Genomic DNA, 65,897 nt, shown 5'->3' on the forward strand with positions numbered 1-65,897 from the left:
CTTCTCCTTCTTCTCTTTCTTCTCCTCCTTCTTCTTCTCCTCTTCCTCCTCCTCCCCCTCCTCCTTCTCCTTCTTCTTCTTCATAGATTGCGCGATCTCTACAACTCCAAAGCTATTTTCCTCTTCTATACATACATTCACTTTCTACAAGTCATCCTCTATTTTCCTTCTTCGAATTTCCTTTTAAAAGGTGTATTTATGCGGTATATATACTGTATCGACGTGGTATAAAAGATTATTAATTCAGTATAAAAGTGTATCAATGCAGTATCAAAGTGCATCAATATGATATAAAAGTTTATCAATAGGGTATAGAGACTACATGTGACCGACGGGTCAAATGACTAAAAATCGAAATTAAATTGGCCCGACTGACTCCGATTGTCCAACTTTTAAAATTGTTGGCTATTTCCTTTCAAAATAGACAACCCATGTCCTTTTTCCTTTATTTAATTGCTTAATATATAACTTTCTTTTTCTTTATTATGCTATATATAGAGGCTGTTTGGCCATAAAAATTATTCACTTTTTTCCGGAATAGGACTCATGGTGTTTGGCCATATATATTTCAAAAACAATTTCAAAATTGTTTTCCGAAAAGTGAACACAACTTTTTGTTGTTTTAACTTTTTTTCAATTCCAATTTTAATTTTAATTTTTAGTACACGTAACCTCAATTTTTTTAATATTACACAAAAAACCCTTATTAACTGCAAATCTTGAGTGTGCAAAACGTGCTCTCTTTTACTTTTTCTTGTTTCTTAAAAAGGTTATAAGAACCCTAACAAGAAGAGCTACTAGTGTTGCTTACACTAACACTTGGCTAAAAGCAACAATGTTGCAGTTGGAGTAAGAGTACTAGTGGCTTTGATCAATGTTGAAATCTTTGTTTCTGAGATTTGTTCCTAACACACAGAAAGTGAAAGCAAATGGGAGAAGAGTATGGTCCATCTGATTATACATTGCTTTCATGATTTACTTTAAGCATAGGAAATTGTTTCCACTGTAAACAAATATTAGCATCTATGATGTAAACAACTATTTACTAAAATTTTCTCAATAATGTTGCTAGTAAATAGTTTAATAAGATTTTTAAGCTAAAAGACAGGTATATTTTTATTATTTGTAGGTATATTTTTATTTTAAGGCCAGGACCCCTTCCATCATTGATGTGAAATTTTGTTTATTCACGAGTATAATCGGTAGATAAACTAGTTGGACAATTTTGATAGTTTTAAAAAGTTTGGGATATAAAATTAAATTTAAAAAAGACTTTTCAAAAGTCTAAAAATATCTATCAAAAATACATGGTCAAACACAACTCCAACTCCAACTTCAACTCCAATTTCAAAAAATTTTAATTTTTATGACCAAACGCCTATATAATATATATAACAATAATCTTTTTTAAAAATAATACTTAATAACATTTGTCATGGATACCAACTTAAGTTAAAATAGGTTGATCTAAATAGTCTCATGTAATAAATAAGTGATTCATTAATCCGTCCAAACTTAAGAGGAGTTGAGATTTGAGAGGATCATATTTGGTGTGTGCCATTTACTAGATTCCACTTGTCATAAACTTTTACTTAGACACCTCAAGTGGACGTTGTTCATTTTTGGCACCTCAAGTAGCTATAAAGCGTGTCACTTTGACACCTTTCAACATTAGCATCAGTGAGTGTGTCTCACTCGCTACCAATGTGAAAAAAGGGCCAATTAATTTGTGTCAACTCATTTAAATTGTCACATCACTATATCCACCTACAATTTTTATTTTATTTTTTTTAAAAAAGACTAAAACACATAAAAAGGGACCAATTATAAAAAAAACACTTGTCATTTTTATAAAAATAATTTTTATATAATTAATTTAAATAAAAAATATTAATAACCTCCCCCTCCCCCCGCTACCTTATATCATCTTACTGAACCACCCTACCCTAGCCCATATCATCTTCTTCAACCCACTCCACCCCCAAATCTGCCGTCACCTCGCCCCCAAATTGTATTCTGCCACCCTCCCCCACCCTACCCCTAAATCATTTGCTGCCACCCCACCCTCCCCTACCGCAACCCACTCACCCCTTTTATATTGTCTTCTTCAATCCACAAACCCCCACCTCCAACCACTACAACAATCCGACCAAATTGACATCAAATTCACAACAACTTGACAATATTTGACAACAATTTTTCACTTTTCATCCAAATTGACAATAATTTTTGATTAAATTGACAACAATTTCATCTCAGCAAAAATAAATTGGTCAAAATAATAATTTTAAGAAGGAACCCATTTGGCCTCAATTTCTGTCTAGTTGCTTTGGTATGATTTCGTGCAGATATACTCTGATATATTTTAGTTGGATCACATTTAAGAATAGATTCAATTAATGAAAATTGAGTGAAGGTAAGTTTGCCGGTGATATTGTATTCAATTGTGGTGCAAAAATTGTGGAGGTGAATAACAAAATTAATGATGGTTTGCGAAAAATTTGGTTACACTATTTTTAATTTTCTACAACATTATGGAGATGTGGTTTTTAATTTTTAAAATTACGTATGTGATTTTTTTCTTCTATGTTTTTTAATTCAAAAATTTGGTGGTAATTTGGTGGATGATGATGATGATGTTGGAAGGTGAAGCATGGACGGAGAAGGTTTAAAGCTGATGTTGGAAGCTTTGCTATGGTTGTTAATGGTGGTGAAAGGTTGAGTTGGTGGAAGAAGAAAGAGGAAAAAGAAAAAAGTAAAAAAAAATACAAAAATCATAAAAATAGCTCCTCACTCGTCTTTAGTATAGTGCAGCACACACAATATCTGCTAAATTAGCAAAAAGTGTCAAAGTGATATAATTTATAGCTACTTAAGGTGTTAAAGTAAACAACGTCCACTTAAAGTGTCTAAGTGAAAGTTTGTGTCAAGTTTAAGAGGCCACCAATGGATTTGGCCATTCTCTTTTGATCGGTGGCTGAGTATCCATCACTGGAGAGGCACAGTCGATAAAAAGAAACAACGAAAGCAGTTGGGCCTTGTTTCGAGGAAAAAAATTAAAGAAAAAACCATGTATATATTAGTGATGATGTGGATGTCACTATTTTTGTGGTCAGGCCACTTAAAATTTTATCCTTTCCATCTTTTTCACGAGTTGATTACTCCTACTGTATCATAATTTAGCATGTTTGTCTTTTATATAACTTTTAAAGATAAATTAATAAAAGGAGTAATTGGCTAACATAAAATTATTAAATTTATATTAAATATTTTCGTTACATATTAGAATTAGTTACTTTCATTAAATTAATGAGGATAAAATAGGAAAAAAGTATCCATTATCTCTTCTTATTTGAATATGTCAACTATTTTGAGATAAATTTTTTTGACAAATATATCAAGTAATATAAATTGGAGGGAGTAATTTATATATGTTATAAAATATAAAGAAGGAACAAGAATAAATAGAGAAAGAAGAGAGAGTAATTGTTATTTTTTTTTGAGGGATTTCTTGAGGTGTATTACAATGAAGGAAACCTTCTATTTATAGGAAAAATTTACTCCTAGTTTGAGTAAAAGACAGATGCTTCAAATCTTAATAGATTTTATCAAAATAAATCTTGATAGACCTTCTCTATAATGTAAATACATTTATAACACCCTCCTTGAATGTCTAGATAGATAATGTGCCTTATTAAAACCTTACTAGAAAAAATCCAGTAGGAAAAAAAAATTGGTGAAGGAAAAAGAATACGCATCTCTAACAATACGCATATCGGCGGCCTCATTAAAAACCTTACAAAGAAAATCCAGTGGGACAAAACCTCGTAAGGGAAAAAGAGTATAGCGCGTATTAACTCCCCCTAATGAAAATATCCTTGAACCTTTGCATCCCTATCTTGTGCACCATTTTCTTGAAAGTTGTAATTAGAGAAGACTTGGTGAATAAATCAGATACACTTTCACTTGAACGAATCTGTTGCACGTTGATATCACCATTCTTTTGTAGCTCATATATGTAGAAAAACTTTGATGAAGTATGTTTTGTTCTATCTCCTTTTATGAATCCTTCATTAAGATGTACTATGCATGATGCATTATCTCCGTATAAAATTGTGGATAGATTGTCATATTTCACACCACATTTTTCACGAATGAGATTATCATGGACCTAACCATACATATTCTCAGCTTGCTTCATGAATAACTATTATCTCAGCATGATTCAATGAAGTGGCTACGATAGACTGCTTTGTATATCTCCAAGATATTGCAGTACCACCACATATGAACACATAGCCTAGTTGAGACCGAGCTTTATGTAGGTCAGATAAGTACCTAAAATCAGCATGACCAATAAGATCGAGACTGGAAACTTGCTAAAAAAAAGCTATATCAGGCCTTGTAGTATTTGCAAGATGCATTAGTGCATCAATTGCACTAAGATATGGTACTTCATAACCAAGGAGTTCCTCATTCTTATCTTGAGATCGGAATGGATCCTTATTCAATTTTTGCAAGTTTCTCATTTAAGAAAATAATCTATTGCTTTTGAAAACTCTCAAAGAGTTTCAATGATACTCAAATCATCAAATTATATCTTATGGGGATAGTAAAAAGTTTTTCAGAAACTTTATGTACTTCAGGCATTTTGAATCCTTTAGGGATTTTCATATGGATGTTTGTCAAGTAACAATATCCAACATGTCAAGTGTGACATCTTCAAGTGTCTGGACTTCAAATCAAATAAGTTTTACACTTACCAAAATGCATCCTTTCAAGTCACTTGATAAATATTTCTACGTCAGCATGCCTAAATTAACGTAGAATTCAGATCCTCATAATCTTTTATAATATTGAGCCAATATTGTATCAAAGATATCATCAACGATTTCTTATTTTGTATTGGTTCACAATGTGACATAAAATTTGAGATCTCATCACTTCATTATTTTCAGGTACCTAAACCTCTCATAAGGTTTCATGAAGTGTTATGTCGTAGGCTCTTCAAGAGCACATTGCCTTCTTATCATGATTATTTGCTCCTTATCCTTTTCAAGGATTATTCATTTGGAACCGATTGGTCTATCATGCTTCACACATGCAGAGACTTTATCCTTTAAGGACACAAAATAGAAGCACTTGCAGTTAAATATGAAATGCTTTCGGCATTTGACTTGAATTATCTTTTGAATGAGGATCTGATGATAATTCCTAACGTATTTCATAGCTGCTTATAATCTCCCCCTTATGTTAGGAAAACTAACATACATCCTCCATTTTTTTTGAGGAATCTATCTTTGTGCATCATGGTATATTTATTAATCATATACCGCACATCAAAACTATTAGATGGAATAGTTGGTTCCTGACCTTGAACCAATTAAAAGGGAAGATATAATCATAATATATTGGTCTAATACATACAAGTGTTACTGTATGCAATATATCATATTTCATACCAATAAATGAAACTTTGTTCTCATTAGTAATGGTTCAGCTATTTATGGAAGGCATTCAATGCTAAACCATCATCATCAAGATGAATTATCTTGATTACACAATCTGAAAATTATGCTCAATTTATATTGAACAAGTAACTTTATGAATGTCAAACGTAGGTTGACCATGAATGTACATGTGATCATCTTATTGATGCAGTTTTTCAACATATCACATGATAGGTGAACGGTCCCTTATTCACCTTTTATTCTTTTAAGATTTTGAGGGATCCAATTCTAAATTAGTTGGTCCAACCAACTTATCATGAGAAAAAACAACATTAAAGTTCATGAAGAATTTTCTAATTCTTCAATATATGTTCAATACTCAGTATGCACATCTTCGAAATATTGCAATTGTTCATGTCAACTTATGAACTTTTAATCTAGTAAACTCCAAGTTTACCATGATATGTGTTTTTGCTTTAGTAAATTTCAGATTTACTATTATATAAATAAATTTTAGATTTACTACTTCAGAAGTAGATTTCAAAATAACTCATCTCAGGTATTCTGCCTCTTTCGGAGGTGAGTTGTCATACCATCACAATCAAGTATACGTTTATATTAATAAACTTCACTAAATATTATCACATTAACCCCAGAGAATGGATCTGTGCTTATAATAATCAAAATTCTCATTCCCCAAGAATGAAATATAATCGTGTCTTAAGCCTATCAAATTATGATAGCTTATATATCTTATAACCTCTTTCATTATATTGCTACTTCAGGAGCAAATTGAGGCATACATATGATGTAGAGAATTTTCTATAGCATATCTTATAATCATAATAAACGTGTGAAAATATTATCACTTTTGATGATTATTATCGTATTGTCTCTCCACGCTTATATTCGTGCATTCAATCACTTGTCTTCTTTCAACAGTGAAGCAAGTTGTCAACTTTCAGATTTATGCTACCATATTCACTTCATGGAATAGAGCATATTAATGGGATATGTTTCATGACCTTTTATTAAAAACTTATTATTTTGCCTTAACCATCATAATATCATCAATATAGTGTATTGAGATTCAAACTCAACATCTTATCCATATAAAGGCGTCTTAAGCATGAATCGATGAGACTTGAACCCAACATATTATCATCCTTTTTGATAATATTGTTCTTGAGGAATAAATTTAAAATATAAATGGTTCCAAACCAATCATTTTTTCTCAAATTCAATAATAATTATATTAGTAGTAGCAAAAGAAAGATAACATAAAGAATTACTAACCTTGAAATCCTTCAGATTTATAATCTCACCTTGTTCGGCAGAGTCTCGTGTTGATAACGTGTTATAAAATATAAAGAAAGAACAAGAATAAATAGAGAGAGAAGAAAGAGCAATTGTTATTTCTCTTTGAAAGAATATATTTCTTACTGAATATAGTTTACAATACAATGATATATATAGTTGTACATCTATAAATGAGATGATAAAGCTAAACTTCTAACTGTAGTTATCCTCTTATGTACAATAATAATCCATAAGAATTTAAATAATTAATTGTCACTTATCACTCCCCCTCAAGCGATGCACAATCTGGAAGAATTCAGAGCTTGTCACGTAGGAACAACAATCTTGGTGAAGAAAGTGCCTTGGTCAATAAATCAGCAAGTTGATCTTGAGTAGGGACGTATTGAACCTGAAGAACACCTACGGCAACCTTTTCACTAACAAAGTGAATATCAATTTCAACATGCTTAGTACGAGCGTGCTGAATAGGATTGAGTGCCAGATAAATACTGCTAATATTATCACAAAAAATTATAGAGAAAGAAAGAGAAATATGAAGTTCGCATAGAAGTGAATGTAACCACGTTATTTTAGCAGTTTCATGAGCAACTGCTCTGTATTCATCCTCGGCACTTGATCGAGAAACAACATTTTGTTTCTTAGAAGACCAAGAAATAAGATTTTGACCAAGAAAGATGCAGTATGCTGAAGTAGATCGACGAGTGGTAGGGCAACCAGCCCAGTCTACATCACTGTAATATTATAAGCTATTATTAGAGCCACCAGGAATAAATAACCCATGATCCACAGAACCTTGCAAATATCGCAAAATTCTTTTGACGGCAGTATAATGAATGGCCAAAAAAGAATGCATAAGTTGAGACACTTGATTAACAACAAAAGCGATGTCTGGACGGGTAAAAGTTAAGTACTGAAGACCACCAACAAGGCTTCTGTAAAGTGTTGGATCAAAAAAAGAAGGAGAATCTTCAGAATGAAGTAGAGACTTAGGAGAAAGATGAGTTGAAACCGGTTTTAAAAATAACAAATTTGCACGACTAAGGAGGTCTTTTACATACTTGGACTGACAAAGAAAATAACCTCCATTGCGAGCAACTATAGAAATACCAAGAAAATAAATAACTAAGCCTAAATCATTCATGGAAAATTCAGATTTAAGAGTTTGAATTAAAGACTTAAGTAAAGAATTGGAAGAAGCAGTAAGGAGAATATCATCAATATAGAGAAGAAGGATAGCCATGTCTGAATTATGTTTGTAAATGAAAAGAGATGGATCAGACATGCTATTTTTAAATCCATTTCATAAAATAAAAAAAGCAAAACTATGAAACCATGCTCGAGAAGCTTGTTTTAATCCATAAAGGGCTTTGCTCAACTGACAAACATGATGAAGGAATTGTGGATGAACAAAGCCAGTAGGTTGCTTCATGTATACCAGTTCGTCAAGATTGCCATGTAAAAAGGTATTATTAACATCTAATTGATGGACAAATCATTTCTTAGATGCGGTAAGAGCTAGAATAGTGTGAATGGTGACTGGTTTCACCACTGGACTAAACGTTAAATCATAGTCTAGTTCTTGTTATTGTTTGTAGCCTTGGGCTACAAGACGAGCCTTAAAACTCTCTAGAGAACCATCATATTTTTGTTTTTTACGATATAACCAATGACAACCAATAATATTGGCATGCGGAGGAGGTGGAACTAATGTCCAGGTGCGATTAGCCATAAGAGCATTGTATTCGTCGGCCATAGCACGTCTAAAATAAGGACACTTAGAAACTTTTGTAAAAGATGAAGGTTCAGATAAAAGTGTGGAGGAATGAGAAAGAAGAGAAGTAAGTACTCGAGGCTTGAGAGACCCAGTTTGCTTATGGGTAATCATGGGATGAGTCTTTGAATTAGACGGTAAGGTTGATATTTGATCTTGAGAAGTAAAATTAAGAGGTAAAGAAGTGCGAGGACTGACATTTGGAGAGGAATATGGGATGTCTTGTTGACCAGCTATTGATGTGGAGGTTGGAGTTTGGTGTCCAGTAGGTGGAGGAAAATTAGAATGAATTTGAGGTGGCTGATGAGATATAGGAGAAAAATTTTCAGCATTATTAGGAGATAAAAAACGTGCACTCCTTTGAAAATTAACGCCCTAAAAATTAGGAGATGACGTTGAAAATAAAGGAGGAGCAAAATCAATCGAAGAGGGAAGTTTAGATAGACTATAAGGGCTATCTTGCGATAAAGTTAAGCCGAGAAGATAAGGATAAGGAAAGAAATCCTCATTGAACCGAACATCCCTAGAGATAAATACTTTGTTAGTTGTAGGATCAAAATATCTATATCCTTTGTAGTTGGAAGGATAACCAAGAAAAATGCAATGTTTTGAACGAGGACTCAACTTATTAGAAGAATATTCACGTAAATTGGGATAACATGAACAACCAAAAGCACGTAGATGATCGTAGGTAGGAACCTTTGCAAAGAGAGCTTCAAACGGCGTTTTAAATTGAAGTTTAGATGATGGGAGGATATTTAAAAGATGGACAGTTGTGTTTAATGCTTCAACCCAAAATTGAGAGGGAACAGATGCTTGAAATAATAATGAACGGACCATATTTAAAATTATGCGATGCATTCGTTCAGCTTTACCATTTTATTGATGAGTATGAGGACAAGAAATACGAAGCAAAATACCATTATCATTAAGAAATGAATGAAAGGCCTGGAGTTTAACAAACTCTGCAGCCCCATCACATTGAAGAGCCTTTAATTTTGTAGAAAATTGGGTCAAGACGTAGGCATAAAATTGCTTAAACATAGAAAAAGTATCGGATTTACGCTTGAGAGTAAATACCCAAGAAAACTTTGTGAAGTCATCATGGAATAAAAGATAATATCTAAAATCAGTAAAAGCTGTAACAGGGGAAGTCCAAATATCACTATGAATTAATTCAAAAGAAGATGAAGAAAAAGAGCAAGAATTCATAAACGGCAACTTCTGGTGCTTGCCAAGTTGACAAGCAGTACATAAATTCTCTAAACTTTTGAATGAAGAACAAGGTAATTTATTGGCCCTAACTAAACTAGCTAAAATAGTAGAACTTGGATGTCTTAGACGCCGATGCCAAAGGTTTAGAGAGACACGAGCTGTAGCAAGAGCAGAATGAAAAGTTGAAACAGAATCACCGCAATGAAAAGAAATTGCATAGAGTAGTCCAGAACTATTGCACCGAAGTAGGGGCTTCTTCGTCATGAGTTTCTTAATGGAAAAACCAAAAGGATCAAAATCCATGGAACAATTATTGTCCATAAAAAATTTACGAAAACTTAATAAATTAGTGGAAAGACGAGGAACAACTAAAATATCTTTAAGCGTAAAAAGATTATTAGAGGAAGCGAGAGTACCATGTCTAGTATAAGAGATAGGGAGTTGAGTGCCATTACCCACAACTACGCGATCTGAGCCATTGTATGGAGTGACAGAGGATAAATTGGAAGTATTAGGAGTCATGTGAGAAGAGGCGCCAGTATCAACATACCACGAAGCATCACCAGGTGATGATGTTGAGTAATTAGAATTAACATCTGACACAAAGGACTTAGAATGCAGAGATGGACAACCACGAGCACTATGATTTGGCTGATAGCAAAATTGACAGTATATAGTTGCATTGGTGGGTTGAGATGGAATGTAAGAAGCCGGATAGGAAAAGGGAGGAGGACCTAGGATAGAAGAAAGATGAGGACGAGGAGTGAATTGTTAAGGCACCCCATTAAAAAATCTGTCATTCCCTTGATTTTGACAACCATGACCGCCATTGAAATGGCGGCCACCATTGGAATCGTGACCACGTCCCCGACCATAGGAGGGAGAAGATTGTTGCTTGGCCGCAAAAGCAATGGTAGCATTATCCGTAGATGATTTGAAGAAACTGGTCAATTGAGATTCATGGAGAAAAAGTAAGAAGCGTGCCTCAACAAAAGACGGAAGAGGAACACAAGTGAAAATAGATGTGCTCAAGGACATATATTCAAAAGGTAAGCCAGAGAGTATTTGGAGGACAAGATCAGAATCAGATATAGGATTTCCAATAAAGGTCAAGGAATCAGCTATGGATTTCACGTGATGGATATATTCATTAATCGAGAGATTACCTTTCTTAAGATTATGAAACTGGACTTTGAGTTGAAGTGTTCGAGAACTAACTTGATCGCAAAATAAACGCTTAATTTGAAGTCATGCATCTCTAGAAGTGAGGGAATAATTAGGCTTGATTATTGCTTGAAGAATCTCTTGAGAAATAGTTGCTTGAATCCATGAAAGAACAATGGAATCAAGTTGAATCCATTTTCGGAAGGAAGGATTAGGGACAGAGGTACGATCATCACTCAAAGTAGTACGCTCAGAACAAGGGAAACTTCCATCAATAAATCTGTAAAGACCATAACCTTTGAAAATAGGTAGGAAAAGTTCTCTCCACAACATATAATTTGTATAGTCAAGAATAGTGGGAACCAGATTCTTAATGTTAGAAACAGAAATTGCAGAGGGAGAGGACGGAAGAAGGGAGGAAATTTTAATAAGGGAGGTCGATGAAGAAGAAACTGATTGAGTAGAGGTGTTGGAAGTCATTATTCAATAACAGAGAAAACCTAGACGTTTGATACCATGAAAGAATATATTTCTTCCTGAATATAGTTTACAATACAATGATATATATAGCTGCACATCTATAAATGAGAAGATAAGGCTAAACTTGTAACTGTAGTTCTACTCTTATGCACAATAATAATCCATAAAAATTTAAATAATCAATTTTCACTTATCACTCTTTAAGGAATTTTTTGAGGTGTATATTACAATGAAGGAAATCCTTCAATTTATTGGAGAAATTTACTCCTAGTCTGAGTAAAAGACAGATGTTTCAAATCCTAATAGATATCAAAGTAGATCTTGATAGACATTCACTATAATGTAAATACATTTATAACAAAATGCATATTTCTACCAAGGGATGCATGCTACGCATTACAATACTTCCTCCGTATATTTTTTCTTGTCAATGTTCTTTGTATGGTTTGAAAAAAATTAATAGATAATTTATTCATTTGTACTATTTTATTCTTGCCATTGATTATTATTAATTATTAATCAATATATTTTTAAAGTATTAAATTTATTGTATTCAAATAGTGATATAGTAGAATTATTTCTATTATTTATTATTTTTTAAGATGTGTCAGATCAATAGTGGATAAGTATAGATAGACGGAGGGAGTAATATTGTTGCTAATACAAGTTGTGATCTCGCAATTTACTTACGAATTCTTCTTTCTTCTTTCGTTTTTACTATTACTCAAGGGATTAGGTGAGTTATTCAACTTAAATTTTGAGATTAAATTGGGTTGAAAATGTTAAGTGAAGAAAGTATTAAAATCAGAACTATAAGTGGGATAAGTTATACCGATTATAATTCCCATTATTCTTTTGAAATATCCCGATCTTGTCAATTACCAAACCAATCCTTATTGGTGAAATATCTTGTCAAGGCTGCAACAGGAAGTTCCTAATTCCTAGATTAGTGGGATGCTACTTCAATTAGTTTTAAATGATTGCTGATTAAGGTTAATGTGTTTTATGGGATGTTTAAGAGAATGTGGCAAATGTGTTTTCTACTATTTTTTTTCCTTTTGGGTGGGACGTAATGTTTAAGTAGCACTACCCGAATGACTCTACCCGATGCGAATTTGAATTAGTTGGACTTTAATGTGAGTATCGAACACCGAATGAAAAAAAAAAATGTTTAAGTAGCACAACGTTACTACTTCCTGGTGCATATGTATTATTACACGGGTCACTTATAAGATACTAACTAAATATAACTAGTTATAACAGGTGAAATTAATTATTTAAAACGAAATTATAGTTAGATTAAAATACCATTGATGCATGTAGGCTACTTTCACTTATTTGTTTTTATTTTTTTTTGGTCGGCAATTTTAATACAGCCTCTCAATGTGGACAAGATCTTGAAATGTAATTTTCAGAGAGGTCAGGCTAGTTCCATTTATTTATTTATTTTTCTTGGTACTAAAAGAGGAATAAAATGTGGAGGGTCCAAGCTGAATAAATTAATTAATTTCATTCTTTAAATTCGCTAAAGTAGACTCATCAGATTGTGAAAGCAAAGGCCATTAACTTTACGAATCTAGAAGATAATATATGTTTATTTATGTAGTGCTAAAATTTACGACAAAAAGGTCATTATGACGTCAAACAATTTGGACCAGCTTTAAGCTAGTGTAAATGTGTGATATTTCCTCCGTCTCGGATTAATTAGTATCATGTTTTATTTTTTGAGAGTTAATATAAACTTCAAAATTAAATTAGATTAAATTTATTTAATATTTTGAGATTAAATTAAAATATTCTTTCTTGAGTTGGGGGTCTATCGGAAACAGTCTCTCTACTTCTTTAGAGGCAGCGGTATGGACTGCGTACATTCTACCCTCCCCAGACCCCACTTTGTGGGAATACACTGGATTTGTTGTTGTTGTTGTAAATTAAAATATTAATTTAAAATCTATGAAAATAAACTAATAAAGATGTTTAATGGTATAAATTTGTAAAAAAAAAACAAAGGAAGAAGAAGAAGAAACTAAGATATGAAAATCATATACTATAAAACTTGCATTCAAGTAGTATAAATTCGTCGCATAAAATTACACTCAACCGTCTTCAATTTATACGACATGCACAAAATTTAAAAAAGAAAATAGACTCTACAATTTTTTGAAATTGAACTTATGATTTAAATGTTATGAACATTTATATGGCTACTATATTAATCATTCTTGCATCATAATTTAAAAATACTGGCATATCACTAGCTCGAAAGGGCTATTACTTCATAACCATGATGTATTAATTTTTTATTTTTTTTTGCATGCTTTTAATAAATGTGACTAGCATGAATACTCGTCATTTCAAATGATTAATTTTGGCCACCTACTTATGGTCTAAGTTGCTTCATAGTATTATAATAAATATAGTATATATCCTATCTTATCTTATCATTCAATTAATTAATTTGTGTGGATAGACGTGCGCTTAAAGAACTCAGACGACAAGCCTCAATTGCAAATTAGCTAAAACCACATGGAGATTTCTAATTTGCATTTTTATGGGCACTTTAAAGCACATTGACAAAATAAAGAGTTGTTTTCTAGTCAGAAATAAATTCATGATCTCTTAATTCAGAAAATTCAAAATAAATCTAATCTTATCGTGTGTGTATATATTAATTTTTAAGTGTATAAATAAATTTAATAAAATATCACGTATAATTTCTATGTCGATTGAAGAGGCTAGAAGATATGCAGATTTTAGGATCTTCGACAATAGTGTTCAATGACGGGAGAAGTTGCTTATGATGTTAGACTCACATATTCAAAAGAATGCAATGATATTCAACTAAACTTACATAATTCCTCTCAGATTTAACTCAATATCTAATCATGGTAGACAATACTAAATTGAAAATGTGCGTGATCTTATCTTAGAGAAGGCCATTTAATTTGTCCTTTGTGATTTGAAATTTGGCTGGCACAAGTGTTGGATATGAATAGTTTGCAGTTCTTTCCAATCATTTTTTGTTTGTTTTCCTTCTGATTAGATTTATTTAAGATAAGTCCCTTATCATATTCGTCATTGCTCATCTGCTTGACTATATATTATACACAATATACCTACGTGTTATGAAAATCATTAGCCACATTTTGTCACCTTCTGATCATATTGTAATTAATTGCGACTGCCACTATGTCGTTACTATACTCTTTTTCTTTTTCATTTTTCTTGCGAGAGTACAACATTGAAAAATTTATATATTTGATCACTATCAAAAGTAATTATAATCACCAGTCATATATCCAAAATTATACACTAATTATATATAAAATATATATATATATATATATATATATATATATATATATATATGTCATATTACAAAATATATATTTGCCGATTCTTATTTTGGTGGGTGATTACTCGGTGTAAAAATCGCGACTAACAACATTAACAATTGGATCTTGACTCATGGACTATATACACTAAGGCTTTCTAATTGCTATGGGCCTGGCATGTTGAGTAGTCCCGGCCCATGTACTTCCAGCCCAATAATTGCTCGTATTATTTGTACCCGGTGGCCTTTTTTTGACACCATTCTTTAAAGTTTGTCCATATTAGTTTAACACGTCGAATTTCTTTTAACGTAATTTGAGAGTGTATTTTGATAATCACTAATTACTTAGTATAGTAATTACATAACATAATATATTAGTAATAATTTCATAGTTGAACGGATAACAAGGCAACTCTTTTTACATAATAATCTCCCATCCTAATATGTATTTTCTATAACTTTCTATTATGTATTTTCTATAACTTTCTATTTAGAATCGTGTTCTCAGATCATGGGGAAGCAAGTTACTTTCATAGCAGCACAGAATACATACATACAGTGATACAGATATTAGAAATTGCAAAAATGATAGGGCACATTGCCGGTGCTATAAATAAATATTGTTGTTAGTACTCTCTCCGTTTCGTTTTAATTGGTCCTCTTTTTAAAAAAATATCTTTCAATTTAATTGTCTCTTTGATGAAATCAAGAAGATTTTATTTTGTTCTTCCAATACTATCCTTAACATTAAATGACTAAACAAAGTATATTTACTCAAATTTATATTTTCAAAAAGTTAATTTAGTAAAATAAACTTTTAATTTATATTTTTTTAATGAGCGTGTCAAGTAAACGAAGAGAGTAGTTGTTTTAGTAAACTAAAAATTACACAAATACACAATTTATGTTTTCAATATTACAAAAAATCTCAATTCCCTAAACATATACAAAATTCTACATATACACAAAATGTTATGTATATATCAACTATGTTATGTATATTAATAGGGAAAGAGAATAAAGTAATTTAAAATATTGGAGAGAATATAATTACTTGTAAAAAATTGGTATTTATGTTATTTATACTTAAGTAAATGCTTTGATTATTGGAAAAATTATAGAAACTAGCATCCTTAAGACTATAATTACAATAAATAGCAACACTTTTTTAAAATTACAACTTATAGCAAAAGTAGCAATATTTTACCCACTTCATAGTAATAGAAGAATATGTATTTTTCAGTTGTGTATATGTATTTATGAGTAATACATATATATAGCAACATTTTACTTAAATACAAATATAATTTCCTATTTTTCGTAATTATAAAATTATTGCTATAAAAATTATAATTAAGACTGGAGAGTTACTATTTCTGAAATTTTCTCCTTATTATTTTCGTCAACAACCCATGTGAAATTGGGCCTTTCTAGTCTGTTGAAATTTGGATTTTTTGTCGACCAACACACGCCCCTCCAATTAAATAAATAAATTCTCATGAGAATGTTTGACTAAATTGTCATCTAAATATATTCACATTATATCTGTACCACTAGAAATCACAATAACAAAGTTAATTGTATGCAAAAATATCATACTAACAATCTAATGCTAAAATAATAGCAAAGAGATAAATATTTGTAACTTGAACAAAAGATGTTGAAGCAATAAATAGCAACAGGCTAAAGATATGGACACGTCAAATATTAGATTTTTCTTGTAAACTTTGACCAATCTACTCAAGATCTCATTCGTACAGTCAGTCTGATTGGTTTTATAATTTGTTTCATTTGGATACATTTATTTGAGATTTGATGAATGGAAGGGACAACATGAGTGAAAATTAATGCCCCCGCATTAATATTTGCTTCAAATTAGCAGATGCATGTCATTCCTTCTACATAATTAATATAATTTTTTTTATTTTATTTTTACAATAATAGATTTAATGAGATTTGATGAGGTAGATATACATAGATCTTGTTCCTAAATGAGTTATCAATATCAATTTTTTTTTAGACGTGATAGTAAATTTTTACTCAAACTTGAACTATTTCATATTTCAATTGAACACCTAAATTTATGATGACGTATTTATATCAGACACTTTCATATTAAATTCTATCAAAGAAACTGTGTCTTTCTCAATCTCTCATTTCATAATCACATAAAATATGTTATTCCTTTACTACACACACTGACATTAATTGGAAGACATCTAAGCCTTTATAGCTTATGAAGTTAATGCGTACGATTAAAAAAGTTGACAAATTTTAAGTTTTATAGATATATAATGGCCGCTTGAAAACACACTATAAAAGCTTTTCAAAATTCTAATCCAAAATGTCTAACAAAATTGCTTTGTCATGTAATTTAAATGCTAATTAAAATTTATTAATAAATTTAAGGGATTAGCGATATATTTGATCTACTAATTTTTTAATATAGGATAATATTTCTAGAGAAAAGGAGTGCCACATATTATTGGCTGGCTTCCTGGCTCCATATTTTCCTGTTAGGTCTCTTTAATGAGGAGGGGAATTGTAATTTATAAACTCATCGGAAAATTCCGGCAATGTGCCTAAGTAAATAAAACAAATCCAAGTCAACTCTCTTTGACGGATTCTTAATTTATTCCCAAAATTATTTCCAAAAAATAATTAAGTAGTGCGAACATTTGACCTTCATTTCTCTTATCAGCCCCTCTTTCTAGAACCCCAAAATTCTCCAATGAAGGATTCCTAATTAAAATCCCAACAGAAAAAAAAGAAAGAAAAGAAAAGTAAAGGGGTGAATAACACTTATATAATTAAATAAATGTGTTACAGTACGATGATGAAAACATACCAAGTGAATTAAACAAGGTGAAGAGGTTGGTAACAATCACTTTAAGCTCCAATTATCTTAATGTTCCTCTCCTTAACAACTCATAGACATAACTTTTGTATATAATATTAATGAATCTTTACATAAATAACTGAATTGATTTACAGCATACTTTGTTTTTAGTTGGTATACATAAATTATATATCGATAATACATGATCATATTTTAATACTAACAGTAGTATATATTATTGTACAAAAATAGTATTGTTCTTAGAAATTTTTAAATTATGTTTTTATAATTTCCTCTCTCATTATGTGAAAATACACTGAATATGTTGTTGTTCTTCTTGTAATCCCTAGCAAGGTTAAATTTTTTAATAAAGTGAGAATATTTATAGTGCTCTAGTGATTTGATATAAGTGCCTTACATGGATACAATTTTCCCCTTAAAATGCGCGGCTGTTGTAACATCGTTCCCATCAACTAATTCTTGCAAAGACATTGTACCTCATTTTACGTTTTATAACGGGCATTTCTCAATTGTCATGATTAAAGTTAATCTAACGTTCGAGGCATAATGAGCTAAATTTACTTATAAGCATTTGACACTTTCAACTTGAGAAAGGATTACGTATAAGCATCTTCACAGTAAGTAGTGGCAGATGGAACATTATATTGTATTGAACCAACATATTTGGACATCAAATATATACTGTCATATTTGGACTATTTGAGTTATGACTTCGTAGGTCAAAGTTGGACATCATGATGGATCAATTTGGACTAACTTAAATTAAATCATCATCGAAATCGTTCTAATTCAAACCCATTATAATTAAAATCTGAACAAATTGCGTGAGTCATATGAGTTTAAGCTATTTTTGTCATCCTAAACTAAATACTAGTTCTAAATTTGAAGAGAGAAGAAGTAGGTGTCAGCTGAGATAAGAAAAATAGTTGTACCAAATTTGAAGAGAGATGGTGAAAAGGAGGATTCGTGGTATTACAAGATAGAATTTAATGGTTTATAAAGATTAATTGGCTTCATCCTTATGGTCGCTATTACTATTAGCTATTGGGAAAATTTGTTCAGAAAGAAATGCTTACTGAAAAAGCATATTATCTCTAAATATGAAAAATATAATTAGCAATTTATTTCATTTTATTTTATTTTTGAAAAATTGGGGCATGAAAAGGAAAAATGACAAGGAGATTATCAAATGAAGAACTGAACTCTCACCAACAACTTAAAAGTTAGATACTCAGAGTGAGATTAACAAATTCCAAAATTATGCGTGCAGAATTTTTCCTTATCATGTTGTATACATCAAATCTGATTTCTTTACCATGATTAAGTAAGAACTTAAAGTTATACTACTTATTACTGAATTATTACTTATTTAACAATAAAATACAATTAAAAATGTCTTATGTATTTTTTAAGCAGGTGTAAACAATAATAAAAAAAAAAAAGTAGTTTAACACACTAGATAAAAAAATATCCGCATTCAGTGTTTAATTATATCAAATTAATATAATTTATTATGGTTAAGTGATTTAATAAAATAAAATACATATTCATTAAGTAAAGTTAAGTAAAATAAATTCTACATTCAAATGCATAACATGTATAAATTGATGTAAACACCGAATATGAATAAATTTTTATACTAAAACTTTTGTTACAGGGGATCATGGAAGTGATGAACTATTAGGGATCGTTTGATAGAGTGTATAAGAATAATGCAAAATATGGTGTATTAATAATGCTTGTATAAGTAATGCTTGTGTTGGCTATACTTGCATTAGTTATACTTGTATTTTTCTTATGCAGTATTTGGTTTGATGTATTAAGAATAACATAAATTACATAATTTCTAAAAAAAGAAATTTTATTTTACAAAAATATCCTCCATGTATATTTTAGAAAGGATGCGAATTTTTTTTTTGAGGGCTAATAGTGTTTTTAATCACGTTTATACATGCATTGGATCCATTGCATTGCTAAAACTATGAATTTTGAAATATTAATAATACACGTCTCAACACATAATAGAATGTATACCTAATACAAGTCTTAGTTATAGATACGATGAAAATATATACAAAACAAAGTACTAATAATACATATTAAACTAATGCATGTATTATCTTTCCAACACACTACCAAACTACCCTAATAGTCTTGTATCTTATTTTATTTTTAGAAGAAACTACTCCTATGATTTGAATCCATGACCCTCACGGTCAACAACAATTTTATCAATTAAGCGAAGTTACCTTTCTGGGTCTAAATTTTTATTTTTTTTGGAAATTCCATAAAACCCGCAGCTATACCCTTCGGATGTGAAGTAACATCAGGGATTTTCTTGGGCAAATTCAATGTGACAGACTTGACTCAAAGACCTACTTAGGATCGACCGCACTAGACAAACTTGATGCGACAGGTAGAATCGATCCAGGAGAATCGACAGGTAGCTAGGTTTTCAACCCCCAACCAGTGAGCTCTAAATTGTGATGGGGTTAAAACTCTATATACTTGTCTAATAAGTGTCAAAAGGAAACTGAAATCAACTAAGTTGACAGAAATTTGTCATGTAGCTGAAGACTGCCGCGTCCTATTTTTGAAACTACTCCTCTCCTTCCATCCATCCACCGTCCAAACTCCAAATTCCCATACTCCCTCCTCACTCACCTTATAAACGTGAATCCCCCGCCATTCACTCTCTACACTTCTCATTTTCCACACCATTCACTCAACTCCAAACTCTCAATCCAAGTAACTAAAACCAATGTCGATGACGATGTCGAGAACGACGGAGCTCCAAATGCATAAGAAATGGAGAGGCAGAGACACAAGCCCTGAACGTACTAAAGTTTGGACTGAACCTCCTAACCATAAGCTCAATAAAGTACCCGTTGTGTACTATCTATCTAGAAATGGCCAGCTTGAACATCCTCATTTCATGGAAGTTCCTCTTTCCTCCCCTGACGGTCTCTATCTCAGAGGTATGTGAATTTTACATACCTGAAGAAATTCGTACAGTGTACGTAAAATTTCAGGATTCAGGATATTCAAATTTTCTAAAGCTGAAGAAATTCACATAGGGCGTGTCGATAAGATTTTAAATGTACTGATTTTTATTTTTTTGAGATTCTATTCAGATGTGATCAACCGTTTGAATTGTCTTCGTGGAAAAGGCATGGCGTCTATGTACTCCTGGTCTGCTAAAAGGTGAATTGCCTTTCGTTTTCTATTTAAGTTTCCGTTATCGACCGTGTTTATCGATTATCCATATGGAGCTGAAAGGAATTTCTTACTTTTTTGGCAATTCAGAAGCTTTAGGAATGGATTCGTTTGGCATGATTTGACGGAAAACGATTATATATACCCAGCACATGGTAAAGAGTATGTTCTGAAAGGATCAGAGCTTTTGGATAACGGATTTTCTTCACAGCCCGATGAAATAGCTTGTTCTAATTCTAGAAATCCAGTGCCGGAACTACAGAAATCAAGTGAAGATCGTGAGTTTCCAGCTGTTGCAAGGCGCCGGAATCAGTCCTGGAGTTCCTCCGATTTCCACGAGTACGTAGTTTACATAACCGAGCCCACCGGCGAGTTGACCGGAAAAACCGCGGCCAATGCGTCTACACAGACCGACGATAGACGACGCCGGCGAAAAGCAATGCGAATCGTCGAAGAAGAAGAGGAGTTGAGAGAAGACCGGAATATTGAACCGGACGAGGTTGACCGTAGCCCGAACGGGTCAACGGAGCTGAACAGAGGTGAAATTCCACCACCACCGTCTGATTCAAGCTCTGAAACGTTAGAGACGTTGATGAAAGCGGACGGAAGAGTGATCCTACGGCCAGATATGATCAACGAAGATCAGACGGTTAATACTCAATCAAGCGGAAAGAGCAAAGCATCTTCCGTTCTGATGCAATTACTCTATTGCGGTTCGATGTCCTTCAAGCAATGTGGGCCCGGTCATGGAAAGGAAAGTGGATTTTCCTTAATTTCACAATATAAATCAAGGCTGCCACGTGGCAGGTGTACGAATCAAGTGTTGAAGGATGTAGAGTCTCCAATGGTGGAGTATCATGGAAGTGAAGAGAAAATTAAGCTGGAAGATAAAGAGTACTTCAGTGGGAGTTTAATAGAGATGAAGAAGAAGGAGAAATTTCCAGGTCTAAGGAGATCTTCGTCATACAATGTCGAACGGTGAGTAAATTTATCCGCACTAAGTGTTTACTATGAATCATTACTTGCATGAGATGTGTTTGATATGCACAAGTACACAAATATGATGTAACTATAATTCGTTGATGTTTACATTCACTTTATTAAATCACTTAATTATGATAACTTGAATTGATTTGATGTAAATAACCGATGTGAATAAGTTTTACCTAGTCGTGGACATTTTGTTTGTGCCTTCAGCGTATTTGTTATGTTTCTTTATGTATACTTCTATATAGCTTAGACAATTACGTTTTGTGTCTAGTTAAACCTTTTAATTGAAAATGAAGATTGAATAATTTAGTTCATTAACACGTCTTTTAACTAACAAGCATCATAATGTGTTGAACTTCCACATTGATTAAGTTCACACACCTCTAAATATTTTAGCGTAACAAGGATATTTGATCTAGATTGTGTTTGTTGAGTAACACCAATATCCTGCCTATAATAAGATTCAAGTGATTGACACGGGATGACTCATATTTAAGTTATGATCTAATATAACATTTGTTTGATGGACTGGGTTAAAAACTAGAGTTGAGTCATCTCGCAAATGGTGAGTTTGTTGTGATGAGCCGGTTGGGAATCATGATCGAAATGAAGTTGCGTCCTTGCTATTTTATCTTATCTTGGACATGAGTAGAAGAACTTATCTTCGTATCATTATTGCTTTAGAAGGAGTGGTAGGTAGATGAAGGTTCCTTGCCGTGGTAAAATACTCTGCAATCTGCAGTACAATTGACGTGGGGATCCAGCTATTCAATTGTTTTTTCTTATAGAAAATGATAGGACTGAAATTGGCTCTGTACTTCTTTCTAGGACAATTGGGTAATTTCTCTCTTCAACGTAAGCAAAATAGAGCTTTTCATCAGTTTATTCATTAAAACACGTTAACTAATTACTCGCAATGGCTTGGAAGGAAACTCATTACTAATAGTCTCTCTACATTTTTCTGCCAATTTTATTTGACTACTTCCTCTTCAAGATTTTGAAAGATAACTTTAATCCTGTGAATTTATATATATATCTCATGTCCTGCTTCTTGGTTAAAGTTGAAATCTACAAATGCTATATATCAAGCATCAATATCCACTTATGTAACCTGTTAAGAGTTCCATAAAGGGATTTTTTTCCCACCTGGAAAATTTATAAAAGATCTCTTTAACTTTATAGTCAGTCCTAAATGCACTTCTATCCTATTAGTGTTGGGTTCCTATAATTGATGGTTTTTCATGCTTTATGAATATCTCCATGACGGATCTTTTCCTCTTTGAATATATTTTCTGAATCTTGATTCTTTTTCTGTGTTTGATATTGGTCTGCAGTAGTACAAAATTGGAACTGACTGACAAAGAAAGAGAAGTGAAAACAAAATGTTATCTGAAAAAGGTAAAGAATCATTCGACCAGAAAGGAAGGAAACAGTGACTTGTCTAATGACTTGCCGTAGCCTTTGCTATTAAGTATTTTTAGTAATACTAACTAGATGGTTGCAAGATGAATAGATGATAGTGGTTAAGTAGTAGTAGATTAGGAAATAGTAGAAAAAATTTGTGGAGACAATTTCTCCTGATCTCAGTTGTAGTTTTGTAAATTCAGTCATGAAAACTGGAAAATGAAAAGGAACAAAATTGAAGGATTTGACCATAAATATGTTCTTCAGTTTATGAATTTGATAAAGCTTGTTTTTGTTGAAGACATGCTTTGCATTTTTGAGTTTGGCTCACAGTGTTTATTGACATTTTAAGAGAGTCACAGGCTTGATTTGCAGATCTAAAAATTTTAAAACATATGTTGGTTGACATAAATTTCGGATCCAGTGAACTAAATAATGTGTGGAATTTGAATTCTAATCCATAAAATTTCAGTCTTAAATTTTCCGTGGGCTTGGCTACATTACCAATTCCTCAATGTTCTCTACCTTCAGTATCGAGTAGCTATAAGATACTCTTTACGCTCATTTTTACTTGTATTGACCTGACACACTGCTAGAATGATAATTTTACAATATCATCCTTTGAATAAAATAAATTCATTGTTTTGGAAAATGATTATAGTTAATAATAAAGGTAAATTAGAAATTTACTGAAATTATAGTCCACATCTCTATCTCGGAAACAACCGCTCTATCTCGCATCTGAGGTAGTGGTATGGACTGCGTATACTTACCCTCATCATACCCCACTTGGAGGAAATATACTGGGTATGTTATTATTGTTGTTGTACTGAAATTATAGTCCACAATAAGAACGTGATTTCTATTAGCTCTTAAGCCTTTAGGCAGCTGTAAACTTCAGCGCTTGTGAACCCTTCATCTTCGTTCTAGTAGGTTTACACATCAGTAAATTATACGCAAAAAGCTGTAAATGGCCATCCAAACATTGCCATATTACAGAATAACAATGTGGTTTTACCCTTTTCTCAAACATTTGCCACATGGTTGAACTCTCTGAAGCAGAAAGCAACAGGATGAACAAACGGTGGATTGCGCTATCTGCTCATAAATTAACCCTAGGGTGATAGTAAAAGCCATAAGATACACAATCATCATACATATCTGTTAAAACCCAACTTCACCGCATACTGGGAAATCATCTTTCCTCACACTAGTCATCCACATTTTCAAAGTAAAACAAACTAAAGTTCACTAGCATCTACTATCAAGCAATTCCACTTCTATAACAAAAGACTATTGTATAGTAGTTGCAGTTAAGGAATTACGTCTCTCCCAGTTGACTTGCTTCAGAAATGAAAAGCTAAAGCAAGCAGCATGTAACAAAGTTCAGTGTCAATTGCTTTGTTCCAACCTGAAGTAATAACATGTACTGTAATCCTAAAATCAAAAAGAGGAAAATGGAATATCACAATTAAGAATCAGCAATTTTAAAGTATCTTTCTGCATTTTGATCAGCATGAGTAGGCTATCACCGTCTGCATTTTCGTCAATATTATCTATTCCATCAGCCAGTTGGTCTACATCTTCCTTCGTTTCGCTGGTGCCCCTCCATCTTGATCATGATTCTGTTCATTAGCATCTTTATCTTGTTCATTAGGAAACTGTTCATTAACGCCTTCATCTTGATCATTAGCACCTGCATCTTCTTCATTAGGAACCAGTTCATTGATGCCTCCATCTTGACCATTAGCTCCGCCAACTTGCTCATTAGCGCCTACATCTTCTTCATCAGGAACCACGTCCCCATCTTGATCACTGGCACCTCCATCTTGATCAGCATTTTGCTCATTAGGAGACCCTCCATCTTGATCATGATTCTGTTCATTAGCATCTTCATCTTGTTCATTGGGAACCTGTTCATCAACGCCTTCATCTTGACCATTAGCACCTACATCTTCTTCATTAGGAGCCAGTTGATTGATAGCAGCCTGTACAAATCGACGCAACACCAAATGATTCTGAAACTTAAGCAGGTCCCTGCCACAAAATACTCATTGGAATTAATACCTTACAAGTCATATCGGGTAAGCGTACTGCCTCATTTTGTGAATTTACAATTAGAAACTTACAATATCATAAAGAATCTTCCTGCTACAAAATACTCGGACGGTGGGATGCTTGCAACCTGAAGAAATCATAAATTCTGTAATTTAAGAAAAGAAAAAAAAGAACAACAATCTTGTTCATGAAAATCAAATGCTCTTTAATATTAATATCTTACAATTTGCCACCCAAGCAGCGCATTACATCGCATACAGTAAGTATTGTATCTGATTAGTTGGGTATTTCCATGTAGGTGATTAGTCGGCTGTTCTATTGTATAAGTATTTCTCCTGCGTATAATACAGAGACCTCAGAAAAATCTTAGGTAAATAATAAAATCACGAGATGCTAAAACCACCCAATTTTCGAAATTGCATGAGACTTACAATTCAGTAAAGTACCCTCCATACACCAAGTCTTGTACCTGGACAAGAAAATGATATACATTGTTCATTGCTTAGTCTAAATTAAGGGATTGAATCCTCTTTATGAAATGAGTAGCAATTTCATCAAAATAATTCGTTCAAGTAAAAGTTAATTCCGAAATTTGGGTATCAAAGAAAACTATTTAATCGTAGAAAGATTTGGTGTGTTCACAAGAAACAATGCAGAGAGATGGAGTGAGGATCTTTACATTAAGAATGAAATGCGCAAAACGTGCAATTCGAGCCTCGCAAGCAGTGCAATAAAGGTGATGATGAAATTCCCAAATTTGTGGATCATATACATAGTTTCCTTGCATTGTATCAACTTTGTGGTTCAAGAAGCAACTCCTGTTGCAGAAAAAATTTCTCAAAGTGGAAGAGAAATATGAAGTGCTGAAAGAGAATCAATGGAAAAAAGACTTAACTGATTATGAATGTAACTTGAAGCAGAGCTGGTGGAAACTGAGACTGAAATTAATGGGAGTGAGAAGAGAATGTTAATATAGAAAAATCAGTTCTTGATTCTTGAATACAAGCTCTTTCTTGACGGTTAATTCAAACAGTGAGGGATATTCAACTAACTTTTTTTTTTTTTTTTTATGTTTTTTGATATAACAAGATTTTACAATTTACCCCTCTAAACTCTGAAACTAGTCATATTGACAATTTACTTTGCCCCCTTAACCATATGCACCGGCTTCAAAATGTATAAATAATAAAAAACCGTTACGTTTTCTTTTCCTTTGCTGATGAGAAATACAGTTATATTTCAATAATGCTACTACTATGTGAATTTTAATCTGAAAAATTGAGAAACAGATTAGGAGTTGAATCGAATCACATAAACTGGGCTAAGCTACCTTGTATTGGTCCAACTTAGTAATTTTCTTTTACATTTGACATTTATCTTAATAATAAATTCATCAAATACGTATAACTTAGAACTAAACAATGTAAAAATACCAGAATCCCGAATAAGTAAGCTTCAAATTTCGTCTCAATCTCTATTCATATATTCATTGAAAAAGGGTAAAAATACTCTTATTCACTAGCATTTACTGTCAATTAACTCCACTTCTATAACAAGAGACTACTGTATAGCAATTGCAGTTAAGGAAATACATCTCTGAATGTTGAATTGCCTCAAGAAATTAAAAGATAAACTAAGCAGCATCAAAAAAATTTCAGTGGCAATGCACCCAAGGGTGTGGCCTAGTGGTTCAATGAAGTTGGGATTGTTTTCTTCCCGTCTGTTCTTGCCTCGCTGGTGGGAGGTGGCAGGTATTCCGTGGATTTAGTCGAGGTGAGCGCAAGCTGGCCCGGACACCACGGTGATAAAAAAAAAACATAAAAAAGATTCAGTGGCAATTGCTTTGTTCCAACCTGAAGTAATAACATGTACTGTTATCCTAAAATCAAAAGAGAAAAAAGAATTATCACACAATTCTGAATTAGCATTTTGTAAAGTATGAATTCCTATTCAGAAAGTGCGTAGCTTTCTGCATTTTGATCAGCATGAGTAAGCTATCATTTTTGCGTTTTGAGCATAAGCTTGCCTCATTGCGTTGCTCATGACGATGTAGTTTCAAATAGGACTGCATATGTTGTTCCATGAAGTTAGTCTGCTGAGTTGAGCAAGGATATCAGCAGAGTTCAGCGTCTCTTTATTCTTAGATCTGAAATTTTGGTTAATATCACCACTCATATTGAAGCTAATAGAATCAGCACCACATATTTCCTTATGTGACAAACTGTACTGTTGAAACTTGAGAGGCTGGAATCTTCAGAAATGTATTTGTCTCGCTTGCTGTGGTGAAAGGAAATCTCTACTATGAATTCACGTCAAATAGGACTACAGGATTTGTATTTAGGCATTTTAGGCAGCGATAAACTCAGTTGCTCTCAATCAGCAATTGTTGGACATGCAGCAACACTACCCAAGGCAACAACAAACGTATATAATCATCTCCTTAAGTTCATCTGTACTAGCTTCTCCACTTCCGCAGTTTGAAACATGCCTGTATTTGCCAACTAATAGCACCTTTAATTGGACAAGTAATCAAGGCACCAAGGTAAAGTTTGTTTATAACCAGGTCCATAAAACAAAAAAGTATATATATATGCGTGTGCGCGCATGTGTGTGTTAAAGTCCGACTTCACCAAATACTGAAACTTCATCTTTCCCCCAATAGTCTTCCGTGGCTACAAGAAAACAAACTAAAGTTCACTAGCACTGACTGTCAAGAAATTGCATTTCTTGAGACAGAGACAACTGTATATCTGTAGCAATTAAGGAAATATATCTCTAACAGTTAACTTGCTTCAAGATAAAACATGTTGTTCCAGAGCTCAAACATGTAAAAAGTTCGGTGTCAATCGCTATGTTCCAACCTGAAGAAGTAAGGGGAAAAAGAATATCACACAAGTATGAATTAACATTTTGTGAAGTATGAATTCTGATTCTATTCAGAAACTGTGCATCTTTCTGCATTTTGATCAGCATAACTAGGCTATCATTGTGTGCATTTTCATCAATATTATCTGTTCCATCAGCCAGTAGATCTACATCTTCCTCCGTTTCGCTGTCAGGCTTCCATCTTGATCATGATTCTGTTCATTAGCATCTTCATCTTGATCAGCATTTTGCTCATTAGCGCCTACATTTTGTTCTTTAGGAACCTGTTTGTTAACGTCCCCATCATGATCATTAACACCTCCAACTTGATCATAAGCGCCTACATCTTGTTCATTTGGAACCTGTTCATTAGTACCCCCATCTTTATCAGCATTAGCGCCTCCAACTTGATCAGCATTTTTCTCATTAGGAGCCTGTCCATCTGCACCTCCAACTTGATTATTAGGATCCTGTACATTAGCTCCTCCATCTTGGTCAGCGTTAGCATCTTGATTATTAACAGCCTGTGCATTAGCGCTTCTAAAGAGATATTGACGCAATGTCACACGATTCCGGTACATAAGCAGGTCCCTGCCACAAAATAATCATTTGAATTAACACACTTACAAGTCACACCAGGTATGCGTACAGTTTCAATTTGCGGATTTGTAATTAGAAACTTACGCTTTCATAAAGAATCTTCCTGTAGCAAAATACTCGGACGGTTTGATGCTTTCAACCTGAAGAAATCATAAATTCTGCATTTTAAGAAATAAAAGAGCAACAGAATCGTCTTGTTCATGAAAATCAAATGCTCTTTAATATTAGTATCTTACAATTTGCCACCCAAGTAGCACATGACAATGCATACAGTAAGTGTTGTATCTGATTAGTTGGGTATTTCCATGCAGATGATTAGTCGCTTGTTCTATTGTAACAACATTTCTCCTGCATATAATACACACACCTCAGAAAAGAATTCTTAGGCAAATAACAAAATCACAAGATTTTCGAAATTGCTAGAGACTTACAAATTCGTAAAGTACCCTCCATACTCTAAGTCCCGCGCCTGGACAAGAAAATGAACACACTAAGTTTCTTCTGTGCTTATTTGAGAAATATAACAGAAAAAGGCAATAGTACAAATAGCTGGTTCATAAATCCTCTTTATGAAATGAGTAGCAATATCATCTAAATATGGTTCTTCCCAAAGGAACGATTAAGTTCAAATTAATTCCAAAGTTGGGATATCAAAAAAAAAAAAAAAACTAATTTGTTCACAAAAAATGATGCAGAGAGATGTGATTTGGAGTTGAGTATTCTTACATTACGAATGTATTCCTCGACACGTGCAATCCGAGTCTCGCAAAAACTGCAAAAGATGTGATGATGATAACCGTAAATTTGTGGATCATGTACTAAGTTTCTTTGCATTGTATCAACTTTGTGGATCAAGAAGCAACGAACTCCTGTTGCAGAACAAAATTTCTTCAATAAAGAACAAAGTGGAGGAGAGAAAGACTAACTGATTATGAATGTAACTGAGAATTCAAGAAAGTCGAAAAGTGCACAACACTGAGAAGAGAATGTTAATGAGAGTGTTTGTCCTAGTCTTTAGGTAATTAGAGTAGGTTAGAAAACAAAATGCCTATCTGTTATGTTTGTTCTAGTCTTTAGGAAGTAATTAATAGGTTGCTAGTTTTTAGGAGAAAATCTTATGATGTAGTTCCTAAGTTTTAGCTTTATTTTTTGCTATGTATTTTGCTTATAAAAGGACTGGTACCATCGTTTGTGTTGCCTCTCTCTTCTTTATTGTCTTTCAACTTACACATCTATATATTTCTCAATAAGATTCCTTCACTTAATATAAGCTAGTGTAGTGTGTATGATAAGGGAATTGATAGAATTTAGTAATTTTATTTTAGATTTGATATCTGTTTTAAGAAATTCATCGAAAATGTATAAATAATTTAATTAGAACCAATAATATCAAAGAACGCTACAAATTTCGACTCAATCTCTAATCAGAAGTTCATTGAAAAAGGGTATAAATTAACCCTGATATAATAAAAATTGGTAAATTTTTCCTTTCTCCACCTATTGGATTATTGCAATTCCCCTTCCTTCTAATAGTATTATGAGATGACATACGTGGGAGCCTTGAAGTAACTAGTAAGATTGGTGGCCAAGAAGGGGAGGCTTGTCGTAACTGATGAAATTGTTGCGATGTAACCTGGAGGTCATGAATTCTTGCATAAATGCAAGAAAGACTCTAATGGTTTGGCCTGCCGGAGCTTTAGTTCATCAAGCTGCCCACTCATTCTCTTCAGTTGGTTTTATGAGTGAGTTCAAGGAGAAAATAGCATTCTTCAATAGACTATCGAATAGTTTAGTTTAGCACTTCTGCTATTTAATTTGGTGTACTTTTCGTGTATAATATACTTTTTAGACACAAGGAAAATGACTTTTTGAGAGAATAACTACATACTTATTAGTTGAGTGAACAAATCAACTCCAATTATAAAAAGGTTTTATTCCTATTTCTCAAAATCAAACATGTAATGGGAAGTCTTAATACACAAGCAGGTCAGTCTATTTTAAAATATTTGAAACGAAAAAATAGAAAGCAAATTAAACAAAAGATGAGAATTCCAATAAAGTATATTAAAATTGTCACATGGCAGGCATGCTGAAAGTACTAAGAAAGTTAAAACGATCAATTTTTACTTATTCATTATTGACTTAACACAAACTTAAGAAACAATAAATAGAATAATAATTTTACAATATTATCTTTTGAATAAAATAACTTCAATATTTCAAAAAATGACTAAGGTAAACCAAGAACTATGTGATATATAATAGTCCACAGCAAGAATATGATTTGTTTCAACTCTGAACCCTTTAGGCAGCTGTAGACTTCAGTGCTTGTGCACCCATCATCTTTATTCTGGTGGGCTTTTACATATCAGTAAATGCTGAAAAAGCTGTAAATAACAATGTGGTTTACATATCACTAAACATTTGCCTCATTTTTGTAGTCATCCACATTTTGAAAGAAAAACAAACTAAAGTTCACTAGCATTGTCTAGCAATTGCAGTAAAGGAAATACATCTCTGCCAGCTGACAGATAAACTAAGCAGCATTTAAAATGTTGAGTGTCAATTGCTTTGTTCCAACCTGAAGTAATAACATGTACTGTAATCCTATATTCAAAAGAGAACAAAGAATATCCCACAATTATGAATTAGTATTTTGTAAAGTATGAAACCTGACTCTATTCAGAACGTGTGCATCTTTCAGCATTTTGATCAGCATGAATAGGCTATCAGTGTCTGCATTTTCATTGATTTTATCAATTCCATCTGCCGATTGAACTACATTCTTCGCCTCCATCTTCATCATCATTCTGTTCATTAATAGCATCTCCATCTGGATCAGCATTTTTCTCATTTGCGCCTAAATCTTGGTCCTTACGAACCTGTTCATTAACACCTCCATCTTGATCATCATTAGTGCCTCCATCTTCATCATCATTAGCGCCTTCATCTTCATAATTAGCGTCTCCATCTTGATCAGCATTACTGCCTCCATGTTCATCATCATTAGCGCCTCCATCTTCATCATTAAAGCCCATCTTCATTATTAGCACCTCCAACATGATCTCTAGCACCTCCATCTTCATCGTTAGAGCCTCCATCATGATCGTTAGCACCTCCATCTGGATCAGCATTAGCGCCTCCAACTTGTTCAGCATTTTGTTCATCAGGAGCCTGTCCATTTGCACCTCCGATTTGATTATTAACTTCTCCATCCTGGTCAGCATTAACACCTCCAACTTGATTATTAGGATCCTGTACATTAGCCCCTTCAAAGAGAGAATCATGCAACGTCACACGGTTCTGGTACATAAGCTGGTCCCTGCCAAGAAGTACTCATTTTAACTAACACACTGGTACATACCGGGTATTTGTACGTCTCAATTTGCGAATTTGTAATTAGAAACATAGAGTCTCATAAAAAATCTTCCTGCTACAAAATACTCGGACGGTGGGATGCTTTCAACCTGTAAGAAATCATAAATTATGTATTTTAAGAATAATTAAAAAGAGCAACGAAAAAAATCAAATGCTCTTTAATCAGCAGTGTCTTACAATTCTCCACCCAAGCAGCACATGACAGTGCATACAGTAAGTCTTGTGCCTGATTAGTTGGGTGTCTCCAACTAGTTAAGTATTTCTCCTTCATATAATACACAGACCTCACAAAAAAGTATAGGTAAATAATAAAATCACAAGATGCTGAAAATCAAATAATTTTCTAAATTACACGAGACTTACAATTCATTAAAGTACCCTCCAAACACTAAGTCATCCGCCTGGACAAGAAAATGAACATAATAAGAAATGTAACAGAAAAAACAAGAGCACAAATAGTCGGGGATTAAATTCTCTTTATGAAATGAGTAGCAATTATTTCATCAAATATACTTCTTCCTAAACGAATGATTTAAGTACAAATTGATTACAAAGAAAACTATACAATGCAGAATTATTTATTGTGTTCACAAGAAATCATGCAGGGAGAATCCTTACATTAGGAACGTAATCATCGACACGTGCAATTCGAGTATCGCAAGAACTGCAAAAGATGTTATCATAATGACCGAAAATTTGTGGATCATATACTAAGTTTCCTTCCATTATATCTACTTTGTGGGTCGAGAAGCGACGACTCCTGTTACAGAACAAAATTTCTTCAAAAAAGAACAAAGTGGAAGAGAAATATGAACTGCTGAAAAATATCAATGGAAAAAAGACTTACTGAATATGAATGTGAAAAATGAGAATTGAAGAAAATAGAAAAATGAAGAAAGAGTGAATTTAATGGGAGTAAGAAGAGAATGTTAATATAGGAAAGCCAATTCTTGATTCTTGAATCCAAGCTCTGTCTAGACGGTTAATCCAAAAAGGAGGGAAATTCAACGATTTATATATATTTTTTATATGTATAACATGATTTTACTTTACCCCTCCAAACTAGTCATATTGACATTTTACTCTGCACCAAATAAAAAATGTATAAAGAATAAAATACCTTTATGTTTTCTTTTTCTTTAATGATGAGAAATAGTTATATTTTGATTGGTTGTGTGTTATCGTAATTCTCTGTATGAACCTTCTTCTAACTTGGGTTGGATCACATAAATTGGGACTAAGCTAGTGTGTACCGTTATGGATTTGGTGGAACTTAGTAATTTTAAGGCTAGAATCTCGAATCTCTAATCATGAGTTAATCGAAAAAGGGTAAAAATTATCTCTAATGTAATTAAATTTGGTAAACTAGTCGTTCTCCCATCTATTGGACCGCAATTGCCTTTCATATTGATTTTCTGGTTAAAAATTGCCCCTTCTTCCATTTATTAAATTCCAATTGCTCTTTACTAATTAAAATCTTCCTTCTAATAGAGAATTAAGAGATGACATATGTGGGACTTTAATTAAATACGCAAGTCCCGACTTAGTACCTTTGTCCGTCTCATAATTCTATATTTGATATATTTACCGATAGCTTCAAAGATGCAAACGCAAAAAATACTTGTTGGCATCGGGGGCTAAAAATACTCGACTGGTGTGGGTGACACACATTTAATCTCCGAATTAACCAATGAATAGTGATAAGAAAGGTAAATTAGGAATTAAGTGATAAATTAAGTACGCAGCAAGAACAGGATTTGTTTTAGCTCTTAAGCCTTTAGGAAGCTGTAAACTTCAGTGCTTGTGCACCCTTCATCTTCATTCTAGTGGGCTTACATATTAGTATATAATACTCAACAAGCTATAAATGACCATCCCAAGCAATGCCATATTACAAAATAACAATGTGGTTTTAACCTTTTCTTAAACATTTGCCACATGTTGAACCTTCAGATGCAGAAAGCAACAGGAATGAACAAAAAATGGATTGTGCTATCTGCTCACAAATTAACTCTAGGGAGATTGTAAAAGCCACTAGTTAAAATCCAAATTCACCACGTACTGGAACATCATCTTTCCTCACACCAGTCATCCACATTTTGAAAGAAAAACAAACTAAAGTTCACTAGCATTGTATAGCAATTGCAGTAAAGGAAATAATCTCTGCCCGTTGACAGATAAACTAAGCAGCATCTAAAAATTTCAGTGTCAATTGCTTTGTTCCAACCTGAAGTAATAGCATGTACTGTAATTCTAGAATCAAAAGAGAAAAATGAATCACACAATTATGAATTAGGATTTTGTAAAGTATGAAGCCCGACTCGATTCAGGAACTGTGAATCTTTCAGCATTTTGATCAGCATGAGTAGGCTATCAATGTCTGCATTTGCATCAATATAATTTATTCCATCAGCCAGTTGATCTACATCTTTCTTCATTTCGTTGGCGTGCCTCCATCTTCATCATCATTCAGCTCATTAGCATCTCCATCTTGATCAGCATTTTGCTCATAAGGGCCTAAATCTTGTTCCTTAGGAACCTGTTCATTAACACCTCCATCTTGATCATCATTAGCACCTCCATCTTCATCATTAGCAGCTCCATCTTGATCAGCATTAGCGCCTCCATCTTCATCATTAGCAGCTCCATCTTGATCATCATTAGCGCCTCCATCTTCATCATCATTAGCCCCTCCATCTTCGTCATTAGTGTCTCCATCTTGATCATTAGCACCTCTATCTTCATCATCATTAGAGCCTCCATCTTCATCGTTAGTGTCTCCATCTTCATCATCATTATCACCTCCATCTTCATCATTAGCAGCTCCATCTCGATCAGCATTAGCGCCTCCATCTTCATCATTAGCAGCTCCATCTTGATCAGCATTAGTGTCTCCATCTTGATCATCATTATCACCTCCATCTTCATCATTAGCAGCTCCATCTCGATCATTAGGATCTCCATCTTGATCAGCATTACCTCCTCCATCTTCGTCATCATCAGCGCCTCCATCTTCATCGTTAGTGTCTCCATCTTGATCATTAGGACCTCCATCTTGATCAGCATTACCGCCTCCATCTTCATCATCATTAGCGCCTCCATCTTGATCAGCATTAGCGCCTCCAACTTGATTATTAGGAGCCTGTCCTTTAGCACCTCCAAAGAGAGTATCATGCAACGCTATACCATTCTGGTACTTAAGCTCGTCCCTGCCACAAAATACTCATTTGAATCAACACCTTACAAGTCATACTGGGTATTTTGTACAGTCTCAATTTGTAATTTGAAACTTACAATTTCATGAAGTATATTCCTACTGCAAAATATACGGACGGTTTGGTGCTTTCAGCCTGAAGAAATCATAAATTCTGTAGTTTAAGAAAAAAAAGAGCAACAAAAATGTCTGTTCATGAGAATGAAATGCTCTTTAATATTAGTATCTTACAAGTTTCCACCCAAGCAGCGCATAACAGTCGAAACAGAAAGTGTTCATTCTGGCTAGGAGGGTATTTCCATGTAGTTTAAAAGATAACTTTTGTATTATTATAGCATTTCTCCTGCATATAATACACAGACCTCAGAGAAAAAGCTTAGGCAAATAAATAAAATCACAAGATGCTGAAATCACCCAATTTAAAAGTTGCATGAGACTTACATTCTATTAAAGTACCCTCCGAACACCAAGTCTTGCGGCTGGACAAGAAAATGAACATAATAAGTTGTTCTGTGCTTAGCGTCAAGAAATATAACAGAAAAGGCAAAGAGTACAAATAGCTTAGGCAATTTCATTCAGAAGAAATTGGTTCCTAAATTGGGGTATCAAAGAAAACTATTTCGTTACCAAGAAATGACTCAGAGAGGTGGCGTGAAAATCCCTTACATTAGGAACGTAATCCTCGACATTTGCAACAACTCCTGTTACAAAACAAAATTTATTCAACATAGAACAAAGTGGAAGAGAAATATGAACTGCTGAAAGAATCAATGGAAAAAATGCTAACTGATTATGAATGTAACTTTCAGCAGAGATGATGGAAACTTAGAATTCAAGAAAGTAGAAAAAGGCAGAAAGAGTAAATTTAATGGGAGTGAGAAGAGAATGTTAATATAGAAGCTCTGTATGATTTGACGGTTAATTCAAAAAGGAGGGAAATTCAACTAACTTTTTTTATTGATATAACAAAATTAGGAGTTGTGTATTATTGTAGTTGTGTATAAATCTTCTAGTCACTTGGGTCGAATCACATAAACTGGGGCTGACCTAGTGTGTACGGTTACCAATTTGATCGAATTTAGTAATTTTGTTTCAAATTTGATGTTTCTCTTGAAAAATTCATTGAATATATACAAATTATTAAATTAGAATCTAGATACATAAAAAGACTAAAATCTCAAATACATACCCTCACAATTCCTACTCAATAGTCAATATCTAATCATAAGTTCAGTGAATAGGGGTTAAAATTACCCCTAATGTATTAAAAGTTTGGTAATTTTCCTTCTTCCACCTATTGGACCGTAATTGCACTTAATATTAATCTTCAAGTTAAAAATGTCCTTACTCCCATCTATTGAACTCCAATTGTTCTTTATTATTTAAAATGTTCTTCCTTCTAATAGAATTATGAGATGACATATGTGGGAGTCTTGAAGTTTCCGATAAGGAGGAAAAGTCAATTGATTTCGTAACCGTGCAAATAACGTCCTGCACAAATGAGTTCACTTTTACATAGCATCACTGAATTTCTATTAAAAATTAGTGTGTAGAGAAGTTTCCATGCAAGTTCAGTGATTTTATCAAGTCTCTTCTTATTTTTACATACATAATAAATACTTCCCAAACTAAATGGAAATATTCAATATTTTAGTGAGACTCCGTAAAGGAAGCTATTAAGTACTATATATTTATTGTTCTTATTAACCATGAAGTTTCATTATTGACATTTTGACACCCCTCACAAGTCAGATCAATACAAGTTGGAGTTTGAACCAAAAAAAAAAAAAGAAAAAAACTTAGTAGCTAATTAAATTGCCCGAGAAACAAGGAGTTTTATACTGATCAATTTACTCGGAATATAATCAGCTTTACACTAAACCAAAACTCAGTTCAACTTGGCCAACACTCTTTTGCAATAACACAATCCTATTTACAAGAAATTAAAATTTAAATAAAGTGTAATTCTTAGGTAGGTAAGTCATACTAAATAGTAAATAGTAAATACCCCCTAGTATAATTTATTAGTTAAGTGGACCATACGAGGAATCAACTCCAACTATTAAAGATTTTGTTCCTAGTTAAGAGGTGCACATGCAGGAAACTCATGTTATAACTGGGATGTGCAGCGTAACTTACCTTAAATATTATACGTTGATGTAAAAGAAAGAGATTTTACACAGACAGTACTTCACTTGTAAGGTAATAAATTAATTACTTAATAACCTTACAGAAAAGGTAATTGTCCTTAAGAAGAAACACAACAAATATTTTTAGTCTGAGAAGGAAAAGTATTACATTGACTATAGGTCTAAAAAAGCCTCTGTCTTATCCATGTACACGTAGTAATACTATAACTTCACGAAACCCGGAACTAAATAGCATAATACATAGTATGTGCCTTCTCATTTCTTTAACTTTCATGTATGTCCTGCAATTTGAACCAGGGGGATCTATTCATTATCGTGGGTCGCACGCCACCCGCAAATTTCGATAAAAATTCTATGTATATAAGTATATATATATATTGATATAGTCAAATATTAAATTTATCACTCATAATATTAAAGCACTATCTAGTGCAAGTGGCAAGGCGTCATTTTTATTGCTCATAGGTCGTGTGTTTGATCACAGTTTGTAGCATTTGTTTGTTTAATACTGATATAGTCAAATATTAAATTTGTCACCCATATTACCAAAGCACTATCTAGTGCAAGTGGCAAAGCGGCAGTAGGTCGTGTGAGTCATTGTTGATTAAAACAAGGCAACAAGCGTACATTCTACCATTTAAATGAATTATGAATATTATATTGAAAGATCAACTTTTGTCATTTTATTATTATTATTATTTTAATTAATTGATTGGTTAATTGTCCTATATATCAAAAAATGAATAATTTGATTAATTTAATCGATAACCAGTGGCGGAGCCAGAAATTCAGCGAAGGATGTGCAAATTTTACTCTTAGCTATGTTAAGAGTGTGTAAAATTAAATATACATTCATAATTATCATTTAACATCTATTCACCACATAATTTTTCGATGAAGGGTGTGTATCTGATCACCCTTCATCGAAGGTGACTAGATCCCTGTCGATAAGTTTCCTTGGCACTCAGAGAGTCCCGAATTCTGGATTTGCCTCTGATTTGAACGTACACAAATAGATATTTAAATTTGTATAAAATTTAGCAAGTAGATATATACATTCTATGTAAAATCCTGCATGGTCAATTTGTATTATACATAGAGTTCTACGAGTATTGTGTCATAGAAAATATGTGTCGACTTATTTAATTTTATATAAATTTAAATGTCTATAAAAATTGAAGGTCATAAATGTAAGTTAAGTCAAGTTAAAAGTAGACGTTTATATATTATTACGAATTAAATATTGACGAGGAAAAGTGGTCCTTCGCCGCTTTAGCTCAATCCTTCTGTGTGTTTACTTAGGGCTCAAGAAACTTTGTTTACTACGCTCACTATATATAAATCTCACAGACCATTATACAACTGAAAATTCTCCATACCATTATTTATTCTCAAAACTTCAAACTTTTAAGTTATATTTAATTAATTTATTATATAGTCTTGCCTTGCCATGACGATAAAGAGGAGCAAAGAAGAAGACTTAACAGTAGAGACACTAGCAATGGCTAATTGTGTCAGTATTTTAGAGAAGAACAGTTCATTAGCACGTCGATTTTATGAGTGCAAAACTTGTAAGAGGCAATTTGAATCGTTCCAAGCTTTAGGGGGACACAGAGCAAGTCATAAGAAACCAAAACTCGAAAAAGGTTCAGATTCAATTAAATCTAAGACGAAGAAACATCAATGCTCGTATTGTGGCGAAGAATTTGCACTTGGACAAGCGTTGGGTGGACATATGAGAAAACATCGCGATAAATTAATGGAGAAACAGGAGGAGAAAAATCATACTAAATGTAAATCTGATGATGATTTATTGAAGGCAGAGAAAAAGAGCAAATCGAATAGCGATAAGAAATTATTTTTAGATTTGAATTTGACGCCATATGAGAATGATTTGATGTTGGGAATTATACCAGCCTTTACAGTAGTTCATTCTTTGTTGTAGAAATTTTTAATTATTTTTCTTCACATTCCTGTTGATTTTTGGCTATTAATTATTTTTCTTCACATTTCTGTTTATTTTTGGTTATTCTGTATGTAAAAACAGATAGAAATTTTGTTCAACTTATTATTTATACACTAAATGCGGGATTACTTTGTTATTCTTTTATTTAATTATTATTGTGTTTATTGCTCAATAAGCTTTGCGGTTCTGCAGTGGATCAGTAGTTTTTTGTTAGTGGATCGTTAATGTTAATGATATATTGCAAGGGTATGAGACTTGTATCCCACATTAGGTAAATGAGAAATTAACGTGGGCCTTTTATAGTTTTAGGCTCTCCCACATTAATAGTTAGTTTTGGGGATGTGCCTACCGTGCCTGAGATGGTGACATCAGTGTGACAGTGTCAAGCGGGGTGGTTTGGGGTATGATATTATTGCAAGGGATGGAACTTGAGCCCTGCATCCATTAAATGGAAACTAATAGTCTTGGGCTTCCACCTCAATAGCTAGGTTTTGAGATGTGGTTCTTTAAATTGTATTGAGTAAAAGAGTAACTTTTATACGTTGACTATGATTAGTATCAAGATTCATAAACAAGTATTATGGATAACTATTTATCGAGTGAAGGTTTATCGAAAACAGTCTCCTTACTTTATCTCTAAGTGATGGTGTGAACTGTCTATAGTTTATCCTTCTCAAATTCCACTTTCGGGAGTGCATCAAATATGTTGTTGTGGTAGTTCTAAGTAGAGTCGGTGATTGAAATTCAGTTAGAGAGTAAAAAATACTTAATAGGATTAAAATATGTATTATAATAAATAAATCATAAAGTAGAAAATAAATTCAAGTTCAATTTGGACTAATAAAACGAAAGAATTCAGATTGTTATTAGGAGTAAAAGGAATAAATAGCCATAGGTAGTTTTTTTAAAAAAAAAAATAAAACGCTAAAAGAAAAGGTGTAAATTTTCCTCAAAAGCACTTTTAAAAAAAAAAAAAATACATACTGAAAAAGTACTTTTAAAATTACTGGCTAAATACGATCGTCACTAAAATACTTTTTTTAATCACTTTAAAAAAAATATATTTCAAAATAAATTAATTTTAAAAATTTCACTAAACAAACTAGTAGCATACGAATGATACTTCCACTACTTTAGAATCAGCAGGAAGTTGTTTCACAAGTTGATTAAAGACTCCTTTTTCCCAGTGGAGAAGTCTTTTGAGTTTTTGCTAATTAAGTGTTTTAAGGAAAATCCTGAGCAATATAATTATTAGTGTCCATATATATTAATTTACAATTTAAGGAAGCTAAACGTTTGGTCTTCCTTTTTCCTTTTTTTTTTTTTTTTACCAGCTTTTAGCTTTAATAGTGATCGAAAATCTTAGTAGCTCAATTGATTGACTATCTGAATTTTCATTTCATTGATGAGGGTTGGTTTTCCATTGTAATCCCGATCCATTTCCCCTTCGCTTGCCCACATTTTTTTTACTTTTTTTAATAAATGAGCTTTAATAGTGGCTACTGGCTAATTCTATACGTTTATTTTTAATCCTAATTGTACTACGACAAGGCAACATGGAACGACTATTAGAGGATCCTCTAGTTCTTATTGGTTATATAGATGACTTCTTTTTCTATCAAGTTCTTTTAACTCATTTGTTGTAATTAATATCAACTCAAAACGAGTTTTGATAAAGCAAAAAATTTATAAATTAGATAAAGATATCTTTACATTTACTATTAAGTATCAACTATTTGTCTTTCTTGTGGCAAAAGATTTGTGTGAAAGATGAAGCTTCGAAGTCATATGAAGAATAATAAGGTGACTAGTTTGTATGAACGTAAGCACTTGAGTCATTATATATAATTATTTATCTAAGTAGAAGCCCCAAAAGTACTCGACCTTAAGTACGAAGGAAACTCGATAGAATTAAAAAAACAAAGGAAATTCTTAATCTTGCTTAGAGTATGTGAAGCAACCAATTTGATGACGTCCTGTTAAGTTGTCAAACCAAGTTGGAAAATTCCCTTTGGATGTATTAGACCCTTGAAAAGAACAAGTTGATTTGATATGTGTACAAAACATTACGTTAAAACACATTAGTCATAAATTAATTGCATATTCAACATTAACACTGCCTCATTTCATAACGAGTTTAAGTTTTGTGTATTATATTGTCAATATGCAAAGTATTTTATACTATCAAATAAATTTGATTTGTTATTGCAAATTATCTAATTTTACTGCTAGCTCCGACCGAACGCTTTCATATCGACGTCACCATCCCAGTGACGGCGGATGATGGATGACTTTCATTGTTATAATCGCAAGATATCACACTCCAAGAACTAGCTATAAAGGTGGATGGGCTTAAGGCTATACATACCCCCACAACAATCAATAATTTATTTGTTTGTACTTATTTTACTCTTATTATTTAAATATTAAATTTATTATACTCCCTCCGTCTCATTTTACTCGTCCTGATTTAACATTGTACATTGATTAAGAAACACGATTAATAACATGACTATTTTACCATAGTACCCCTATTAAATTATGTTTACATTTTAATTAATTTGAAGAAAAAATAATTAATAGTAAAGGTAAAAAAATAAAAAATTATCTTATCTTGATTAATGAAAAATGACAAGTAAAATAAGAAAATTTGGAACAAGTAAAATGAGATGAAGGAAGTATTTAAAAAGTTGATATACTAATAAACTACCCTATTATTTATTAAGGTGTGTATCAAATTAATACCGGTAAACAAGTAAATTGGATGCAAATAAAAAATGGACGAAGGAGTAAAGGACTGTAATTGAATTTGATCGAGTCAACCAAATGTAAAATCGAAGAATCATTGTGGAAATTTCATGGAAGCACACTTGATGGACTCTTTTTTCAGCTTTGATTAAGCTTTACATGAAAACTACCTGAAAACATTCAATGATTGCTAATAAATTACGCGGCGAATTTTCTAAACCCGAATCACTTTACGTACACACCAGCATTCGTCACAACTAAACAGTCCTTATCCAATATGCACAACGCGTAAACTTCCACATGCACTAGAAACTAGAAACACTGACTTATTAGCCATCTATATAATATGTGAAGCAATACATCCAAAGCATATAGTATCTAATTTCAAGCAACATTTCATTCATAAAAGAACTTCACATTTCCTGTATGCAATGATGAAACGAAGAAGAGAATACGATGGTCAAGTTGAAGCACAAGCAATGGCTAATTGTTTAATGCTTTTATCATCCATCGATCGAGATCGTCGCGTTAATTCATTTGAATGCAAGACATGCAAAAGAACATTTTCATCTTTCCAAGCACTTGGAGGTCATAGAACAAGTCATAAATCGTCCCTGAAATCATCGTCGATAGATGCTGAGAAGCCTCTCCACGACAAATTATCTAAAAAACGCAAGGTGGTACATGAATGCTCGATTTGTGGGATGGAGTTTTCGATGGGACAGGCTTTAGGTGGACATATGAGGCGTCATCGTGCTAGCACCGTTAATGAAATTGAAGAATCGAAGGAGAGAAAGATACCAGTATTGAAGAAATCGAATAGTAGCAAGAGAATATTTTGTGTGGATCTTAATTTAACTCCTGATGAAAATGATTTTCAATTATGGCACACAGCACCTACTGCTCCTGTTTTGCGCTGCTTTTTCTGATTCCTTCACATTTCCATTAATATTATGTTGTCTTCTTAGGACTAGCTAGAAAGATGATTTCCTTTTTACTGATTTGTTAGGAACCATCTTCCATTTTCTTGTGTATACGAGTCCAGAGATTCTACTATCTTGACCCCATTGAGTGGTTTTATTTATATTTTCATATCTAGTGACTAGAATTTATTGACAAGATATTTTATTGACAATGACCCATCTTTAGATTTAATGGCGGAATCAGAAATTTAACGAATGGTATATAAATTTTCTTCTTATTTGCGTTAAGGATATACACACTTATAATGACTTACATTTAGCTTATATATACAAGATAATTTTCCAACAAAGAGAGTGCACATATAAGTGACTTCATGCCTCCGCCCCCCATATTTAGATCACGAAAAATTACGTGATGTAGCAAATTAAGTCTCTATATTTGTTCGAAATACTGATATTTTTTTTAAAACATTATGATATATAAGGATACTTTGAAGTTTTATAACAAATACGCAAGGATACACTTATTTGTTTCGTGCAAATATAATTAGTCCGAGATATTATACACAAATGGATATAATTATTATGCACATGAATAAATGTATTTCACTATTATTATGCTCTGCGTAAATATTATATACACGCTAATACAATATATTTTGCTACTTCGTAAATCAAAATATTGCTATATTTTATGGTTAAGCAAGATTTCACTATTTACAAAAGTTTCTCTGAGATCATTAGGAAAAAATCATCTCATCTCGGATTAGTGGATGCCAATTTCTATCCCATATTATTATTGCATAAATAAATTTGTGCTATAAGAGTTTAAAAAAGGAAAAACAACAAAAATTCCGACAATTTAGAGTTTGATGACAGAAAATTTCAATACATTATACAATTATTTAAAATATCCGATTTTAAATCTATCGAGATAATAATTAGAGGTGTACAAAAATCGAACCGACCGATAAATCGAATCGATAAAAATGTTATTGGTTTATTATTATTGGGTTATTGGGTTAACGATTTGTAATGATTTTATAAAAAAAAAGTATTGGGTTATTGGTTCGATTCGATTTTTTTTATTGGGTTATTGGGTATATATATATATACATACATACATACATACATACATACATACATACATACATACATACATACATACATACATACATACATGATTTACTATATATTTCTTTTTAATTTCTATAACTTAAACTTCTTCTTTCAATTATACAAACTCTTAATTTCTCCTAACAATATTTAGTCCAAACTTGAAGATTCTTGAAAATTAAAACACGTCATGTAAGATTTTTGGTTGCTCTAATATTCATTTTTTTTCATGTTAGTTACCACTATTTCTATTTTATGAGTATTTTCTTATTGGTTAAACAGAAAATCGAACCGTTAAGGATTAAAACTGATAAAAAATATTTTATTGGTTTGGTTATTGGTTTAGCATATTTAAAAATCGAAAATCGATAAACCAAACCGATAATATATAAAACTGAATCGAACCGATCGATGCTCACCCCTAATAATAATTAACTCCCGATACATCCAACAAAGATACATTTTTTTTTCTTTATAAAGATGCATAATAAGCTCCAATATATTTTTTGATTTTCAGTCCGTCGAGATATATAATACATCCAATGAAGGTATTTTTTTCCTTTATAAAGATACATAATTATGTCTTAATATATATTTTTTTATTTTGAATCTATCGAAATACATAATTAGCTTCCGATACATTCAATGAATAATAATTAAAAATTTTATAATTCCTTTATAAGAATGAAAACCTATATCTATATATTTATATAATCTATTAAAAGTGTGAAGACCCTTATAGAAAATTTGAACTTTTTGCCCTACATTAAAAGGCAATTTTTTAGACAAAATTGTCATTTATTTTTTTTATTATATTTAAAAAATAAAAAAGAAATCTGATTACTTTTTTTTTCAAACTAAATATATAATAGGAGTGCTAATAAACATTGTTTTATTTTTGGGAAAATAAAAACGTATGACTATGAGTTTTCATTATTTTTTACAATCTAAGTACTATACATATAGTAGGAATTGAAAAAATATTGCCTTTTTTGGGCAAAACACACACGCAGTTTTGCAAAAGTAGAAAACTACCTTTTTTTGGAAAATAAAAAAAATATTATAGTTTTGGTAAAATGTTTTTAATTTGTCGAATAAAAATTGGGGTGAGAGTCCTTTTTATTATATCTTTTTTTCTCTTACATGATAATATCCTAATATAAATTATATAGGAGTCTAAAATTAAATTCTTTTTTAGTTTGTGAATACTTCTTCTATAAAAGGAATCATTTTGTGTGGTGATTAAATTACGTGAATCAGAGGTACGTAGGAATAATTATTTTCTTCTCTTAATATTTTCATTTCTTTGGTTCAATTTTTGTGCAACTCACTTTATCGTTATATTGTCAATTGTGTATTTGGATTGATAATGAATCATTATCAGTTTCTCACAAATTCAACTTCAAATTGATGATTAACTTAGATTATTTAACAATAAAAAATGGTTGGATCTGTTTGAGTGGTTGTTATCTATTATATTATATTGTATTCTTAGTTAAAATACAATATTTATTTTGATTGTTATTTATATTTTATTTATCGTATCTGTCATAGATCTGAATCACTATACTCTTTTAAATTCATTGCAAGATTTTTGAGTAGAACAAATAAACGTACTTAATGAATTAATGTTCCCATTCAGATCAAAATCATACAAATCATTAAATTATTTTAACCTCAATTTCTTTTTTAGCTTGACTTTTAGAATAATTAATAGTAGTAGTTCTTTTCGTCAAAAAGAGTTGATGAGTTTACAATATTTTTCATAGGGGATTTAGGTAAGATATTAAAACCTTGAAATTTGAATTTTAAAAAGTAATAATGTTAATTAGTTTTTATATTTGGACCTAAATATTCGGTAGGAACTTAAAAATTGAAATAACAAGTTCTCATTTTATTTCTAAGTATTATTACTTAAATTTTATTATCTTAAGATAGCAAGTTCTCAATTTATTTCTAAGTATTATTACTTAAATTTTATTGTCTTCATTATGAGATTTTTGAGTGAAGAAAATAGACGTACTTAATGAATTAATGTATAAATCCTTCAGACTAAAAGCAAACAAATGAGGTCAAAATCATCATTTAAATTTATTTTAACCTCAATTTCTCTTCTAGCTTGACTTTTAAAAGAATTAATAGTGGTTGTTCTTATAGTCAAAAAAAATTGGTAAGTTATAATATTTTTCTTAAGTGATTTAGGTGAGATATTAAAACCTTGAAATTTGAATTTTATAAGATATTTAATTGTTAATATTTTTTTTGTATATTTGAACCTAACTATTGAATAGAAACTTGAAAGTTAAAATAACAAATTCTATATTTATTTCAAAGTTTTAAGCAATAAGTCATCTAAAATTTCTTAAAAAGAGATGTGTAATTAAACTTCAAAAAATTGAACTGTTTTAGTAACTTAAAGTTGTTTATTGATATTTATTTTGTGACTCAAATATATTAATGTCAGATACACATGCAAAACACGTATGCTAAATTGGTTTATATAAATAGAGCAAGTTAAGATGCATGCTTATTTTATTTTTATTTAAAAAAAAAAAAACAAATTATCCTCGGTCTACGATGGGAATATGGGATCATCGCTTATAGACCCGAAAAGCCCAAATCAGGATACCATAAGCCATTGAACGGTTAAGATTAATGAAATCTAACACACGTGTGCGGCTGAAAATGCATTGACGGTTAAGACCCTCTCTTTTCTATTTCGTAAATTCACAATTTAGGGCTTGCAAAATTTTCACTCAGTTCAAATAGTTGAAAAAACTTGTGATTTTTGAGGTGATGATGATTCTTTTTCGGTGAATTTGAACTTGTTTTGTAAAGCATTTGTAGCTATCAGATTCGTTGAAGCAATAGCTGCAAGATGGTGAGTGTTTCTAGTATTCTCATTAGAAGCTTCTACGGACTACTCTATTCCTTCATTTTTACTTGTCATATTTTCCTTAGAAGAATTGCAACTTATAGAATTTTTTCATATAGTTTTCGAATATCTAAAAAAGAATTATTCTAATTCGATTGAGCTTGAAATTTAGTCAAATTAACTCATGTGAAGCGAACTGTGACAAGTAAAAGGAAGGGAAGGAGTATTTGGTGCCTTAATTCTATGCATTTTATTTCGATACTGGATTTTCTAGAAAAGCTGTTAGTTTCCCATTGCTAGTTGTATTGAATTGGACCTTTCTGTTGATATTTAGATATGAAACCTTTAGTTTGCAAAATGGCACTTCAGCTTTGAACTTTTGTGGTATTTCACTAAAAGAAAATTGTACTCTATGTGGGAAAAAGAATGGCTGGTTTTTTGGTGCAACGATTAATGTTTCTGATTTTAAATTTAACTTCAGCTATCAATTTCTTTATTCTTATGAAATATAGTTTATGTATTTATAAAGAGGATAATACTTGGAAATTGTTTCAACTTTCGATAGTAAGAGTGTCATCCTTTCCGAGATAGGAGTATTAATTTTCTTTGATATTTCAGATGTCCAATCAGTTGATCGATTCAATTTCCTTCTCAATGACTGGGATTAGTTTACCCCGAATATAGTACGTTTTTGGTTTTGTGGTGTACTTGTACTTAGTGGCGAATGCATAGTTTTGCCATTTTCTGCATAACTCTAGTCCATTTCTGAAAGCTGAAATGTCAATAGGGATCAGTAGCAGTGCCTATATCATAAAAAATTGAGAATAATGTGATCTTGGTGAAATCTGCCATCTGACGTGTCCATACGTGGTCTTTGCATCAAGCTATCTGATATATGTTCCCTGTGTTAGTATTGCTAAGAAATTCTTGGCAGACCATTGTGCTATTTCCACACACGCACATACCTTCTGTACTTGTTTATTTTTACCTGCTTCATTGCAATTTGCAAACCCTTCCCACCATTCCTGTTTCTGGTCAGAAATTTATACTATGATGAATCGAAGTTATCTAGTTCATTCATATTAGATCTTTTCCAGTCTTTCCATGACAAGGATTTTTGGATACCTAAATGTGGTGGTCATCTAGCTGATGGAGAAGCAGTCTTTGATAGCTCATCAAGAATTGATGTGAAACGTGCTCACCAGTTGTTCTCCAGTGCTGCTGAACCAGAGTTATTTCCTAACAAGAAACAAGCTGTCCACACTTCACTCGGCAAATCAACTTCAGGATTTGCAGTGACAAATTCCACATGCTGGGAGACTTCTTCTGGTCTTCAGTCAGGGGCAAACCAATTCATTGATGGGCTGTTTGGAGTTGATACCACCAGACCGGTTGACTTGACCGAGAGAAGCATATCTCCTGGTAACACAAGGAACTCCACCATAAGGAAAAAGGTGATTGGTGACCTAATTGGAGATGATCCAGTAGTTGGTTTATCAATGTCTTATACTATTGAAGTACCACGGATATGCATAAGCGACACTAGAATAAGAGAAGTTAATGTTAATCAGGTGGAGGATTCTGAAAATGCTTTTCATTCACCAATCGAAAACAACATTAATATGTCTATCAGTCATTTTCATAATAATAGGGCAAGTGAAACATCATTTTTATCCATGGGTCAGGCATATGGGAAAGAAGGTGAAAGTCAAGCCTACAATCCTGGGGCTATAAGTAGTAGATCCATTGGATTCAATGCTGACAAAGGTCACAGCACTACACCAATTGCTGACTCCTATACCAAAGGGGATTCCGACACAATATTTGGATTTGAATTGGTGTCTGATATTGATGCTCTGGCAAGGCCAATTAGCAGTTACGATTATTTGCATTATCAATCGTCAGTTCACACATCAGAAACACATTGTGACAATCAGCTGGATGGATCACATGCTAATGCAGTTGATATCTCCTCTCAGACATCAAAACCTAGGACTGATTCCATGCCAAAAACCAAATCAGAATCTAAACCTGCACAGAGAGGTGCTCCTAACAGCTTTCCTTCGAATGTTAGAAGTTTGTTAGCAACGGGAATTCTTGATGGGGTACCTGTAAAATATGTCTTGTCCCGGCAGGTACATTTCTCTCTGTTCAAATTCCATTAGTTTTGCTGTCAGTGCCTTACCTGCAATCTTCCTGTGTGTTATAAGGAGCTTCGCGGTATTATAAAAGGTTCTGGCTACCTATGTGGGTGTCCACCATGTAACTTCTCAAAGGCAAGTTATTCACTCTGCTTTCATTCATTTATAATCATATATTTTCCTGTGTGATAAGTTTGCAATTATATACACAAATTGAAGGTGCTCAATGCCTATGAGTTTGAGTGCCATGCTGGTTGCAAGACGAAGCACCCTAACAATCACATATACTTTGAGAATGGAAAAACCATCTACCAGATAACCCAGGAGCTAAGGAGCACTCCACAAAGTTTGTTGTTCGAAACAATTCAAACCGTGACTGGTTCCCCCATCAATCAAAAAGCTTTCCAGGTTTGGAAAGGTAGTCATATCTCAATTATTCCTTATTGTCACTCTCTCTCTCTAAGCTTTGTGTGTGTAACCATTCATTGACTATTTGATACATATGATTCATATTGAACTAATTTTCATGATCAGAATCATTTCAAGCTGCAACTCGAGAGCTCCAGCGGATATATGGGAAGGAAGAATTGAATCTGTAAGTTCAATGGGAAGGAAGAATATTCTGTTAGTGTAAATAAGAGACAAATAACTTACTTTAGTGTAAGGAATGTTATGAAAAATATTTGCATTATATGCTTCGGCAGCTGTAATTTAACAGTGCAAACGTTTATGAACAAATCTGTGACATATAGAATAGAGATTGCCATGACAGCGTCAATGTTCTATTTTCTCTTTTTGAGATTGCATCAACAAAATTTGAAGTTCACTTGTTTGATATGATTTCCTATTTACATCATGTAATTTTCAATCATAAGAACAAAAGGTAGCTTTTGACACCCAGCCCCCACAACCATGGACACACATTCAGCCAAAAGTGGAAAACATGTTAAAGCTAATTGCCAGCTCCGTCCAGAAATTAATTAATTCCAATTTCCATGTGGGCTTAATCAATCTGTCTGCAACTAGATGAAAAGATACATCATTGGTGCATTGCTTATTAATACGACAAGAAAGCAAAGACAAAAACAATTGAGGCATCCTCACCCTCCACTACAATTTGTATGAGAGAAACTTGAGAATAATAAGTGTGTGACAATGCGTTGTCCTAATTAACGACACCACATGTCATTTAAAGTGATAAAGTATGTACAGTACTTGTTAAGACATGGGTTTTCACTCTCCATGGAAAACCAATAAGTACTGTTCGTCCAAAGTGATATCACTACTCACAAGGACAAGGTTTATTCCATGTCAACATTATGAGCTAACATTTGCTAAGTTTTTTAAACTCCAATAAACTGAAAGGGTCCTTAAAAAAACATTAATGGGAATGAATATACACGGAACATAAAGGACACCTATGGAAGCCAAATTAATTAATTGGTTCATTAGCCAACAAATATTGATTTGTTTTGAATATGAATATGAAAAAGAAAGGAAAAAAAAGGGGGAAGCATATGCTTAGAAGATCCTCTCTCCACCAAGTAGCAACTACTTTTTTAAAGTTGAAATAAAATAGGAATGCTATGCACTAATCCCCTTCTTTTTTCTTTAAAGATCCTCCCCACCTCCCATTCTTTCTCCTTCAGTTTTTCTCCTTTCCCAGTTCCCACAACAATGGAAAATCAAAAGGATGACGATGTTGATGATGACGATGATGATGATGATGGTTTTCCATGATGACACATGCATCATCAAGTATGTTTTTCTGGGCAACTACTAAACCCTTTGGCAATGCATTATTATGCAGTTACAAGATATAGTACGTACTATTCTTACCAGTTATCAAGATTCAAGGCTCTTTTCTTTACAGAAACATAAGTAGTTTTTTAATCTTTTCTGTTAGAGGGGAACTTTTCTTTCTTTACTATTTTTCTGCTTTACATTTTTGGTGCATCCAAATTTAGCTACAATGAATGGGAATGTAATATTCACTAAGAAGTTTTCAATCATTTCCTTGGATCTCATGTTTCGATCTTGATGTATCTTTAAGCATACTTACTTGATATAATCTATCTACATTATTTGATATTATTTGTATATACTGAGTACATCGATTTGTATTGTTGAATACGTATGTTTGCTTTCATTACAGATGTAGAATTTGGCTAGTAATTGAATTGCAGGATTATTAACTTGTCCCATTTTTAAGTTATACCGTTGTCCACAATAATTAAGACATGATGTTAAAAACATTAATATTGTGGAGGCAAAATTCAAAATAAGAAATTGTTAATTTACTCACTAATTAAGCTCTGTTTAGTCGTGAAAGAGAATTCAAACGTGTACTATTTACTAACGAACGTAAATAGTTATTCAATGTCACTAAAATTACTAAATTAGGCTTACTAACGAACGTAAAGGCTTTCCCTTAGATCCCAAATTAGGCCACTAAAATTTCAATGTCAATTAGTTATTCATGTGATACTTGGAATACAGTTAGTTCTTAGTATTTTTTTCTCACATAATTAACTCAAAGTACTTTTTATTTATATTGTTACCTAATTAATTAGTGCACATTTGAGATGATAGGGGTGTTTCTCCACCCAAAAAGAAAAAGACTTGGTTGCATTAGCAAGAGTTTCCTCCTTGAAAAGATTGGTGCCAGAAGTGGCCCAAAGTCCATGCATATATATTATAAGTAATGAATATACACTATATACTAATTGATTGTTATACAACAGAATGTGGATATACACATATTACACTAGAGTCATAAAGAAGAAAACTACTATGGTAGGCAACAAAGAGGATGGAAGAGGGATATGCAACCAATAGATAAAAAGGGTTTACATACAGGTACCAATAGATAATTCAAGACTATATATAATTTTATGTTTATAACCGCCAAGAAAAATAAAAAATAGTTCCTTTGTTTCATATTACTTGACCCTCATATTAATAATAGTTATTTAATTTTCTCGTCCAATTTATGAACTCAAAATTATTTTATTATAATTTTTTCCTTCCTATCATTAGTATCAAATAATTATATAAAGTAGTAGTAGTAGTTAAATTTAAAGTTCGAAAGTACGGAGTATTAATAAGGTTAGCTTAAAAAGGGGGAAAATTACTTAAAAGTGCAATCTAAGCTTCAATTATTACATAAAATCTCAACTATCAAAAGTAATTACAAAAAATCTCTTTTTGACACTTCTCTCTCCAAACTTCATACATACATACATACATACATACATACATACATACATACATATATATATATATATATATATATATATATATATATATATATCACCTACTTTTACACTTACGGCTCTTCAAAGAGTGTCTAAAATCAAGGAACCTCAATCAAGCAGTTTTCAAATTTTGAATTTACAAACGTGTTCTTCTCAAATTGCTCAACATCAACTTTTCAACAAAAATAAACCACGGCCGCAACCATCGTAGACTCACTACTACTCTGGCCACCAACAATCTTTTTTCGACAATATTAGATCACTTTGTATTCGCTCCTCTTTCACCTTTCGATCACCTCTGTCGCTCTTGCTCCTCTGACGGCGATGATAACGCACGTGAACCGCACGTGATTTTCACCGTCGATGAATTATCTATCGGCGGAGATACTACAAAAGTTTCAGAGGTGGATGATAATTCATATGCGTTTATCGGAGCGAATAGGTTCGACATGCCTGGATCCACCATAGTTGACTCATTTAGGAATAATACACTGAAATTTCAATGTCGAATCAAATATTTCAAAATCACGTATAGGAGTAAGTTGTTATTTTAACCCATATACATAACTGTTATATATATGGGTGGTTAAAACAACCAATATATTATAATCTGATGCATAGCACAGTTGTGTATATATATGACATTTGATATTGGTGAGAGTTTTTATGTCACACCATATACATAACTATTTTATGTATATATTTGACATAGACATTGCTTGACTGGTTTATTTCAAAATCATATGCATAACAGAGTTATGTATATGTATTGCATATAAACTGTTGAGTTATTTTATTTTAAATCACTTTGTTATGTGTATGTTTGACCTAGACATTGTTGAGCTCTTTTATTTTGTTATGTATATGTATGTCATACAAGCTGTTGAGTTTTTATTTTAACCCATTATACATACTTATATTATGTATATGAAATACATAAGCAATTGCGCATCTGTATTGACATAACATATGCATATCATAGTTATGTGTATGACTCTGTTAGACCTACTGAACAGTGTTATTTCAACCTATATACATCACAATTATGTATATGGAAGAATGTTAGCCACTGCTCATCTGTATTTGTCGTTATTGAAAAATTTTGTTTAAATTTTGTTGCATATTAAACTAATATTGATTTACAATATATAATATTACAGGGGATGAAATACATCGAAATGTCTCAAAAATATTGAATTTTTCATAGAATAATTTTTGAAGAAACAAAGCTTGAGAAAGTAGTAAAATTTTGATCGAAAATATAAAATTTGATGTTGTTTGACCGACTAACTTGATTTTGTGTTTCAAATTTGAAATTCAAAGTTGTCACTGATTTTAAGAAATTCATTAATCACACATTAATAAGGTGCAATCTTGAATAATTATTAGACTTATTTTATTTCTTAAATATCGTTAAAAAAGTTAGGTCTAATACATAAGATACTTATTTATATCAATATTCAGTTATGTATATGAGTAATTAACATCCGGGAAAGATAAAATTTATTGAAAAATTTGAAAAAAAGAATAATTAAGGAGCAAACTAATGGGATAAATGTTATTTACCCTTTAAAAAATTACACTTCTAATTTAATCTTTCTTAAAGGATATATCAAGTCAATAAGGATCAAGCAATATAAAAGATAGGAAGTACATTCAAACAAGCCTCTCTATATTGGTCATGTTTGTCTAAAAAATTCGTAGATGCTTAGTGAAGTGTTATACATGTATAGTGACATTCGACACTTAAATCTCATTTAGTTGTTATAAGCAAAACTATTCAAATTTAGAAAAAGTATGTATGTAAAAAGACAAATATGAGTAGCCTTATTTCTCCTGCAGTTTCGTACTTAAAATTTTTTATGTTCATAACATTATCGATAATTATAATAAATATTTAATACTTATATATGCATAATATATCTTCTTAGAAAATATTAATATTACATAATATTTGAGTATGATCATTATAAACAAATATTTTTTATAAAGAATGTACTGTTATTATGAACATTGACACCTAATTTTTTCCCTCCATAACTCAGTTTTAATTTGGAGTTTCTTCGATTTTCAAATAAAATTACAACGTTTATCTTATCCGAATAAAGGATTTTCAAAATTTTTCCTATATGTGATTTTGTCATTTTTAAGTACCGATTGTATATCATCGTATTCAATTATATAAAATTATACAATTTTGATACTTAAATATTGATTTTACGAAATATCGGATTATAATCAAGGCCTATGTTGAAATAAGTTTATAATGATTAAAGTCTTGATTTAAATAAAATTTACTCCTAAAAGTATTTCATTCGGATAAATATGTGTTTGATTTTATCGAATCAAGAAGCTCGGAGTTAAATAAGATATTTATTCATTTCAAATTTCGAATTAGTTTAGTCAATCTATTAGATTTGACCATAATTGAAATTAAGTTGGCCATAATCGCAATATAATTGGTTAGTTAACTTTCAATTTAGTCAAATTTAATTAGCATAAACCAAATTAGGATTGAAATTATTTTCTTTCAATTTATTGATTCCTACTTCCCAACACCATATCAATCCGGTCCCTCTATTTTCCACCATAGTTTCAGCTTGTGTGACCAACCAGAGCACTTTTCCCTTAAACTATAACAGCCCATCTCAAAATCAACCCCAATTTCGGCCCAATAGTCTCATAAGACCAACCCATTAAAACCCATACCCTTAAATCCATTAACCGCTCACTTTCTCTTTTAATAGCCTCAAAACAACAGCCAAAATTGGCCCAAACACCTAACCAAACCAGCCCAATTCTATGTTTTGACCCGGCCCAGTCCTTTATGTCTTGTTCCCTAAGCATAACAGCAACATCATCAACAACCCTCAACCCGAATCCAATCGAACCCGACCCTACCATCTCGAAATCCACCCAAAATCAACCAGTTTGTAGCCCTCTTCATGCGTCTTATGCGAGAAAACCCTCGAGGCTTCTAGAATCCGGTGAGCTGTCCCCCCTAACGGCTCAATCCGTGATTCTCGGGATAATAGGTACGATTTCGTACACATTTGAAGGATTTTCATTGGTTTAAGGTTGTATTTCATTTGTCTCTTTTTTATTGGTCCGCGATTTTCAATCCGTTTGGGGGAAGACTCCAAAACGGAGGTGTCATATGCGAAATTCATCAAGGGTTTTCCTCATTGAATCCTGATTTTTTTTATGGCTATAAAAGGATCATTGATTGAGCTGAAGAGGGGGCTTTTCTTTTCTTTTTTGGGGGGGCTTTCCTTTTCCTTTTTGGGGAAGAAACGAGGAAAATTCTGAGGATCTTAGTTCGATGTTTAGGTCGGAGATGAGGTTTTGAAAGAAAACATATAGTATTTTTTTTTTAGGATTTCTTTTTCTGTTTCTAGGGAATCCTAGCCGATATTCAAAGTTTTGAGCGAGAGACGAGGATATCGATTTGTTTCAGGGTTTTCAGAAGATAAAAGCTCCCTTTAAATGTAGAATATATTCCCTCTTCGATTTCCTTTTGGAAGTTTGGTCGATCAATCGAAAGTTCTCGCATTGATAACATCAACTCCCGGTGGTAACAATTTTGTTGATTGCTCGAGTCCCGTTTGCTTCTTTCAAAGAGGTAAATCTGCCCTTTCGACTTTAATCTATTGTTTCCTTCTTCGTTTCTCTCCTTCATGGCACTAGTAGTTTAGTCGTAAGCATGAATGAGGTGGGATTTGTCACTGTAAAAGCCAGTGAAGCCCTTAGGATTTTTCTTGATTGTTTGACTGTTATGTGAAGAGCCTGGTTTATGATAATTGTCACGATTTTATTTGAGTTTTTTCCTGTTTCATTCGAATACTCAAGGGCCTGTGATTTATTTACAAGGGGGATTGTTGTATCTATCCTCATACACTATCACTCATAAGGCTCTATGGTCTTAGTTATAAGAGAATTGCTACTCTTTTCGTTCATGTTTCGAATCAACTTTAATATGATGATGTTGTTTTTGCTTTAAATTTCGCTTCAGTTTAAGTTGATTGTTTCGAGTGCTTGCTAAAAAGAGGGAGAGATCGGTCAAAGTCTCCCACTTTCGAAATAGTTTAAATTTGTTTAATATTGTCATGCGGTTATGTCTAGGATCTACCTCTAAAGGTGATTATTGTTCGTACTCGTGTCAACTCCGTAACTACTGATTACCATTTTTTTATTATTAAAAGCTCCTGCTTAAATTTATTCATGTTTATGCTTATCTCTATCAGTTTCCTTTCGCTTATTCGACAAATTGAGGTCCTAATAGCTCACCCTTTGAACTTTTGTCTTTTGGGGTGTTCCTCTCATGTTATTGTCTTTATAATCATGTGTTAAGACGAGGGTTCAGTAGGGCTCTTAACTTAATATCCATTGGATTCACGGAGGAAAATTGTGAGGTTGATGACATCTCAAGGACCTCTGATTCGTGATTTCGAACCACCAATCAAAGAGAGATGGAAACCATACTACAGTCTCTTTAAATGCTCTCATGAGGAACCATTATGTCATTTCTGAGTCAAGAATAGGATAGTTGTGTTGAAATAAAATTTGGTGAGGAAAAATTGAATTCATGTTCTCAGATGCGTTGTAGTATTTGTTCTAGTTTGTTTCACTTGGAGATTCAATATAAAAAGAAAATATTAAATGTATATGCTCAGAGGTTGCTACAATTGTGTTCTGTGATGCTAATTCTAACTCGTTTAAAGTTTATTTACTCGGTGATAAAGGGCTTAGCTTGTAGACAGAACACAATGGATTAGAGTCACTGTAAAATTGCCAAGAGTATTTTTATGTTTACTTGGGCTCGTGCGGTTCACCTGCTTTGCTATTAATAGTTAGTTCAGGGGAACATTTATAGTGAGTCAGGCTAGACTTATATTTTTATGACGTTAACTCTATTGAGTTTAAGTATTGTTTATTCCTATCGTATCTCGCTCTTTTGATGTTCTTGCTAGTTGTTATGGAATTTTTTCTTTTTCTTTCCCTATTGTGTGATATAAAAAAAGAATGATTTAGAGGACAAGTCTCCAATTCTAAGCATGGAACGTATCTACTTTTACCTGCATGTTACGGGTATAATTTGGGCAATTGAACGCAGGGCATAATTTGGGATTATATTTTGGGATGTGAATCATGTATATTTTCAGTTTTTGTTGGTACTGTTATTAAGTTTCCTGGCCTTTGTCAAATTAATTGTGTATGTCTTTGTCACACATGATGACTCAGTAGTTGTTTAAATATTGACTTGAGGATATATATTAATGACTCGACTTCTCTTTTTGCATGTGGATACATTCGCATCCTACGTGGGCCCTTTTCTCTTTGCACATGCATTATGGGCCATCAAGGCCAATCCTCCAAAAGTCGACTTCGAAGGCCTTAAGGAAACAATCTCATAGTATGCAGATACGAAGAATCGAAGAGAGAAATGGATTAAAATTCCATCTTTGAAGCGATAAAGGGACTGGAAAGTCTCTTTTTATTTATTTGTTTATATTTTCTTTTTATTTTATTTGTTGTCTGTATCTATTTTATTTAGTTATTTATTTTTATTCATTCATTCGGGACAAGAAGCCAAAGCTGTATATAATACAAGTGGAGCAGACTTGAGCCGAAAAGAGCTCGGAAACATAGAATTAGGACAGGTGAAAAAATAGGTCAGAAACCCAACTAGATTAGGACAGGATCGACGGTTTAGGCTTAAAAACCTAAATCACTACTTCTCCCTTTTCCTCTTTCCCTTTTGCTTATTTGTTTTACGTGCTTTGCGAACCTAGTTGAATCCCTAGTCAAGTCGCTAAAAATTGGTTTTGCATAAACATCAAAATATTTATAAAATTACTTTCTTTTCAAAAAATAAACTTTTTTCAAAGTTAGTCAAAGACGATTTTCAAACAGTTCGAATAACCGCAAGTTAGCGAACGTTTTAGGTGTCTAATATCTTCCTAAAACGTCAATAGGAACCGATTACTCAGAATCTCTTAACTTAAATAATTTTTCTGTTTTAGATCGTTTAAAGTGTTTTATAAAGATTTCTTAATTCTCTTTCAAAATCAAGTGGCAACTCTCAAGTTAAAGTAGGTCATTTTTTTTTAAACGAAGGGACTAGTACTTTAATTTGCATAATCCGCCAAAATTTCATCAATGTTAGACAACCGCCAACCTCAAAAGCGCAAAAGTTAAAAGTCATCTCCACTGCACATTTATCCTCACACAACAACACATACATCCAACGTTCCAAATAACGCCACGTCATCAATCTGCGCGCCTCCTCAAGTAGCCAATCAGATTTCACCTCTCACCTCTATATATACATTGCACGAAACCACAAATTAAAACATACATTTTCATATTCACATATTTTCTCTTTCAACAACGCACACAGTTTCCAATGGCACCAAAGGCAGAGAAGAAGGCGGCGGAGGAGAAGAAAACTCCCGTCGCCGAGAAAGCTCCGGCGGAGAAGAGGCCGAAAGCCGGTAAGAAGTTACCGAAGGACGCCGGTGCTGCCGGTGATAAGAAGAAGAAGAAGGCGAAGAAGAGTGTCGAGACTTACAAGATCTATATATTCAAGGTGTTGAAGCAGGTGCATCCTGATATCGGGATTTCTAGCAAGGCGATGGGGATTATGAACAGTTTTATCAATGATATTTTTGAGAAATTGGCTCAGGAATCTTCTAGATTGGCAAGGTATAATAAGAAGCCGACGATTACTTCGAGGGAAATTCAGACTGCTGTGAGACTTGTGTTGCCAGGTGAATTGGCTAAGCATGCTGTTTCTGAGGGTACGAAAGCTGTTACCAAGTTTACTAGCTCTTGAAGATCTGATGGGTTTAGAAATCAGGTTTTGTTCGTGTTAGATAGTATGTTTTTCTTTTTTGTTGGTGAACTTTTGGATCATCTCGATCCATTATGTGTAGTTCATATTTGGAATGTAATAGAAGTTTAATGGTTCTGGTTTCAGTCCTTAAAATTTGGCCTTGCTGCAATTATTCTTAATGCTTTTTTATGTCAATTTATTTGGAATGCAAAAGGAAGTCAAATTTTTGATTCAGAAGGGTTTTAATGGCATTTGTTCCTAAATTTGCCCTCTAAATAGTTGAATTACTGAAGCTCTTTCTGCTGAAGAAACTAAACGGCATTTTGTTTGATGAGAAAAGCTGATTGAAATTACTAACAGCACAAGGTTGAGTGGCAAATTGTCGACTATATATGAGCATTTGAGAAACAAAAATCAACTGCAACCATTTGTGAGTTGTGATTTGCTTTGAAGAAACTACTTGAATTATTGTTGATTTGTTGTTAAAGCTGAAAGACCCTCACCCAGCTATCATGGATGTAGCATTTGACGTAAAAAGCAATTTGAAATTACTAACAGCACAAGGTTGAGCAGTAATTGGTTGATTTTGAGCATTTGAGAATCTAAAATCAACCACAACCACTTGTGAATAAATAAATTTGACCCTGTTGAGAATCGTAATCAGTATGTTACAAGAACGGATTGGATTTTAAGATTGATCCTACTAACAACTATCCTTGTTATTAGTCAAACCAGCGAGCCAAATGGGTCCTAAATTTCATTATTAGTCATATTTTCAGGAAGTTATAAACACACAACTAATGATGCATGACAGAAAGATACATATTGTCAAAACCCCAAAATTTGTTCTACCACAAGGAAGTTTTAGGGATGGGGAATTTATTTCTCCTTGAGTTCAACGTGTCTGATCGTTTCTACATGTGCCGTATCTGCCAAAATCACGTCGCTCTCTGTCAAGATTTCAGCCTCAACTACTCGGTAGAAAAAATAAAATTCCCTTTACCTTTTTCTCCTCTTTCTTGATAATTGTCATTCTTGCTGTAACAGTACTTCGGATTTATTGGATATATAATATTTAATTAGGCAATTCAGACACGTAATGTGCATATTTATCATATTGACGAGGTTGCAAAGTTGATAATCTCCGTCTTCTCTTGATAAATGACGGCTGCAATTGCTAGAAAGTTTTTAGGCTTAAATGCATTTTATGCACAAAAAACGTTGGCCGCTCACTTTTCAAGAAATTGATCATAATACCTGCGATTGTATATTTAGGATATGCAGAAGTAGTATCTCATAATACCTACGATTTATGGGATTTTTACTCGACGCCACAAGTTACCCATGTTTAGTCATAGAGCAAGTTGCATGCTACTATACTTTAACTGAGAAGACTCCATGACTAACTGTGGTAATGGTAATGGTAATGGCATGTTATGTAGATAGAAATAACATTCTTATTTCAAAAATCTGACTGTGCTGTCTTTTTCAGCCTGTGACAGGAGTAACAGGAGGTGTATTTGATGAAGTGTAAGGTTTCTTGGTACTATTTTCTCTGGAAAGTTTAGTAGTCGTGTACACAGGTCGAGCTAATGTGCACAATGAAATATGCAGGGTGAATGTGCATGTAAACGAAGCAGAGAAGCAACGCCAACTTGGTCCTCACACAGTCGCAGATGTCTACTGTAACAAATGCGATAATTTACTGGGATGGAAATTTGTATGATACCAAAATCCTATACCCCGAATTGTTAAATTTCTATCAATGAGCAAAATCACCCGACATGATTCCTTTTTTAACCCCTTTCAGATTGAAGTATTTGAAGAGGATCCAGTCGCAAGAAAAGACATGGTTATGTTGCAAATGTGAGATTGACATGCTACAAACTCATGCTTTCATATCTCATAAGTAGCTAAATCTTACTTTCTCTTTTATCCTTTCACAGGGGGAAGCTGCAGGAAAGGAATAGAAATCAAATAGAAGCAGCAATGGAGCCTGGAGCAAATACAGCAACTGGGAACGTCACAAGTAGAAGAAATATAAACCTACCATAGAAAAATTCTTGCAAGGAGATCTCTTGAAGAAATCAATTGACTTCTAAAAATGAAACTCCCAATGCCCTTTACTTTGTAAATTTTGTTTTCTGCATGCTTCTCATACGCTTTTCACGTTTCTATGCTATATGTAACATGACACAGTAAAGGCCCCAAATGATTGAACAAGAAAAGCGATTCATACACTGGTTTATTTTTTGCTAAAAGGTATATATATACCGCATTTTTATCAGGATTCACGATTGTAGCCTCTGAAGTCTGAATAGGGCTCTAGCACTGTTTAACATCAGTTCTTGAATGAAGTTGCAACTCTGATCCTCTGGAATGTGAAGTTCACTCATATACTCCATAATCACAATTACCCATTACAGCCTATCCAACTTGGCTTTATATCCTTATATCTACCCAGGTTTTTAAATATTGAATCACTATTGTATTTCCTTGAACCTGATGAAGCTCCAAAACTACAAATATACCGCTAAGTAATCAAGGACCAACCTGTCCCAGTCTTTGTTAAATAGATTCTTTTTCGGTAACCAAGAAATCCATTTGGAAGATGAAAGTAGTAGAAATGAGGATTCTTAGATGGATGTGTGGGCATTACTAGGCGAAGCAAGATTATAAAGGGGCATATACGGGACAAGGTAGGAGTGTCTCAATGGTGGACCAGATGCGGGACTAAGCTGGTTCGGGTATGTGAACAGGAGGAACGCCAATGTACCAAAAGGGAGGTGTGAGAGGTTCACATTGATAGGCCTAAGGAGAGGTAGAGGAAGAATTGGGGAGAGGTGATTATAAGGAACATGGCACACTTCAGGTCACCTAGGACATGACCCTAAATAGGAGAGCATGGAGGTCGAGGAATAAGTTTAGGTTAGTAGGTAATTGAATAACTTCTTTCTTTTCTGTGGAAGAGCATGGTTCTAGTTTAGAGTACCTTATTTGTTCCTTCTACTACTTGCTAGTATTATTATCATGATTCTATCATCATTTGTTTCTTCAATTTTAGTTCTATTGTTGTTTACTTTATTTTAGGTATCTTTACTATTTTACTTTCAGTATGTTTCTTCCGTTGATATTTTCATCATAGCTTCTTTAATCATATTTTCCGAACCTGTTTTGAGTAACATTTTGTATTGAGCCAAGGGTCTATAGGAAACAACCTCTCTACCACACAAAAAAGGTAAGTGCCAAGACCCCAATTGTAGGATTACATTGGGATGTTGAGAAATCCATCTGGAGCCACAAAAATCTTGGACCTAGTTTGCTTAGACACATGGACAAGTCCCTCAACCTTTGTCAATTCGGCAAACCACCGGGGCAAAGTGTGTATAATTAGGCAAGAGCACCGACGCATTATTCTTCCACTGTCAAATAGATTAACAAATAGGCGTTATATTGGGGACCTTGGGGTTGCTTGTAGTCAAGCACTTCTGCATCTTAGTACTAAGGATGACATCTCTTCACTTGTGCACTTTAGCAATTGTTCAACAAAAAGGTGGTCAACTGATGTACTCCTGTCTCCTTTCCATTCCCCACTAACCAGAGAAAGATAGGTTGTTAATTGCAGAGCTTAAATATCAGCGTTTCAGGCCGAGCAGGCAGCTTTCCCATAGTTTTCTGTAGTTTCCCCTCTTTCTAAAATACAGGACAGAGATTGTTTACTACAAGTTGGTTTTCTCAAACTTAATACTATAAATCAAGGCTTTCCTCCTGGAAGTTACTAAAATGATGATCAATGTCACCTTCCTGAAAGAGAATTTTGTTCCATTTCTACGTAGTAGCATACACAATTGGAGTTTTATATGCTAAAAGGAAGTGAAGATATAGCTAGCTGCTCTTCATATGCCTACGTGCTATCTCTTCACACAAATTAGTCAACTCGCATTATAAGAGATATTACACGTAATATGCTGGGAGTATTGATTAGTTGATCAATACTCACGATACACTTGACAAAATGCCAAGTGTAACAGGATTAAATGCACAGAAGGAATAACATAAAACTTCAAATGTTAACAACAGAGAATTTCAAACATTTGCCTTCCAACACCAAATAAAAGCCAAATATCCAGACTTCCAAGTTTATGCACGGTTAGTTTGATTCATGATAGCTAACACCAAAATATTATTTTAGAAAGCACAATGAAAGGACGAAACTCTACAAAGTGCTGAATGCAAAGACATACAATTCTGCAGATCCAATGTCATCAAGATTTAACGGATGCCCCTACTTTACCAAGGTCCTCAAGTGCCTTTGCGATCTGCTCCTCCGTCAATCCCTCCAGTTTGATGCCCCTTTCAACTCCCAAGTCTATAATTTTAAAAAGAAAAATCCATGAATAGAAGGTCAAACCATGGGAAAAGGGTAACGATCACTTAAAAACAACTTGACTATACTAGATTTGAAACAAACTTTGTCCCTAAGAAAACCTAGATAAACTTCATCGAATTTGTCCATGAAAGAACGTAGCAAACATTTGCAATGGTGTCAAATAATTTGGAACATCCCAATGTGGAAAGGACACACAAATTAGAACAGATTGAATATTATTCATGAGAAAATGAGAAAATCTACACGTCTAGGAAACCCAACACTGTCGGATCCAGTCACTATACTCAAATCTTAACCAACAACAGCAACATACCCTGTGTAGTCCGACATAGTGGGGATTGGGGAGGGTAAAGTGTAGACAGACCTTATCTCTACCTCAGAGATGAGGTAGAGAGGTTGTTTTTGAGAGACCCTTGGCTCAAGACAAAAACAGTCTAGAAATCTTAATCGCTTTCACTAAATCCATAAGATTTTGATGAACCCATCGTGCAATTTATGAGTCAGATTTCTATCAATCCCTTACGTGATCAAATTTTAATAAATCATTTGCCAAAAGTCTATTTACAAGTTTCAATTAAGTTGGAAAATAGAGGAACTTGATCAAATGTAGTAACAAAAACAATGAAAATGCCATCAGTCAGACACAAATGAACGCATTTTTGTGTGAAATACCTAACCAGAATTTCAATATACAGCCTACAAATGGCTAAAACATTATCAAATCACTCAATGACCTACTTCAATTAACTGCATTTAGTGCTGATTAGAAATGCTGAAGAGCTATACTCAAGGATACTACTAAGAATCAAACATGAAAAAATAATTACCATATCTACTATCATAGAGTGTGTCTTTACAGTCACAAATAATCCCTAAATCCCTTCCTCCTTATTCTTTTGATGAACTCATTATGCAAGTTATCAATCAGATTTCTATCAATCGCTTACCTGATGAAATCCTGATAAATCATTTCCAAAAGTCTACTTATACGTTTCAATTAAGCTGGAACATAAATGAACTTAATGAAATGGGGAACAAAAACAATAAGAATGCCATCAAAGCTCAAGAAAGAGCTGCTAATGAAATGTAACAAAAACAACAGCACAATTTTTTTTATATAGTGTCAATTCCGAAGTTTAATATACAACCGAAAAATCCCTAAAATATTAATCATTCATCAAATCACTCTTCAATTAATTGCACTTAGCGCCAATTAGGAAAATAAAGCGAAATTGCAACGATAATTACCATATCTAGCCCAAAGCTGAGGCTCGATAGAACTGGCCTCACGAATCAAAATAGGTAATTTGGGGTTTTGGGTCTTGAGATCTCTGTAGTTCTTCTCAATGAACAACCTATATAGAAAAATGAAACAATTACTCACAATCAATTCATCTATCTATATATCAATCGCAAACAAATTCGAGTATTTTAATAATTCATTCTGCGTAATTTGAGCTCATTTCATTACAGTACTTGTAAATTACTTAAATAAATGAATTAGCGAAAATTGTAAGAACCTAGTGGTAGCACTTTCAGATGCCGATGGAGAAAAGAGGATGCGAAGCTCTTTGAGGTTCCGAGAGAGGTTTGATCTCCACGCCATTGTTGCACAAATTTTTCACCTTCAACCTTCAACTATTCTTTGAAGCTTTATATAAATAATAAACAATAAGCTTCAAGAGTTGTGATTTGTGCTATAATGGCTGTACTCAATTTTTGATTGACGAATCTGACCTTACACCAAATGTGGACCAGTTTTTCTGAATCAGCCCATTGGGCAAGTGGCAGATCATTACACAAATAGCCCATTATTCACTACTCACTTTTCCTGGTCGATATTTATTTTATATCAGTCGGTTATTTTAATTTTATGTAATTGAGTAGACAGTAACTCAAGTTAATTCTCCTTTTCATTTTTGAATAATTAACATCGTTTTGGTTAGTACGAATTCATGATTCATCCTTTTTCTCTCAATTTAAAGAGTTTATTGTGTTAAATGGTTATTAAAAGATGATCAAATATATTAAGTCTGGCTCAAATGATACTTTGAGTGAAATAGTAAAATATAAATGATTTTTCGAGTATAAAAGAAAAAAAAAATGAATTTGTTCATAGATTATCAATAATTCAATAATCATTTAAGCAATGAACTCCATTATATATATATATAAGT

The 65,897-nt window shown here is 32.9% G+C and overlaps 8 protein-coding genes across 8 annotated transcripts; 5 read left to right on the forward strand and 3 right to left on the reverse strand.

The window, feature by feature from the left end:
- Positions 1-20,081: 20,081 nt before the first annotated feature.
- On the forward strand, positions 20,082-23,459 carry LOC107875554 (protein SOSEKI 5). The gene is made up of 4 exons (XM_016722310.2): positions 20,082-20,572; positions 20,729-20,798; positions 20,901-21,788; positions 23,135-23,459. Exons 1-4 carry the CDS (start codon positions 20,356-20,358, stop codon positions 23,256-23,258), a joined length of 1,299 nt encoding a protein of 432 aa, XP_016577796.1. The 5' UTR covers positions 20,082-20,355; the 3' UTR covers positions 23,259-23,459.
- Positions 23,460-28,030: 4,571 nt separating this feature from the next.
- Positions 28,031-29,734, reverse strand: LOC107874628. Its single transcript, XM_016721389.2, has 5 exons — positions 29,454-29,734; positions 29,159-29,196; positions 28,964-29,075; positions 28,812-28,867; positions 28,031-28,718 (listed from the first exon to the last, which is right to left on the reverse strand). The coding sequence occupies exons 1-5, from the start codon at positions 29,559-29,561 to the stop codon at positions 28,295-28,297; spliced, it is 738 nt and encodes a 245-aa protein (XP_016576875.1). The 5' UTR covers positions 29,562-29,734; the 3' UTR covers positions 28,031-28,294.
- Positions 29,735-34,110: 4,376 nt separating this feature from the next.
- LOC107873827 (uncharacterized protein DDB_G0290685-like) lies at positions 34,111-35,663 on the reverse strand. Its single transcript, XM_047414125.1, has 3 exons — positions 35,551-35,663; positions 35,400-35,455; positions 34,111-35,314 (listed from the first exon to the last, which is right to left on the reverse strand). The coding sequence occupies exons 1-3, from the start codon at positions 35,596-35,598 to the stop codon at positions 34,540-34,542; spliced, it is 879 nt and encodes a 292-aa protein (XP_047270081.1). The 5' UTR covers positions 35,599-35,663; the 3' UTR covers positions 34,111-34,539.
- A 3,192-nt stretch (positions 35,664-38,855) lies between these two features.
- Positions 38,856-43,112, forward strand: LOC107873826 (zinc finger protein 841). Its single transcript, XM_047414604.1, has 3 exons — positions 38,856-39,410; positions 39,628-39,634; positions 42,429-43,112. The coding sequence occupies exons 1-3, from the start codon at positions 38,920-38,922 to the stop codon at positions 43,110-43,112; spliced, it is 1,182 nt and encodes a 393-aa protein (XP_047270560.1). The 5' UTR covers positions 38,856-38,919.
- Positions 43,113-46,796: 3,684 nt separating this feature from the next.
- On the forward strand, positions 46,797-51,338 carry LOC107875553. The gene is made up of 5 exons (XM_016722309.2): positions 46,797-47,103; positions 48,195-49,232; positions 49,308-49,373; positions 49,458-49,656; positions 49,773-51,338. Exons 1-5 carry the CDS (start codon positions 47,101-47,103, stop codon positions 49,835-49,837), a joined length of 1,371 nt encoding a protein of 456 aa, XP_016577795.2. The 5' UTR covers positions 46,797-47,100; the 3' UTR covers positions 49,838-51,338.
- A 7,487-nt stretch (positions 51,339-58,825) lies between these two features.
- Positions 58,826-59,483, forward strand: LOC107875552 (histone H2B.3). The gene has a single exon (XM_016722308.2). It carries the CDS (start codon positions 58,902-58,904, stop codon positions 59,328-59,330), a length of 429 nt encoding a protein of 142 aa, XP_016577794.1. The 5' UTR covers positions 58,826-58,901; the 3' UTR covers positions 59,331-59,483.
- A 357-nt stretch (positions 59,484-59,840) lies between these two features.
- On the forward strand, positions 59,841-62,000 carry LOC107874627 (protein yippee-like At4g27740). The gene is made up of 5 exons (XM_016721388.2): positions 59,841-60,308; positions 60,823-60,860; positions 60,945-61,050; positions 61,141-61,196; positions 61,277-62,000. Exons 1-5 carry the CDS (start codon positions 60,138-60,140, stop codon positions 61,383-61,385), a joined length of 480 nt encoding a protein of 159 aa, XP_016576874.2. The 5' UTR covers positions 59,841-60,137; the 3' UTR covers positions 61,386-62,000.
- Positions 62,001-63,414: 1,414 nt separating this feature from the next.
- On the reverse strand, positions 63,415-65,530 carry LOC107874626 (NADH dehydrogenase [ubiquinone] 1 alpha subcomplex subunit 2). The gene is made up of 3 exons (XM_016721387.2): positions 65,241-65,530; positions 64,969-65,075; positions 63,415-63,699 (listed from the first exon to the last, which is right to left on the reverse strand). Exons 1-3 carry the CDS (start codon positions 65,324-65,326, stop codon positions 63,596-63,598), a joined length of 297 nt encoding a protein of 98 aa, XP_016576873.1. The 5' UTR covers positions 65,327-65,530; the 3' UTR covers positions 63,415-63,595.
- Between the last annotated feature and the right edge of the window lie 367 nt (positions 65,531-65,897).

This window comes from Capsicum annuum, chromosome 6 (genome assembly GCF_002878395.1).
Source record: "Capsicum annuum cultivar UCD-10X-F1 chromosome 6, UCD10Xv1.1, whole genome shotgun sequence".
Taxonomy (NCBI): Eukaryota; Viridiplantae; Streptophyta; class Magnoliopsida; order Solanales; family Solanaceae; genus Capsicum; species Capsicum annuum.

What these genes read in the sequence shown, in the direction of transcription:
- LOC107875554 (XM_016722310.2), top strand. Translation starts at nt 20,356, where the DNA reads ATGTCGATGACGATGTCGAGAACGACGGAGCTCCAAATGCATAAGAAA. An exon ending in TGACGGTCTCTATCTCAGAG is followed by an intron (nt 20,573 to 20,728) that starts GTATGTGAATTT and finishes GATTCTATTCAG; the next exon opens with ATGTGATCAACCGTTTGAAT. An exon ending in TACTCCTGGTCTGCTAAAAG is followed by an intron (nt 20,799 to 20,900) that starts GTGAATTGCCTT and finishes TTGGCAATTCAG; the next exon opens with AAGCTTTAGGAATGGATTCG.
- LOC107874628 (XM_016721389.2), bottom strand. Translation starts at nt 29,561, where the DNA reads ATGCAAAGAAACTTAGTACATGATCCACAAATTTACGGTTATCATCAT. An exon ending in GGAGGGTACTTTACGAATTT is followed by an intron (nt 29,076 to 29,158) that starts GTAAGTCTCTAG and finishes TATTATATGCAG; the next exon opens with GAGAAATGTTGTTACAATAG. An exon ending in GGAAGATTCTTTATGAAAGC is followed by an intron (nt 28,719 to 28,811) that starts GTAAGTTTCTAA and finishes ATTTTGTGGCAG; the next exon opens with GGACCTGCTTATGTACCGGA.
- LOC107873827 (XM_047414125.1), bottom strand. Translation starts at nt 35,598, where the DNA reads ATGAACACTTTCTGTTTCGACTGTTATGCGCTGCTTGGGTGGAAACTT. An exon ending in CGCTGCTTGGGTGGAAACTT is followed by an intron (nt 35,456 to 35,550) that starts GTAAGATACTAA and finishes TGATTTCTTCAG; the next exon opens with GCTGAAAGCACCAAACCGTC. An exon ending in GGAATATACTTCATGAAATT is followed by an intron (nt 35,315 to 35,399) that starts GTAAGTTTCAAA and finishes ATTTTGTGGCAG; the next exon opens with GGACGAGCTTAAGTACCAGA.
- LOC107873826 (XM_047414604.1), top strand. Translation starts at nt 38,920, where the DNA reads ATGACGATAAAGAGGAGCAAAGAAGAAGACTTAACAGTAGAGACACTA.
- LOC107875553 (XM_016722309.2), top strand. An exon ending in AATATGTCTTGTCCCGGCAG is followed by an intron (nt 49,233 to 49,307) that starts GTACATTTCTCT and finishes GTGTGTTATAAG; the next exon opens with GAGCTTCGCGGTATTATAAA. An exon ending in AGCTTTCCAGGTTTGGAAAG is followed by an intron (nt 49,657 to 49,772) that starts GTAGTCATATCT and finishes TTTCATGATCAG; the next exon opens with AATCATTTCAAGCTGCAACT.
- LOC107875552 (XM_016722308.2), top strand. Translation starts at nt 58,902, where the DNA reads ATGGCACCAAAGGCAGAGAAGAAGGCGGCGGAGGAGAAGAAAACTCCC.
- LOC107874627 (XM_016721388.2), top strand. Translation starts at nt 60,138, where the DNA reads ATGACAGAAAGATACATATTGTCAAAACCCCAAAATTTGTTCTACCAC. An exon ending in ATTTCAGCCTCAACTACTCG is followed by an intron (nt 60,309 to 60,822) that starts GTAGAAAAAATA and finishes TGTCTTTTTCAG; the next exon opens with CCTGTGACAGGAGTAACAGG. An exon ending in GGAGGTGTATTTGATGAAGT is followed by an intron (nt 60,861 to 60,944) that starts GTAAGGTTTCTT and finishes TGAAATATGCAG; the next exon opens with GGTGAATGTGCATGTAAACG.
- LOC107874626 (XM_016721387.2), bottom strand. Translation starts at nt 65,326, where the DNA reads ATGGCGTGGAGATCAAACCTCTCTCGGAACCTCAAAGAGCTTCGCATC. An exon ending in TCTGAAAGTGCTACCACTAG is followed by an intron (nt 65,076 to 65,240) that starts GTTCTTACAATT and finishes TTTTCTATATAG; the next exon opens with GTTGTTCATTGAGAAGAACT. An exon ending in TCAGCTTTGGGCTAGATATG is followed by an intron (nt 63,700 to 64,968) that starts GTAATTATCGTT and finishes TTAAAATTATAG; the next exon opens with ACTTGGGAGTTGAAAGGGGC.